At 35.4% G+C, this 72089-nt stretch overlaps 5 protein-coding genes across 6 annotated transcripts in view; 2 read left to right on the top strand and 3 right to left on the bottom strand.

The window, feature by feature from the left end:
- The window catches only part of Fip1 (Factor interacting with poly(A) polymerase 1), a 20570-nt gene extending 1794 nt beyond the window's left edge, over positions 1–18776 (bottom strand). The window contains exons 1-7 of the mRNA XM_089647049.1: positions 18645–18776; positions 18161–18400; positions 17761–17929; positions 13292–13507; positions 10789–10874; positions 9444–9579; positions 1218–1501 (exon numbers count right to left, since the gene is read on the bottom strand). Of these exons, the coding sequence (XP_089503175.1) occupies positions 1218–1501; positions 9444–9579; positions 10789–10874; positions 13292–13507; positions 17761–17929; positions 18161–18400; positions 18645–18767 (1254 nt within the window). The 5' untranslated portion in view covers positions 18768–18776. The remainder of the gene's footprint in view (positions 1–1217; positions 1502–9443; positions 9580–10788; positions 10875–13291; positions 13508–17760; positions 17930–18160; positions 18401–18644) is intronic.
- A 3074-nt stretch (positions 18777–21850) lies between these two features.
- Positions 21851–26771, top strand: RpS8 (ribosomal protein S8). Its single transcript, XM_089647463.1, has 6 exons — positions 21851–21893; positions 22271–22377; positions 22746–22845; positions 23768–23943; positions 26036–26165; positions 26599–26771. Exons 1-6 carry the CDS (start codon positions 21890–21892, stop codon positions 26706–26708), a joined length of 627 nt encoding a protein of 208 aa, XP_089503589.1. The 5' UTR covers positions 21851–21889; the 3' UTR covers positions 26709–26771.
- A 917-nt stretch (positions 26772–27688) lies between these two features.
- On the bottom strand, positions 27689–37261 carry Spn85F (Serpin 85F). The gene is made up of 3 exons (XM_089647671.1): positions 36312–37261; positions 36086–36224; positions 27689–28293 (listed from the first exon to the last, which is right to left on the bottom strand). The coding sequence occupies exons 1-3, from the start codon at positions 37194–37196 to the stop codon at positions 28160–28162; spliced, it is 1158 nt and encodes a 385-aa protein (XP_089503797.1). The 5' UTR covers positions 37197–37261; the 3' UTR covers positions 27689–28159.
- A 39-nt stretch (positions 37262–37300) lies between these two features.
- On the top strand, positions 37301–69392 carry PolA1 (DNA polymerase alpha catalytic subunit). Of its 2 annotated transcripts, XM_089647669.1 has the most exons (11): positions 37301–37329; positions 52227–52527; positions 52669–52860; positions 54528–54736; positions 57620–57898; positions 58715–59347; positions 61116–61310; positions 63921–64175; positions 65241–65370; positions 65500–67965; positions 68387–69392. In XM_089647669.1, exons 2-11 carry the CDS (start codon positions 52512–52514, stop codon positions 68617–68619), a joined length of 4608 nt encoding a protein of 1535 aa, XP_089503795.1. In that variant the 5' UTR covers positions 37301–37329; positions 52227–52511; the 3' UTR covers positions 68620–69392. The 2 variants fall into 2 exon arrangements, with proteins under 2 accessions (XP_089503795.1, XP_089503796.1); XM_089647670.1 differs by lacking the exons at positions 52227–52527; positions 52669–52860 and adding an exon at positions 52956–53046 and having other exon boundaries at positions 37306–37321.
- Positions 38003–51579, bottom strand: LOC149411140 (uncharacterized). The gene is made up of 3 exons (XM_089647645.1): positions 51243–51579; positions 38160–39227; positions 38003–38026 (listed from the first exon to the last, which is right to left on the bottom strand). Exons 1-3 carry the CDS (start codon positions 51465–51467, stop codon positions 38003–38005), a joined length of 1317 nt encoding a protein of 438 aa, XP_089503771.1. The 5' UTR covers positions 51468–51579.
- Positions 69393–72089: the final 2697 nt, after the last annotated feature.

Below are 72089 nucleotides of genomic sequence, written 5' to 3'. Positions count from 1 at the left end.
GGCGTTGGCGAGTTCTATCATTGTTTCCAGTATTTCTATTGCTTTAATTAGAGGAAGGATTTTTGTTTCCAATTTTTTTATGGTATCTGGTAACTTGTGAAAATGTGTTGAGATGAGGGTGATATTCTGTTTAATGGATGCGTCTTCAAATGCTAGCTTGCTTGAATGAATTGCAATGGCCTCAGAACTGTCAAATTGCCCAACTACTTGTTTTACGGCCTCAAAATTTTCAGCATAGAATAATACTGCCTTTAGCCAAGTACCCCATCGAGTAATTATGGGTTCTGGCGGCAATGCTAGATTTGGCAATTGCTCTTTATAAGACTGCACATGCGACGGAGAGGAAATCAATTTATTAACATTCCCATACTCTTGCCGTATCTCTTCTGCAAGGCGATGAAACCCGTGAGCTAAGCAGGTAATGTGTAGTAAATTTGGATAAAAAGGCTTGGCCAGCTTTCACCATGTATGGCGCAGCATCAGAAACAAACATGCAGATTTTTTCATCAGATGATACCTCCCGCTATTAAACGAAATATGCACGATTTGGGAAAAAAGGCTGAAATATGCATTAACGTCGTAATTAGAGAGTTATATGCATTTGCATATGCAAATATGCAAATGCATATAATCCGATGTCTACTAATTACCAATGACATCACAACATCTGAAGACAAGTAAATTTATTCAAATGTATGTACACTTCTATTGATACATTTATACTAGAATTGTTATATTGTACGAAACAGGCAAAATAATATTCCAATAAAAATAATATAGTCAAATCAAATTTACATACTAACCCACTCTTTGAGATTGTATTAAATTTTTTAAACTTTATTATATTACTACTGTAAATAAGTCATAAAGGTAAAAATCTAATGCAGAAATCGGGTTGAATATCTACAGAATACCCATAAAAGTAATTGTGTGTGTACTTTGATATGAACATACCAAATCCAAGGAAAATTCGAAGCCATTATGGTGGCAACACCGATAACTTTAAACTGACCTTTTTAATGTTGATGCAACTCAATTACGTTGAATCGCAGCTTAATTTTAGTTAGGGCTTAAACTCAATTTAAATATTTGACTTTAAACCTTACTTTAACTATTTCGATGCAAATGGCCCTTAATGTGTACATAAAATATAATCAAAAACGATTCTAAAGAAAATATTCAAATTAATTAATTACAGGGTGTGGGGCAAAACTTACATCTCCCTCCTTATCTCTGTCCCTTTCCCTCTCTCTCTCGCGTTCTCTATCCCTGTCCCTTTCCCTATTATCCCTATCTCTGTGCTCCATGTCTCTGGGTGGGTAGATGTGTGGCGGAGGAGGTCCGTAGCGGCCCATAGGCGGGGGCGGGCCCATGTTGGGGGGGCCCATGGGACCCATAGGACCCATTCCCGGTGGGCCGTGGCTCATGGGAGACGGGCCCAGGTTCATGGGGCCGGGAGTGAGTTCCTTGATGTCTCCGGGTGTCCAACCAGCCTCGGGACCTAAAGAGATAAAGTACATTTATTTATAGAGCGGAGACAGTTTACAGTTTAGTTCCTGTAAACATTTTACTATCTCCTATTTTAACTCATTCCTTTAACAGTAAGCCAGTCCCCTTTAAGTTCACCAGGGTTGTCACTGGATCTGAGGCTATAATAATAATCATTTTTATTCCAGGATGTGGGGAGGTTAGTGCAATCCCACATGTCCCATATAGGTATACAAATTGATTGTATAGTAGATATGTGAATACATAAGAAATACAAGTAAGTCTGAAGATTCATAAAAATAAACAGTAATTATGTGAACAAAACAATTTTTAAGAAATACAAGAAAATCTAAAAATAAATTAAATAAACAATAATGACATGAATTCAACAAACTTTAAGACATACAAGAAAATCTAGAAAAAAAAATAATTAAGAATAATTATGTAGGGCGTTTTAAGAGAGCTTGGGCCCAGCACTCACTCAGGAGTGGCGCTTGGTGCCTGGCTTTGCACGGCTGCAATGTGTAATGTGGCGGTATGATGGCGTGTCCGAGTGATTTAGACACATGAACTATCCAATCCATTTTTGGTGCTTTGACATTGACAGTTTATAGTTCCGAAAAGTAAATTTAGCAATAATTTTACTTTACATAATGTGTTTTGTATTTTTCTATTAATATTTTACTGTAAAGATACATTTTTTACACAGCTTACCAATTTAGCGACTTTATTAGATTATGTAAATACCAAAGTATTATCTTAAATCAGACTATGTTGCCAGTAACTACAGAATGTCTTTATGTACAATGTTTACAGCTGTTTTTCATTCACAAACAGATTTTGATTAGAAGTTACACGCAATAGGGCTACATATGGTTAGCCATGTGAAAAACACTCAATGCTCAAACCTAAACTTGCACATGTTTGACTTATTAATTGTCATTGTAATTGAAAAAGACAGTTTTACTGGAAATTGCAGTTGTTTAAATTGAAATGTTATATCCGTTGGTCTTAAAGGAATCAGGGGAATTAAAACAACCTTTCCAGGTCCACATCCGGCCAGTATTGTACACTCTATTATGAACGATTTTTTAAGATTTTACCTGCAAACTTGTACCATTGCACAATTCGGGTGGAATAAGGTTCCGTAATAAAATAATAAGACACTCTACTTTCAACACCAATTATGTGGGGAGAGTCCAAAGGACTGCGAGGAATTGAGAAATTCTGTAGGAAAATGAACAGTATCTTCAATATCGAGCAGTGTCTACAGAGTAGTATGCTTGCGTTGGAGCACCAATCTTCGAGAGAATCAAGTTATTTACATTGCATACTTGTTCGTTAGGTGACAGAATTGATCTCTCCTTCAACCAACAACGAAACTCTCATGTTGGTTTTAAGTTCCAATTTATTTACATATGGCCAAAGGCAAGATAATTTTAATGAACCATTAATTTCGTCAGCATGTGTACCTCTTGTTGGACATGGTAGATTCGTCCCAAACTATTAATGAGCAGTCACGCATCAGTTTTCTAGTATTGCTTTGTTTGGAAATACTACAAACACTGTTAGTATCATCAATAGCAATTTTTAGCAGGAATGTCACATGCGCGGTTCAGCCTCCTTCCAAAAGTGTAGCTGCAATGCCGTATGATGCGACGGCTAATGCAATTTTACCTGATCCTGCGCACAAGCAGATTGGATCTTGTACATCAGCAGACTATGTCTTCTGGTTCCATAATGTGTCTTCCCAGGTCTCATCTTTCCTCTCTACTCCCCCTTCATTTCCTGAAGGCTCCAAGAGGGAAGAGGGCCTCTGTTCATTGGTTCCGTGAAGGTCCCACGACGGAAGAGTCCACTTCTCCTAGGTTCCCTGAAGGCCTCACAAGGGAAGAGTTCACGGAGGTGGCTTCATCGCTCCTCTCAACTCTTCCTCGGTACCCTGAAGGCCCCACGAGTGAAGAAGGAGTATTTGAATGGTTCAATTTTCATCCCACAGGTATCTAGGGAAATAGAAGGTTCACTCCGAGTGCTAGAGTAAAGTCGAAACATGAGATGTGAACCTGTTTCTCGGATGCACCGTTGGTGACACTGTTCCACAGGTAATTCAGCCTGAGCATGGTAGCTCACACCTTGGCTTGGGGTGGCTATTGCAGGTCGTGTTACCACACCCTGAGCGATGGGTTCGCCACACTTCCTATGATAAAATATAATTAACTTTTCTTCTTCTGGGATCTCTCCTATCCGAGGTTGTCTATAATCGGGGAAAGTTTAACTTCATGGCTTCAAAACTTGTTCACTTAAAGGTACATATGCACAGGGTCCAGAAATTCATAATACAAGCAGCAAACTGGTGAATCAACATCACATAATTTCTCTAATAAACAATTAGCAGTGTTAATGTCAAGTGGTCCTGTATAATAATATAACGGCCCGTACAAAATATAAATTAATAATAATATATTATGTACATTCTAACGCGGCATCACATTCACTGGTCAAACGCATGGCACATATAATTTTGTATAGTTCATTTAGTTTGTTTGTTTAGTTCATTTATTCCCAAAGTGGTCTAAATCGACACCCAGTGTAAATGGGGGTCCACAAGAGCCCTTTAAACCCATTTTTTTTTGGTAATGTCACTTTTTTGGTTTCATTTGGAATAGTTTTCAATGTTTCTATCAAAGAAAATCTCGAAACATCCAAATTATCTGATGAAAATTATGTAGAAATTAATTATCACGAAATTCTTCCCCCTAATAAAGAAATAAATCCCCCCCCATGGATTTAATTATTATTATTGTAGGGAATTAGTGTTTTCTCTGAAATTCTCTAATCCCCCCCGGATTTGAAAATATTGTTGTGGGGAATTAGTAGAATACAATATTGTGGAAAATCCCAGTACTGAGCGGGAAAAATGCGCACATGGTCTATGGGACAAAAAAAGATTGGGGACCTCTGGTAATAAATAAGACCATTTTAGAAATATATCATATATTTGTGGCGCTATACAAATCAGTAGGCCACTTAAGGGTTAATAAAACTTTTGGAGCCGGGTCTACGCTTCGACCCATTTTAGGCATTAAACATGATATATTCACTTCCTGGTGACTGTCATATCGAAAAAATTGTACCACTTCAAATGTGATGTAGATTCACCAGTTTCCCGGTTTTCCGGATACCTTGTATTACAACATTGAGCAAAGCTGCACCTGAAGAAGTTAAGTTAATTTGGCCAGTTAACGGCTGAGTCGATAAATTTATTTATTTATTTATTATTGGATAATTTGTATAGCGCCGCTTTTGTGAGATATCACCTCAGGGGCGCTTTACAGTTGATGCAGGTATTACAGAAAATATAAATATTACAAAAATAGAGTGAAGTTAAGTTAAGTAAAATGAAGTATAGGAACAGGTGACACGAAGATAGAAGATGGAGACTCTGAAGCCAGAATCCTAGGTGGTGAAGAAACTGGGCCAACTGCTGCAGCGAAAGAGTCCACCGCGTCCACTAACAGTGCCAGCACGAGGTTCGTCATCCGTCCAGGTATGTGTCTGCTGCTAATAAAGCGCTGACACACTATCCTCTCACAGATACCAGACCTTGGCAGCACCGCTGTGACGTTCTACGAAGAGAGAAGATGGAGGCTCTGCAGCAAGAATCCTAAGTGGTGAAGGAACTGGACCAGCTGCTACAGTAAGAGAGTCCACCGCGTCCAACAACAGCGTCCAGGTATGTATCTGCTGTTAATAAAGCGCTGACACCTCACACAGATAAGAGACCCTGGCAGCACCGCTGTGACGTTCGGCAAGTCCATCATTTATCTCCATGTAATCCTGTTACTGGTAATTGTTGAAGTGGTGCATTCTGTCCGCAATAAAAAGCGACGGTTGGGTAATAAATTACCCTGGGCTTAGTAAAAAACTTGCAGGGTCCAAGCTTGCCCAGTTTCCGAGAATTTTATTGAAAACATCTGGAGTGCATTTACCGATCGCCGTTCGTTTCGAATGTCCAATATTTTTGAGCAAATTTCCGAATATTCACTTTTAATGCGTCGGATAACCACCCAGTCACCCTTCATCATTACAAAAGTAACATTTAATCTACCATCGAAGAGATAACGATTTATCAGTAATATCCAAAAAATATTTAATTAACTATTTCTGTAAAATTTTAAGACAAAAACACAACATTAAAATATTAGCCTACTCTCAAAGTGTTAATGTTTGTAAAATATTATTTATACAAAACAAAATTAATATACTACATAGTATGTATCATCTTCATAATATCATCACTAGTAATATAATGCTAAGTTGTTCAATATTGTCACCAAAACTATTTCAAGTCAACCTTGATATTATCCGTGAACATATGCTGCTAATTTATAGTTTGTCATCAAAATCAAATTCATTTTTGACAATTAGTTATAACAATATTATTTCCTTATTTCTTTTAAAATGAATAATTTCTTCACTGAGGAATTAGATAAAACGCTTAATATTTCAGAATATATTTGTCATACTTTAAAAGATTGTAATAAAATCGTGGATAAAATAACTAATTCATTCTCTGTACTCCATTTAAATATCAGATCAATGAAACAAAATTTCAATGAATTTTTACTCTCAATTAATTTACTAAATCATAAACCGGACGTTATAGTTTTAACGGAAGCATTCACCAACGTATACAATAAATTTTGCATACCAGAATATACCTACTTCGCAACATCTTGTGCTATTAATAGAAATAGTGGTATTGTTGTATTTGTTAAATCTTGCTATTCAAACATCGCAGTGGAAGAAGTACCTATGCAGCGAGTTAATTGCTTAGATATTAATCTAAATGTAAATAAAATGTGTTTTAATATTATTGCAATTTACCGAACACACGGATCAAACGAGTACACATTTATGGATGAATTGAGAAGCATTATCTTATCAAAAAAAAATAAACAGAACATAACAATAATCGGCGATTTCAACATAGATGTTTCAAACGAAAATAGTAACAGAATAAAAACTGAATTTATCAATTATATGACGGAAATGAATTTCATATTGTGTATAAATAAATATACTAGAGAAATTACGGGTCAACGTCCATCTTGTATCGACCACATATGGAGTAACACTAAAGATACCGACAAATTACACACGATAATATTAAAAAATAATATTACTGATCATCACACTTGCATCTATATACAAAAACTTAATATTAATAATTATATTGATTCAAAATGCAATACTTTTACAAAAAATTCACTAAACCATCATAAATTAAGCCTAAAAATAAAAACAGAAACATGGCGTTCCGTATTAGAATCAACATGTGCTGAAACATGCGCAAATATTTTTGATAATATACTATGCAATTATATTACAGCATCAACAGATATTAAAACCATAAAAATTAAATCAAAATTCAAAAAAATAAAACCATGGATTTCACATGGCTTAATCGTGTCTATTAGAAAAAAAGAAGAGTTATATCGCTTGACAAAGAAATTTCCCTTAGATAAAAAAATATACACAGATTATAAAAAATTTAGGAACAAATTAACCTGTTTACTAAAAACAACTAAAGAAAACTTTTACAAAAATGAAATTGATGTGGCTAAACAAAATGTAAAACATATATGGAAAACAATAAATGAAATAAATAGTAGAAAAAACAAAAAGACTCAAATTAAAAAAATTAATATCGGAAAAAATTCTATTAATGCCCTAATGGAACCGACAAAATGTGCTAATGCCTTCAATAAATATTTCGCTAACGTCGGACAAAATTTAGCTACACGGATTGATGAAAATTATAAAATAGATAATTTCGAAAAGGACTGTCACAAACAAAATAATCTGTCAGTTTTCAAACCGGTAACAACAGATGACATAAAAAATATTATAAGTGAATTAAAAGGTGCATCTGCACCAGGGTTTGATGGAGTCACAGTAGAAATGTTGAAAAATTATAATGAATTATTAATTCCAATTACACACATTATAAATATTAGTTTAAATAGTGGAATATTCCCCTCCGTTTATAAAAAATCTATTGTAACACCCGTTTTTAAATCTGGCAGCCCTGAAGAAATATCAAACTATCGACCCATATCTGTTGTCTCAAACATTGCAAAAATTTTCGAAAAGATCGTAAAAAAGCAACTTTTATACTATATTGAAAATAATAAAATAATTAGTCCTAGCCAATTTGGATTTAGAGAGAAACTAGGCACTCATGATGCCATTGCAGAACTAACTTCAACTATATACCGTGCATTAGATAAAAAAAATAAATGCCTTGGCATTTTCATTGATTTACGTAAGGCTTTTGATAGTATCTCCCATACAAAACTAATTAATAAATTAAATGATATCGGTATTATTGGTAAGGTAAGGTATTGGCTGCAAAGCTATCTAACTCAAAGAAACCAAAAAGTAAAACTTAATAACTCACTTAGCGTAGATGAAACTTTAGAATTTGGAATTCCCCAAGGGACTGTTATTGGACCAATTTTATTTATAATTTACGTTAACCATATGTTTAAATTATCACTTAATGGTAAACTTATATCCTTTGCTGACGACACTGCAATAATTATCGAAAAAAAGACATGGAACGAAATTACCAATGCAGCGAATCAGGATATGAAGGTTATAAAAAATTGGTTCGATGGCAATTTATTATCACTTAACACAGAAAAAACATATTGTATTCCTTTCACTCTACAAGAAGATGTGCCAAATAACCTAATTAACATAACAATTCATTCTAAAAACTGTGTAAATGACGGTACATGTAATACGGACTGCGCGAAACTAAATCATAAATCCAATATAAAATATCTTGGTATCTTAATAGATAAAAATGTTAAATGGAAAGACCATATTAATCTCACTGTTGAAAGAATAAGAAAACTTATCTATATTTTCTATAATATACGAAATATTTTAAATAAGAAAACTATCAAAATTGTCTATTATGCATTAATTCAGTCCTTATTGCAGTACGGGATTATTGGGTGGGGAGGGGCTTTTAAGGCTTCTTTACAGCCCATAATTACAATTCAAAGAATAATTATAAAAATCATCCTTAGAAAACCATATGACTCCCCTACTTTAGAGATATTTCAGGAATTTAATGTACCATCTATGACAGAATTGTATAAGAGAATCGCCTTATATCAAATTTATAAAGAATATTTTATTTATAAAATTCACCCCTCAGATAGCATAAGCAATAGATTCAAAACAAATGGCTTAATAGCCATTCCTATGCTTAGAACGACCACGGCTCAGCACCACTATTCGTATTTAGGTGTGAGATGGTACAATATATTATTGTCCAAAAATAAAATTAGTGTAACCGAAACTGTGAATTATGAACAATTCAAAAAGTTAATTAAGTCCCTAAAATTGGATAATGATATATTGTACCCCTAATTTTCTTACACTTACTCAATCTGTAAAAAATATATATTAATTTGATTGTCTTTAAAAAAAAACTACTTTTCTAAATTTTTCTTGATATATTGTACCCTTAATTTCCTCACGCTTACTTAATCTGTAAAAAGATGAATTATTTTAATTATCTTTAAAAAAACAATTTTCTAATTTGTGTACCTATGTTAATATTATGTTTGTATTTATTTCAAAAGTTTTTGATTATTGTTTAAAAAATCATTAGAACTAAATGTAAAGACTCCTCCCATAAACACGAGCTCCTGGAGCTCAACTTATGGAGAAATAGAATAATAATGAACAAATTATTTATAAGTCTGCATATTGTTATCATTTATAATGTTCAATAATAAATAAAAAAAAAAAAAAAAAAAAAAAAAATTTCCGATTAGTATGATGGTACATAGTAGGAGTTTTTCAAATACTGTCAAGAATTTTGTAGCTTCGGAAATGTTTGTCTTTCTTTAGAAAAAAAAAGTTGTGGTTACCCCAGTTCTCTTCCTGGTGGTACGGTGGGGGATAGAAGGGCTGGTCCCCGAAGAACTCGGGTCCCCCGGGTGGAGGCAGGCTCATGTCCGGGAAGCCCTTCGTCCGGGAGTATTCTCTCCTGTCCGCTGTCATCACCTGGCCAGACATAAATATTATTTTATTTTGGTTGTTATGCAACTCACCTGCTAAAAATAAAAATTTTGTAATGCAATGTTTTTCAAAAGTACTATAATATTATAAATAGAAATGTCTTTTAGGGTTTTGTTGATTTATTTTTCAGTGTTGAAGAATTATGCGTATGAACGGTACGAAGTACTGCAATAGCAGTGTAGAAATTATACATTCGTTTTGCCTTTAAATATTACTATATAAAATGTCACTTTATCAATCGTGGTATTGAATTGTTTATGTGCGCTTTAACAAAAACATGTTGTATTTATTGAAGTTTGTTGTCGGCCTCTACAGCAGTTGAACCATGGCTGCCCATATTTAGGTCTCATCGCTCTAGGCCTTGAGCCATGGGGTGTCCGGATAAGTCATCAAAATAACAATTTAACACACCTTTAAAAAGTGATATGAAGTCATGAAACAAAAACTAGTTAAATAGGTTAAGTTCATAGATTAGTTTTTTTTCATCGCTTTTATTTCACTTGTGATGAATAGTCATTGTGTTGAGTTATTATTGAAATGGCTGCCTAAATTTCTGTAGACTATTTTTACTAATTTATTTATGTTTTAAAAATAGATAAATTACATAACCTTAAAATATGATAAAAATAGGTTTATTCATTGGCTTTAAATCACAGAAAGCAGTTTATAGCAGTTTCCGTATTAATATATTCGGAGGTGCGCCATCAAATCCAAAACAGAATACCCGGAAACCTCGGAGTGGTTAAAGGCAAAATCAGGAATTGCATTTATTTGATGGGAAAGTGGAGTTTTTGCCATGGAGGAAACATTACAGTAGTAAAACATGATTTTTTTTTATAGTGAATACCTCACAAGAGTCCCAACTGCTCCCGTCTGGAGCCAGTGAGACTATGGCATCCCCAATTGGGGGATGTTGGAGGCTGAAGGTAAGTGGGGAAGGGAAAGAGGAAGGTGGGGAAGTATTTCAAGTCAACAATCAATATAATGACCCAGTTATATATATAAGTATTGATAAATGGAGTCTAACAATTCAGCAGAATAATGAAGATGAAGAAAGAACAAAGCCAAGTGATTTAGTGAAAAGGATATCTTATCATCACAACACGGGCATTAGCCTAGTATGGTAGTTAAAAAAATGTCAAAAAATGTAACATGTAAACATTTATTAGATAATAAAAAAAATAAGGTGTCTACCTGAATAGCATTGTGCAAAGTATCGTGCATGGAGGGCGGGGGCTCCGAGGTCATCATGTCATCCAGCGAGCCGTCCCTCCGCATACCTACAACCAAACGTAACCATCATCAATATCAGCCGTGCTCTATTCACCATCAGAGAAAGGACTTCTCAAGCTCAACGGTAGGGAGTATTATCCTCCTGCAAATGTGCACTTCAGATGTAATAATGTATGTATGTTGCAATCCCTATAGTGTCAGTTCGTGAATACAAATTTGTTTACCTTCTTTCGATTTTTTTTTTTTGTTATTAACAAAATTTTTGATACATATACAGGGCTTCCCTAACTGTGAGTCGCGACGCCCCGGGGCGCCGCGGGATCATCCCAGGGGCGTCGTGAGGCAATCTTTATAGCGAGAATATCGTTCCATCAGCACTGCAGCGTTAAGGGTTTTATTACCGTTTGCGACATCATACTTGTGTGAGACAGGTTTCTCTGCAGTTGTAGTAATTAAGAATAAATACAGATCAAAAATAAATTTAGAGGCAGAGACGAGAATGGCGATTTCGAAACTTCAACCTCGTTTTGAGAAACTATGCTCTATGAAAAGCAAGCACATCCTTCTCATTAATACCAAAGAAAAAATGCTTTTTAATTATCTTTTTTGTTTGCTTCCATTTCTATTTTTATGTTGTGTTCTTTATTTTCTAATAAAAAATTTAGATACTATTTGGAGTTTTTCTGACAAAAGTTTGGGAAGCCCTGACATATACAATTCAGGTACATACATAGTAATATAGAATGAAAGAGTAACAAAAAAATCCCACAAAGGCGAAGCCTGAGCGTGGGTATTATAGTGTAAGGATAAAACAGTGGTGTTAAAAATATATTTTTTTTAAACTTGTAAAAAGTATCTATAGAGATCAATGTGATTGGTTTTATTTACAGAAATACACAATACCAAGTATACTTTAATAATTATAATTTAATATCAAACAAAAATTATTTCAGAAAAATGAACAGAAAGGTTCCCGTTTCAAAATTCATATTTCGACATGATAGTTTTATACATACAAGGGCGTGGATCAAAAGCTAGTTAATAATATAATAATGTTAATAATTTGTTAATAATGCCATAACTTTAGGCAAAACAATAAAAAATAAATATTACAAAACTAATAAGTTCATATTATTCATAAAAGCAAAGCAGAAAACTTTTGGCTAGTTGATTTAAATACCTGTGCCTAGACTGTTGGTCGTGAGTTCCTATTATATCTGTACTAAATTTTATGAAGTTGCTGAATAATAATATGTATAACTTTGGGTATTTTTGTGCCTTTGGTACATGCCATGGTACATGGATAGCAGTAGAGAGAATATATTTTTTAATTTCGTGTAAAGTGGTATTTTTACAGTTTACAAGAAAAAAGGTCATAAAAAGAAATTCCTCTATTTTTGAAATTATAATTTTAACATTTTTAATTGCATAAGTCTGTTTGTAATATTAAAATCTGAAAGAGTTTCTCATCTGCATTTTATGGTGGTACATCTTATATTGTTAGCTACATATTTAAATATTGGTGCTGTAGTCATATGGATTGCAGGTGCGTTCTGTCGGCCAATAAGGAAACTACTCCAGCTGCCGCAGGAGGTAAAGAAGGAATTGAATGGACCTACCGGACACCCGGGAACAGGCGGTTCCGTTCCAACGGCCAACGGCTGGGAATTCAAACTGCGCAACCTTAACCTTGCAGATTATTTGAATGTTATTATTGTCCTAAACTGTGAAGCCATTTTTTTTTTTTCAAAGGAAGCAAATACTTTGGGGTGTGATGTTATATATTAAATGATAAAACACACTTTGTAATACACAACTTTTTTATTGAATTAATAACTGACAGCCAATCAGGTATTAATAGTTATTACAATAGCCCTGATGAAGCTTGAGATGAGCGAAACCTGGTTGGTTGTCAGTTATTAATTCAATAAAAAGGTGGTGTATTACAAAGTGTGTTTTTTCATTTAATATAATATCATATTTCATTGCAACCATTTCCTTAGCGTTTTATAAGTAACATTATGTGAAATGATTACTATGTACATTGTAACATATTTTCTGTAAATGATTTGCTTTCCAAACCAGTACTTCATTCTGGGATACATTCAAAAACAGCAAAACAATTGCAATTAATGTCAACCGGCAATATATCTAAATAAATCATGAATCTGACAAATTAATAAATTTAAAGAAATATGTTCAAAAACAGTGAAACTATTGGAAAATTAATGTCAACCGGTAATTTTTCTAAATAAATCAAGAATCTGAAAAATTATTCAATTTAAAGTGTGATGGCAAAATCTCTGAATCCCCCAGAGGTAAAAAATAATAATAGTAAAGAAGGGAATAGACCAGTAGCCTTCCAAAGGGCAGAGCTACTGATGATTAGATATCCAAACTGGATAATTGGATATCCAAAGCTGGACAAAGGAAACAATCAATGTGTGGAATAAATAGAAATAACCTGGTGGCGGGCCCGCCTTCCTGACGGTGACCAACCCCATGGGGGTGTATTTGCTATTGTCGTTGAGGATGGGCGTGAGCTGGCGCAGCTGTGAGCCGGGCGGCCCGGCACCCCCCAGCTGCCCGAGCCCCACACCCGACTCCTGCACGCGCACCCGCTTCTGTCGCTCGCAGTATGCGCGCCACGTGTCCTCGTTGAAGCCGTAATTGAAGTAGTCTGAAATTTAAAACAATGCATTATTATTTTTTTTTTATTTGATACCTTAAGAGCTCCCTTGTAATGCCGCCGGGTCAAGGAAGGGGCAGTAGGAAGGGAAGTTAATGCGGGCATTTAAGAAGCCTGGATTAAATGTAGGAGGAAAGACAGTAGCTCATTACACATAAATTGGAGTCTGCGAAATGACCCGTTCTCATTAAATTTAAAAATCTCAAACTATTATTAACATAAAACTAAAAAACATAAAACTATTATTAACATAAATAACATAAACTAATAAGGAATTCCTATTGATTACATTAATTATGTCAGTTTGATGAATCAATTGCATCTAATAACACTGTCTGACAGGAGAATTATTTCAGACCTGGTTGTGTTACACAGAGTCATTAACAACTTAATTGATAGTCCTGCCATCCTTGGCACTATTAAACTACATGTGCCAACTAGGAATACAAGACAAAATATAACATTCTTCTGTAATACATACTCGACCAACTATCAGACACACTCACTGACCAATAGGATGCATGATCTGGGCAACAAGTATGGGGATGCAATTGATTTATTTATTGACTTAAGCATAGAATTAAGCATAATCTACACCAACACTTTGTTGAATCCTACAAATTAGAGTAGCGTTGGTAAATTAGTTTTAATGATCTGTCTTATATGTAGTGTTGTTGTAATTTCTTTTTTACTTTATGTTACTCTTACGTTTTACTAATATTGCTTCATATTTTTTAACATTTTCTCATTATACTTTTTTTTTTTTTTTTTTTTTTAATATTTACTCCACACAGGAGGCCCTGAAGAAAATAATTTCCCTCAGGGCCTATGTCATCTTTGGGGATGCTGTGTGGAGGGTCTTTTTGTGGAGAGGAAGGAGTGAACATGGGTCTTGAAGAGTCCCATGTTGTAGGAGGGAGGAAACACAGAGGCCGGCAGTTCGTTCCACAGCCGAGCTGTTGAACTTAAGAACGAATCGTAGAAGCGACCCGTTCTCATGTGACAAGTGTCAACTGTGTACAAATGTTGGGCGCGCGTTTGGCGTGTATCCCGACTACGCACCGGTGCCGAAGGGATCAATGACGCTAGTTCCTCAGAGCATCTTCCATTGTAATACCGATAGAACAAGGACAGCATACCTACCTGACGCCTGTGCTCTAAAGATTGCAGTCCGTTTGTTAAGATTGGGGAATCCATCAAACGGACCGCCCGTTTCTGCACAGAGTCAAGGGTTTTTTTCAGGTATTTAGGGGCTCCAGACCAGAGATGGCTGCCAAATTCGACCGTAGGGCGCACTTGCGATTTGTACAGGGTGAGCAGTTGTGTACTATTAAAGTATCTGCGGGCCCTGTACAGTACGCCCAGCTTCTGAGAGGCCAACTTTACTCTGGCTTCGATGGAGCCCCCGTACCTGAGCTGGTCACTTATAGTTACATCAAGCATATCAATGGAAGGCCTGTTCGGAAGATTGCTTCCGTTGAAGGAGACTAGATTATCATTTGGATCCCTTTTAGACGTAATCAGACAGGATTGGGTCTTTGAAACATTAAATTCGACGAGATTATTTTTACCCCAGGAGGAAATACTCTCGAGATAACCGTCCATTCTCTGCTTCAAAGCCCTCCGAGCCGTTGGAGTTTGTGTGCCCTTTGGGGGCTTATCAAACAAAAAGCTATCATGAACTGTACTGTCATCCGCGTAACAATGAATCGGTGCACATGTCAAAAGGTCATTGATGTGCAACAAAAACAAAGTCGGAGACAGAACCGATCCCTGTGGGACGCCAGCATTTATGGAGTGCGAGGAAGAGGTGAAACCGTCAGCAACCGCCTGAATCGACCTATCCCTTAAAAAGTTAGCAATCCACGTACACAGGGATGCGGGAAGTCCGTAAGAATGCAATTTGTTGACAAGTCCTCGGTGCCAGACCCGGTCAAAGGCCTTGGATATGTCTAGTGCGACCGTTTGGGTCTCACCGTGACGTTCCATACTTGTAATCACAATTTTACAAGTGTGTATTTTTTACCTTCTTTAAAATGGATTACATCTATTTACTGTCAATATCTCCTGTATAATACATATTCTCTTATTGTACTGCATCATGTATCACTTCTATGTAAAAGCCTTTTTAGGCGTATATATAAATAAATAAATAAACTGTGAAAGGTTGAGTTTTACGCAGAAGCACCGGTGAACAAGGGATGCTGACCCCTTCAAGCAGGTTCCATTAAAATATCTGTAGAACAGATTCACCACCTACATTGAGTCTGTGCATTAGAGATGGCAATCGGACTGTTCACAACGGATTGTCAATCAGACTTTGCACAAAATCAAGCGGGTTTAGCAAGCATGTACTTGGGAGCTCCAGACAGGTGGTTTGTTGTTGTTGAAGGAAACAATGGTAGAGTTCTGCCACTGAAAACTCCATTGAATGCCTGTAGCAGTACATAACAGAGTTGTGACGCATGGAGGCTTTAGCATGTATAGCAAAAAGGCGAGTAAGGAGAATACATGAAGAGCAATATGGAAGGAGTCGGGAATGTTCCAGAAAGACACACCCAAGTGAATTAAATACTTTACGTGTGTTTTGTCAAGAGTTTGAATAATAAAAAGAAGTACATACTAACCTGAATATAGTTAATAGTGCATACCAGGACAGATGAACATATCTACCAGTCATGTGCTATTACTGACATCTTTTCTGAGATTTGCTTTTAGCCATGCATAAAAATGTCATTCATATCTTTATAGAATTTTTACCTAAAACTACTGTTTTTAATACGCATTTAAAAACAAACTTTTGATTCAACTTCATGATAATAATGAATGACTTTTTGCATTTACGATTATTGAAAATAGTTATATTTAATATTATTTTCGTTAATATTAATTAATACATCATTGAAGAAGAATATTAATTAATACCCTAGTAAAATCCTTCAAAGCGCTCTATAATACACGTAATTTATTTATATGAAAAAGCCAGGGCTTTTCAAATGCTTGGCTTCCTTTGCAGAACTTTAACTGATTTTAAGTCCTTAGATTGTATGACAACCCTCTATATTTCAGTAGTTAGAAGTCAAGTGGAATATAATTCAACTATTTGGTCCCCTTTATATAAAGTTCACTCTAACAATATAGAAAGAATTCAGCACAAATTTGTTAGGTGGATTTATTTGGTCCCCTTTGTATAAAGTTCACTCTAAAAATATAGAAAAAGAAATTTCCAAATGAATATGTTAATTATGTCAGTTTGATGAATCAATTGTATCTAATAACACTGTGTGACAGGAGAATTATATCAGACCTGGTTGTATTACACAGTCATTGACAACTTAATTGACAGCCCTGCAATCATTGCCACTATTAAATTCCATGTACCGACTAGGAACACAAGACAAAATGTAACGTTCTTCTGCAATACCAACTATCAGATACTCTCACTAACCAACAGAATAGATGATCTGGGCAACAAGTTTGGGGGTACTGTTAACATTTTCGCTGACTCCGTTTATAGAATTAAGTGTAATCTATACCAGCACTTTGTTGAATCCTACAAATTATAGTAGCATTAGTAATGTATTTTTAGAGATTTGTTTTATATGTAGTATTGTTCTAGTTTCTATATTATTTTATTTTACTGTTACATGTTTTACTGATAATGTTTCATTTTCAGTTTAATGTTATTTCATGCATTAAAAACATTGTGTATAGTATTCGATAGCTCACTAGCTATATTCTGATTTAAAATCCATATAAAATCCCGACTGGGCGCAAACCAAATATTATATGTATATGTATATATATACAAAACAAATAATATATAATATATGTATTTATATCACCCGGTTTTTTTATTTACATAATTTGACAGTAATTCTAATTAGAAGTTTGTTTGATTTTTTACAATTTATTATTATTAATTATCTTTACGTTTTTGTACCTAATTTTGAACGAGAGGGACCCAGCGTTTAAAGCCCCTAGTTAAGAGATTTTTTTAGGTTGGCAGTACCTACCTACTGAACCTCACTTTGATTAGTATCAACAATGTTATGTCAAATATAAAGGATTTTATGTAAGTATTAATTAATAATTAAGAAAATAATATTAAATATCACTATTTTCAATAATCGGAAATGCAAAAAGTCATTCATTTTCATAATTAAGTTGAATCAAAAGTTAACTCAACCTATACCACTACGTTCAGATTCTCATAAAAAAATTAGTTAGGATAAATTCCTTACCTGTCAGATCAGCACCAGGTTTCCTCCAGGGTTTATCCTCCAACACGTCTATGTTAAACTCCTGCGCTGGCACTCCGTTGATGGTGCCAACTGAATCAAACTCATCCACGCTGAACTTCCCCGTCTGCTTCTGCTTGTCGAGATTTGGTTGCACTATGAGCCCTCCTCGCTGGAATGGAGAGGGAAAAAAAATATTTAATAAAAACTAACTACGTTTAGCAAAAAAAATTATGCTTCAATGAATTTACATATTCAGACCTTTCATTGTAAGCTACCCCATTCGCAGTTTGAAGAGTTGTCAATTTGATTTTATACTTATAGAAAACATTATGGAGTTCTATGAACACAAAAAACATTTGACTATAAACAGGAACTTTCAGGAATAACATATTTCACGAACCTTTATATTTAAATTTGAGTAAGGCGCAGTGGGTGAGGTTTTGATGTCTCCTATAATAACTTTGACATCATCTTCACTATCGTCAGAGTCAGAATCTCCATTTTCATGTCCATCGTCAATCTGGTCCTCCTCCGGTTGTTCTCCATCCTCGAAATGTTCATCATTTAGATGGGATTCATCTATTTTATCTTCTTCATCTTCTGCTGCTGCTTCATCGGCTGGCTTTTCCGGCGTTTCTTCCTTTGAAAAGAAAACATATCCTCAGTTAAACAATAAGTGCAATTTAAACGGTATCCAAGGATTTTTAATACGTTAACAATGCAAATAAAGATCTTTTAAACACATTAACACTCACTGTAGGCAAACATTCATTCTAATATATCAGTAAATGCTCCGTTACATTCAAATTGTTGTACAAATTGTTTAGGTTATGTTTTTCAATGTTTGATGACAATAAACTAATTTTAAAGAAATATTTTCTTACAGGTGCAGCGGGAGTTGAATCTCCATTTGGCATTTTTTCTGCTTCATTTTCAGGCCCGTCGGGATTGGAATCACCATATAACCAATTGTCATCATTATCATCAACCATCGAAACGTCCGCCATTTTCGGTGGTTTTATTAATCATAGACAACGGATATTAGAAATGTCACAAAACTATTATTCCGATGTTGCAATGTTACAAATTCTTAAAATTTACATACCACGTACTTATGATTTTGGGAGGTCTACAGTGAATGTTCTTTCATGCCTGTGACAGACTAGACCATACGCTAAAGTGTATCAGACCCTTAACTGTTGGGATATTTGAATATAATACCTACATGTAACCAAATATTGTTTATCACGTTCAAATAAAATAGTGAGGTAAAATAATTCAATCTGTATCTTCATGTAAAAAAATAGGTAGTTAAAAGTAATCAATCTATTTTTAAAGTTCAACTAACGATTCTTATTCGTGGTTTTTAAAGTCTCGTCATAAACACATTTTCAAATATTTCCATTTGACGAATGAAATTGCAGCTGAAATATTCATCTGGCGTAAGTGTTGATAATTGTGTCATGCGTCCGTCGTTTTGAAGAAGAGATCCGGGTAAAGTGGCGGAATTCCGCCTTAATGTAAGTATTACTCCTTACTACATCGTATCCTTATTGCTTAAGCTGACAATATGTTTTCAGCATATTGCTCGCCATAAATTACCAATGTGAATGTATGGCAAGCTATATGCTGAAATAGGCCAAGCCACGAAAATAAAGCGCGCTATAGAGTGGTCTGTCACAACCTTTTCAAAATAGTATAAAATAAAGTCGCTATCCGCGTCTGTCTGTTTGTGCACTTAGTTCTTCTAAACTAGGCAACGGATTTTGATAAGGTTTTCATTATCATTTAGAGAATTAGTTCCGGAAGGATACATGCATAATATATTTTTAGAAAGAGAAAAGTCGATGTTTATCCTAGAATTCACAACCTCAAAACTTTTCTCCAAATCATTCACAACCCAAAGCAACGCCGGGTACACTTCAGCTAGTTAGTTATAAGATTGAGTCAGAAAGATACGTATAGTTTTAAGACACTAGTTATTTATTTTATGTAATCTCTTCATACTCTAAGCAGGTCAGTTACAAGACAGTACCTACCGTATTATTGTAGCAATAAGGAAGTTGAGTGAAAAATATTTTGACTTATAAAAAATATGTTCATGTAGATCAAAAAATATCGATTCTAAATATATAAATATATTTCTATATTATTATTCTTACAATTAGTTAAACGTTCTTGAAAAAGCATTCAATAGCAATATACTGTATACGCTCCACGATTGGTCGAAAGAATTCTGTCGTCACATGTGTCGTGACTTGTACGTACAACGGAACACCTATGGTGCATCTCTTTCTATTACATGAGAGATGGTCGATTTAGATGAGAGAGGTGTATAGGCCAAAGGTTTATTTGGGTTTGTCAAATATATGTACGTATTTGTTATTATTATTATATGAAATGGATTTCTAAAGATACATATTCGTATAGTGCTTTATAATAATATGTTGTTTATTGCATAACTTAGATGTTTTTATTATTATACATGTCACAAAGCATGTGATACACTTCAGGCCGCCGGCCGCTCAGAAAAGTCTCACAGTGAACTGGGCTGTAAACCGTTATTTTACTTTTGGTCTTTACTTTTCTGCGCGGTGGTCCTGAATTCGCGCGGGGAACGTCAACAAGTAGCGACGGCGATACCGTACAAGTACCGTATCGGGCGTGAAAAGCAAATATTCTAACTTAAAATATTAATTTAACTATGAAATCTTAATCAATTTTCTTTTTTTTTTTAATAACATCAATTATAATAGACGGTTAACATTGGTAAAAAAATTACTGGAATTCCTTGTTGAAGAATTAAATTTTTTTCCATACATAATGCTTAAGCGACGTGGTTTTCACAGTTCTAATGACGTCACACTACACCCCGCCTGTTACCGCTCGGATTCCGCTCGTTTTGGCGGGCTTAATAAAATTTAAACTTTGAGAATTAATTTAACTATGAAAACAAACTTTAAAAAAAAAAAAAAAATACCAGTATTTAAGTTTGAATGCGAACATTGATAAAAAAAAATAAAAAAAATGGACTCAACTTCCTTATTCTACATCAACGTCCCAATATTACACTCCTATGCGACGAATTCAACAGCTAGGAAACAAATACTCCGATGTTGTTGATATATTTAGTACATCAATTTCAATATATAAGTATACCTTATTGAAGTTTTTTTCATCAAGTAGGGGAATATTTTGATAAAGCTATTTAAATTGACTAACACATTAACAGTATTTTATCAGCTGAAAGAAACAAATTATTTTGGATTTTTAACTTTTATATTTTGTACCTTCATACTGTGTATATCAAATTCAACAGTATTTTTATTTATATATATTTTTATGCGAGTGTTTTAAACAGTCATTTCGTGCATTATTTACAAGTATAATTTCATAAATATTGTTATACGAGTATATGTATGTAAAAGCCTTAATAGGCGTAAAATAAATAAATGACCGGTCGGTGGCTGAGTTAACATCGCGTTTGGGTCTCACCCAGGCGTAGTGTATTCAATTCCTCGGCTGGCTAAGTCCTCAATCACAACACAAGCAACATTTTCAGCCTACTGTGGTGGTAGTAGGAGATTTTCAAATATTGTCAGGTTATTCGTAACCCGGGAATGTTTGTCTTTCTTTTAAAAAAGAAAAATAATAAATAACATTTGGTTGTAAGTCACATACGGCACTAGTAATGATCGAAGTTATAAGTCTAAGTGAAAGGGAATAGGTTTAACGTATAAATTAAGTTGTTAAGTTTCCTTGAGGTGATTTTTCACGAAAACGGCGCTATACACGACCCAATCATTATTATTATGTATTTTGCGTGGATTTAAGGAGCTCCTATCATTGAAAAAAACTTTTTATTTCAAACGTTATTCCTAAATCAATCAAAACACTTTTTTATTATCAAAGCGTGTTTAAAAAGTTTAGTTACTGAACATAAAAAAAGATTCCTCGTTTTTTTTCGTTCAAAAAATTTCGCAAAACATTTTATTACGTTGTAACAACTAACCCCACTTTTTTGCGTAAAAATCTCTGAAAATTTTTGTAACGAAGGTTCCTACTCCGAACAAATTCGTCTATGTTGTTTCGGTTGTTGTCTCTTCTCTTTCTTTAGCTCGTCGGCAATATGGGTGAGTGCGTGTTGTAAATTTAAGAAAATAAATCTTCGAATATCAAAGTAATCGGAAAAGAATCGATAGTGTTTTTAAGTTTATTCTATGTTGTGATTAATTTATTTACCCGAACCAAGACCATTTTTGTTTCGGATCCTTGGATTATCCGATTTTTGGGTACTACGAGAGCCAGGCATTGCTTCCCGGTGACAGTTTCCTTTCCATTTCTCGGATGTTCTATTCCCAAGTTTTGTGATTGTTCAGAGGTTCACGAACCTCTTTTAAACATGGTCAAAATAATAATGGTAACGGAGGTTTGGCCAGAATCATTTCTTCTAGGTTTTTCAAGGTAATTTGACATTTCAGTACATACTAATTTTCAACTCGTGTTTTAGGTATTAGCCGAGATCACTGGCATAAACGCCGGGCCACCGGAGGCAAGAGGAAGCCTATGCGCAAGAAGAGGAAGTACGAGTTAGGTCGCCCTGCCGCCAACACAAAGGTTAGTAAAAACAGTAGTCTTAAAAAAATTAATGATCCACGACCTAAAATTTTTAGGTTAAATACTTATAATATTTATCCTATAATGAATGCAATAAGCAAACCATGATTTGGTGCTATTTTATGCAAGTTCATGTTAAATATCTCTTGGCATTTGACCACATTGTCAAAAGCAAATGTTGTATTCCGGAACTTTCACATTATTTCCTCCGGGGTTAGGTTTATTTATTATGCATTCATAATTGTTCTCAATAACACAATGTCTTTCAATATTGCAATCACCTTTATTAATTAGTAATCTTTTATTTTTTCAGTTTTTCTAAATTCTTTAGAAGTGTGCCAATTATTAATTTTATGTCACTGTTTCAGCTTGGTCTTCGACGCATCCATGTTGTCCGTACCCGCGGAGGCAACTTGAAGTACCGCGCACTCCGATTGGAGGGAGGAAACTTCGCGTGGGGCTCAGAATGTAAGTTTTAACCATTTTACATTATTATTGCTCCCAATTTTCCATCTCTGGAGTTTCATTACTGTTCTCCGGACAGGATGTTTCAAAAAATATGAAACAATTTATCAAATTTCATAGTTAATTTTCAAGTTCTGTGAAAATTATATTAAGGTTCTTTTATTATATCATTATGGGCAAGTTGATTCTTAAAACTGAAATGATAACAGAACTTTCACAGGACTTGAAAATGAACTTTGAAATTCAATAAATTGTTCAAATTCTGTGAAACAACCAGTCCTTGAGTGTGTGAGAAAACATTTACTTATTTTAGGTTAGGCTGTATAATTTAGTTTTTTTCCTGCTCTGGAGTTATTCTCAATGATGACAAAAATGCTCGAGTTTCAATAAGGTGTAGTCTGTTTTGGATAGCATCTTGAGGCACAAAATGATCAGCAACGTCATAGTTACTCTGAGAGATTAAACTCAATTGAAGTGAATTTAATTTCGATTTTACTTAATTTATTTCCTCCGATCCAAGATAATTTTTGTTTCCGATCCTTGGATTATCCGATTTTTAAATACTACGAGAGCGAGGCATTACTTCTCGGTGACAGTTTCCTTTTTATTTCTCGGATATTCTATTCCCAGGTTTTGTGATTATTCGGAGGTACTATTTAATTCAGTGCTCAATTTTAAATATGCAGCTTTGGGAGAATCCTCTGGAAAAGTTAACTTTGAAGTGTAAATTCAATTCTATATGCTTTTGGGTGTGTTATTAGAGATCAGATTGCAGAAATCTATTTTTTCTGGTTTGTTAAAATATATGTGATTCATTAAATTACCTAATCATAGTGTATATCTCACAATTATTTGCTTCCACCCCACATGGATGCAACATAATATACTATGCAAGGTTCTACTGAACAGTGATTGTAATCTCCAGGCACCACCCGCAAGACCCGCATCATCGATGTTGTGTACAATGCATCCAACAATGAGCTGGTGCGCACCAAGACCCTGGTGAAGAACGCCATTGTAGTCATTGATGCCACCCCCTTCCGTCAGTGGTATGAAAGCCACTACGTTCTGCCCCTCGGCAGGAAGAAGGGAGCTAAACTGGTGAGTCCAATCAATCAATCCAATACATTGCCACTACCACCCATCATTGTAATTTGTAATCATTACTTGATTCCTATTTTATTTGTAATACCGATTGAACTCTTCAATTAACGCTGTTGCTGACATGGCAGGTTTTCATAATTACATTTCTGTCTTTATCCTCGGCAGTCTTTATTCTCTCAGTAGTAGGCCACTCACATAACATAACATCTTTTCCAGTTTAGTCAAAATTTCTAATTCTAATAGACATAAAATTTAAGGGTCTGAAAACATTTTTATTAAATATCCAAAAATCATTTTTATTTTTAAAAGCCAACCAGTGCGGAACAAGGTGCCAATTCATGGGAATATCCCCAGATTGTGGGGAATTTCTGAGAATTTAAAACGATTAGGTATTTTCTGAAATGGGGAAAATGCGAGGATTCTGCAATATGAGAACTGACACAACTAATGATTACGAGAGCATTTCCTGGTTATCCAACCATATTGAAAAATAATGTTTACAATTACAAGTAATAATAAACTATAATTTCGTTTCCTTTTGCAGCAAATTTTGAAACAAACTTTTTTTTTTAGCTTGATGGAAAAGCTAGATGGAAAAGCTAGATGGAATAGCTAGATGGAAAAGCTAGATGGAATAGCTAGATAATAACAAATAAATTTCAACTTACGTAAAATTTTGTTTAATTTTAGAGGTAAAGGAACTTGTGGGGAATTTGTATAGTGGGTATTTTAGAACAAATGCATTGGCAACCCTGGTTATAATATCTAGCAAATTTATATGATTTTATAATGACTTCAAATAATAAAGAAGGTTAGGAAGTACACACAAATCATTATAATAACCCAAACTAAAAACCTACTTTGTGCATGTTTACTTAAACCTCAACTTAAATAGTTGTCTCCATTCGATAATTAATTTGAAATCAAGTGTTATTAAAAAGAGCCTTTGTATGCAGCGTTTAATGCAAAATGCATAGGATACCTTAATAGTGAAATAAAAAATTGCGGTTTTATAAACATGTCCACATTATAATTAGTGATGTTGCCGGGTCTCATTTTTGGGAACTGGGTACCCGTTTGAGGAACCGGGCGGGTACCCGGGTTTTTAAACATTCAAAAACCCCGCCTATTTCTGTAGCGTGTATTTGAATTTTGCCGCCATGTATTGGAGGATGGAACCAACGGGTGAAACCAATCAGCTTTCGAACCGAGACACACCTCCTTACGACTGTTTCGACGAAATAAATACAAGACAGCTCGTTATACCATTGTTTTATTGTGTCTACAGTTAAAATAAATATCAAGAGGTTGTAAATAAATAGAACAGCATTCATCACGTAAACTATTCAAAAAAATTACACGTCTTGAAATTAGAGCCGGTTCTTGTTGTCAGAACCGGGTATCCTTCGGAGAACCGAGTCGGAACCGGGTACCCGGCGGCATCACTAATTATAATACATGTTCATAAATTACTATCCTAAACATTTATGCATCGCACACATTTCTTTTTTGGTGTTCTTTATCATTTTTAACCCTTTCAGTAGTTTCAATACTCCTCCTGAGGAATATGAACAAAAAATCAATATCTCTCGATTTTGTCAAAGAAGTAAAAAACAAATTAATCTATAAATATTTAAAAACGTTTTTTTTTTTTAAATAAATTTATCATTAATAACAATATACAAAATTTACATTATTTTTTTTTTAAGTACATACAAGTAACATTTATTTTAAATTATATGTTTAAGAACCTCAGAAACTAAACACGTGTGCTCTCCAAAAACGGATTTGCGAGCAACAAATTGTATAATTAATTATAGAGATATAATAGATGTATAAGGTGGACAATGGGGATTTTGTACACCCCTCTTTGGGCTGGGTGGGTTAAAAGTAATATGTCTCGAGTAGTTCATATAATATTGCATTGAAAAAATTGTTGTTTTTGTTAGTAATTTTATTTTGAATGATGAAAATTTTGCGTGTCATATGATCTAAATGATTACGAGTGCAACTCTGACCTGCTGTCTCTGCTCCTGATGGTCCCATACCCCAACAGTTGTATAATCGTGTGTATTGCTTGTGTCCCCAGACTGAAGCCGAGGAGAAGATCCTCAACAGGAAGTTCAACAACAAGACCGCCAAGAAGTACACCACCCTCCAAAAGACGGCCAAGGTAGAGCCAGCGCTAGAGGAGCAGTTCCACACCGGCAGACTTTTGGGTAAATATTGATAGCCATTCTAGATCCAAACAGTTAATGTCTTTTTATACAAAACCTCGGGTGGTCCACTAATTGTTGTCTTTCTGCCCTTCTGCCCTTCTGTTTTCAAATGTAAAGTTTACGTTTCACCCATTTTCCTTTTACATCAAAATTAGTGCTTTCTTAAATGTTTTAATTTTGTGTTCTCAATGATGACAACAATGCTTGAGCTTCAATAAGGTGTAGTCTGTTCTGGATAGCATCTTGCGGCACAAAATGATCAGCAACGTCATAGTTACTCTGAGAGATATCAAAATACTAAACACGCGTCCAATAAATCCCAGGTGTATTAAAAATTACTATTTTCTCACATATTCCATTGCTAAGATGTTTTAAACTATGCATATAGGATACATAGTATACTGTGACTAATATGAGATGTGTTTTTTTGCAGCTTGCCTGAGATCTCGCCCCGGCCAGTGCGGACGCGCCGACGGTTACATCATTGAAGGAAAGGAGCTGGAGTTCTACCTAAGGAAGATTAAGTCTAAGAAGGCTAAATAAGCTACAAATTATTGTATAAAAAATAAGAAAATGTGACGTAATAAATACTTATTACACCCAGAATACTTGCTTTTTTGTTAAAATGGACCCTCAATTCCAACTAAAACTGAATTTTCACTCACAGATCACAGTTTGAAATGAGTTCAACAGAATTATCACTACAGGCTCTACTCATCTCAACTGTTAGGGGTAGACATTAAGGATTTATGTACCACCGAAAGACTGTCTTAGATCTCGGAACATGGTACAATGTAATATCTAAATAATAAAACATTTTATTTCTAAAATTTATTATAAAATATATTATTTACAACATAATTTAATTTAGCTTATCATATTTTGCATTCTTATAATCGGATAAACATTCCCATAGTCAAAATGAAACTGACATCTGAGGCTTTACCATAAAGTGTCAGCTACACTACTCGGTTTCGACGAAGTTAGCCGAAGTTCGAAGTGCGTGCGCACACTCGTGCAACTTCGCGAGTAACCCAGTCCAGTCCTTTGACTCGGGCGCATTTACCGACAACAATCGGAAGTCGGGCGAAGCGAAGTGAAGTTCGTGCCCACACTATCGTATTCGATCAACTTCGCGAGTAGTGTAGCTGGGCTTTAACAGACAAACTGAATAGTGTCTCGCTGTTAAGATTGACGGCTGTACATTACACACATATGCAAAGAAAGGTGGTAGTTCCTATGATACAAAATTCTGATGGATTGAAAAAATTGGTGGAAGATGTCTAGAGGGGTACTTGTTTCAGACATTTAGTTATATTTATAAGTAGGTACTAGGCAAAATATTGACATAAATTTTCTTTAATCCTTCACAATTTTCTATGATCTTGTTGACAACTCCGTTGTAACTGTTTCTTAAAAGGTAGATACACTCAGTATCGTCCCGGTGAAAGATCACCATTCAGAATTGAAACGTTTGGAGCCAGATTCTTCCCCATCTCCTTCCCTTCCTTGCTATTTTCAGCCTTATAACCAAAGATATTAGAAGAACGAGATGTGCTATGCGCAGTTCGTACTGAGTGGAATTGTTTTGCCGAGTGTCGCCGGTTTTGTTCACCAATACTACTGCACACCTTCGCTTGCGCTAAGGTATCCGCACTAATACATAGAACAGATTTCTGTGCGTACACGTCCCGATACCGTTCAAAGTACCCTAATTAGGTAGTACTCCGGCTACGGTCCGGCGGCCAACATAGCATATCTCGTTCTTCTAATATCTTTGCTTATAACACACCCCAAATATTGGGGATGCATAGTCCCACTGGCTCCTGGAAAGGCGGGAGCAGTTGAACTCGTGCTGTATTCACATAAATTTAAAAGTGCGAAAGAGTGAGCAGTTACAACGGAGCTATACATCCTGCAAATTGTGCACTTGCGAGCAATGCCCGTACAAAATATATATTTCTAAAGCTTAGCTTTGTCGATTATTAATATTATCACAATATTCTGGAGTTGAGTGGGTTCATGATCTTCCCCGCCATCAGGGCAACGTGGAGCGATGAATCCATCACGAAAAATAGGAATGGATGTGTTGCCGCGAATTCAACAGGGGGTCGGTTGTAAGCATAACCTAAAAAAAATAACACTAATTAGTACAGTCGTATTGATCTTACTTCTCTGTAATGTGTATAAATACACTTTGATAGAAACATTATCTGTGGACTCCGGACTTCGGATTTTTTCCCTTCACTCGAAAAACATTCATAAGATTCCCTAGACGGCCTAGAACTAGGCAAATTCCAATGAATTTACCTACATTATTACTAACTGAAGTCCCCTACGTTGTCCTGGCTTTTAGTACTTACTATAACTACTTTTTAGTATTTTCATGTAGACAGGGACCTTCCTCTTGTTTTGAAGGTCATGTGTGCAAAATTTCATCAATCTCGGAATAAACTAGATTTGTATAAAAATCAAACGATAGCCGGCCGCTGCAGACAATCTTATTTATACATATGCCTACATGATGATGAATCTAATGTAATTAGATAGACTAGCACAGACCCGTAAAAAACATGGATAGTCTGAATTCTCGACAAATCAGTTCCAATTTTGAAAATGTTTATTAAAATACTTTTTTGGTTAAAAATATTATACTATAGGTAGGTACTTTATCGCTTGTATGAATTCTCTGAACAAACACCTCCAATTTTGAAAATGATACTTAAATTCCTTTGAAAAGTTATAGAGTTCATTGAACCGGGGTTACAGACAGACAGAGTCACAACCGAAATTAGAAATGAGAAATAGGCAACTACGAAAATACGACAAATTAAATTTTTTTAATAATAATTTGATAAGAAGTACCTATTCGTTGATTTTAAAAATCGCTCCCTTTATATTATATCGATTTTGGTTCATGTGTGATGTGTGAATAAGTAGGTAAGTACCTACTACTAGATCGGTGCACTTAGTAGACACTTCACTTTATTCCTTAGTTAAAAAAAAAAAGAAATACAACGGAATTACGCGGCAATACATGCAGATTTTAGCAATGGGCACGCAATAATTGAGGTCACGCTGACAGTATCCAGTATTATTCATCCATTTGTTTGATAAAGGATGACAATTCACCACAGATTGAAACTCCGCTATAATACGTCAATAATGATGCCTATAATAATTATCTAAGTAGGTATACAGATGGATTCACAATAAAACAACCATTCTCCGCTGTTTGCATTTGTCTTTGAAACATAAAAATTATGCTATTATCTTTGATTAGACATTTATATAATCAAAGGCTATTATATAAATAGAGGAAATAAATGAAAACTTCTTAAAAATGTTTTAGAGGTATAAAACACTCGTTTTTGTCCAATTGTCAAATTAGCCAAACGATTAATTTTGTTTCTTTCATAAATTTTCCGCCATTGATTCTTGGAAGACTCTTTCAGGTGTTTGTGTTTCTTTATTATTTACTTTCAGGATATGGGTTTCGGTCTTGTCCGACCGCTCACATTATATCCATACAAACGTTGTTTTATGGTAATATTTTAAATTAATAATAATGCCCGGTTTTTCGACAGCTTACCAATCACATTTTGGTATAGACGTAATAAAATTTAATTTTATAAGTTAGATTAATATACTAAAATAAAAACACCGGGTATAATTTATGTCTATATTGTATTCATTCATTCGTTGTTCATAACCGGTGTTATCAATTGAAAATAACTGTTTTTCACCTGTGGCGTAGCGGTAAACATCCACATAGAGATCTAATAAATGTCAATTTTATTGCATTTGCATAATCCTTTCGGACCCTGTACTCACAATTGTGAGGGTGAGTTCAACATTTAATTTCGGATGGTGCAAATGCTTCTATTAGTTTGGGACCGGACTCGATCGATTGTGAGCATGGCTAGCTACTTGAAAAATATTATTAGCTGGGTAAATTATATATTATATGACTAGAACGATGCTCAAAGCGATTTCGCATAAAACTTGATGTCTATCAAAAGATATCAACTGTTTATTGAAATTTCATCGCAAATAATCAATGATTTTTGTAAATGAATATATATGAATACTTTGTTCTACCGATACCTTTTTTGGCACTATTAAGACTCAGAACTCACAATAAATTGTGAGTAGGTATTGCTTTTTTTTCAAAAAATTGATTAATATTTTTTCCTCTCATTTTTTTTACCCTTATTCATATTATACAGTTAAAAAACAATAAAGCTCGAGTCTTAAAGGAATAATAGTAAAATTGGCATTCGAATTGTTATATTAAATAATTCCAGTTTGAATTAAGGGTGAAAGATGTGACGGTAAAAAAGTGACGGCTTTTTCGAATAAATCCAGAATGAAAGGATACTCTCAGTATCCCCCTGGTGAAAGACCACCATTCAGAATCGACTCATTGCTTGAAATGACTTTAGACGTGTTTCATGACAAAATATGAATAGTTAGGTATTCCCTACTTTCGTTTCCCCACTCCACTATCTATAGCTTAACAAATAACCCCAATTATTGTGGATGCCATCTTTCCACTTGTTCCAGACGGTTGGGAGCGGATGGGATATTTTTCTTAATTTAATGCACTGGCTCAGTTTGCCTCGAGGTACTTGCCCGCTGCAGATAGATGTGTTCGCAACGCCACTGTGTTTCAAACATGTATATTTTTCAAAGGTAAATTCTTTTTTTGTATTTAAAATGTATTTTTTGTCTATAATTTAAATAATTCTCAAAGATACAAGTAAAATAAACAAACCACAAAACAAATAATGTAAGTAGATAGGTGCTGACCCGCAATTGTTTATTTAGCGGGATTTTGTCTTCACAAGCACTTATGCTTTGTATGAAGTACCTCGCTGTTTATTCACTAAACACGAGTAGATGCTAATTCAAACAATGTTAATAACTCAGACTTCAGACAGATCGAGGATTTTTAAAAGACAGTAATTAATATGCTGATACTTACTAGTAGTCTTTGCTAAAGTTGTGTGTTACAAATTAACTAAATATTAATTTGCTTTCGTTGGAATAATTCTCTATTATGAAAAAAAACAACATTTTAACGATTTAAAATACTTTTGAATGATGTCAAAACATAACATTTGTAATGATTGAAATGGCTTTAGCCGTATTTAGTAATCGGATTTGCATCCTAATCTTCATCTCTCTCATTTTCTTCTCCCGCATCCTTCAGCCGCACATTATACAATTTTTCAACTTTTTAAGTAGAATAACATGTTTCAAGCATGCTGTATGCAAGCAATGCATTTCTGTGAGAACTTAGTTCATGTCAACTATGGCTGCGATACCTATAAATTCAAAACATACCATGCAGTGACGAAGAACATTTATGTTAACCGAGCGGTTGAATTATTAATTGATTGCTGGACGCCATGCGCAGCTAACAAGTGAATTTCGCAAGAATTGCGCATCGAAAAATGCGGATAGAGTTTCCAGAACGAAACGGTTTGTTTCCAAACAATGGTTTATCTCAGCATCACATCCGCAGAAGAAAATAATTACATTTAACGGCCCTCCGCATTTGTAAAGAATTCTTGTATTTACGAGGATTGCAATCGAAGAACAAGCTATGTAGCAGTTGGGCTATCGTTTCCACCAACAATTCCCGTTGGCTACCTTCCTCGGAAAGCCTACTATTAAGATGTCCGTTATTAGTAATCTAACTATTTTAAAATATACTTATAACTCTTGACAGGCCAAGATGCCAAACAAAACGTCTGTAAAAAAGTGGGTCTTCCGACAACCCCATGCATTTTTCTGTCACGGGCTTTTTAACTATAGAAATCACAATTATTCAGTCAATTATTAACGGTAACTTATGTATTTGCGCAGGAATACGTAAAATACTAAAATGATATGTCAAGTATGTAAGCTAATATTAGGAGGAGGGTACTATGTACTCCCCCACTTGGCTGCGGGATAATTAAAACATGAAGATCGTTTTAAAAATGTATTTATGTCAGGGTACAAGAATTGTTAAACAAGGACTGAGATTTCTAATTCTCGTTCAGTGTGTTGAATGACGCCTGTAAAAATGGTCAGAAAATGTATGTTTAATCAAATTTTAAAAAGAACACAAAATTTAAAAAAAGACTCAAATTAAGGGTTACTGATGAAATTATATAGGCGCGAATTTCACATTTCAATATGACACACTTTCACTGCCAAAATATGACACACGGACGGAATTATACTTATTACACGTGGATGAAAATACACTCGAAGAGAATTACACAATTAAAGTCACTAATTTAATAAATTACTGAATTGTATTTAAAGTAGTTAATAAAGCAAAATTATCATATAAATGCGTAAAGTGAATTTATAGATTCCGTCATATTGCGTGATGATATTATATTGTTTAAAATACTTTTAATTATTTTTTTTATGTTGTAAAGGAGACATCAAGGAAACATATATGTGAATTAATTTTACATTTAAATTGAATATAAAATAAACCATTTACAATCTTTTTTATGGTTACAGGTTAGGATTAGATTAGATATTAAAAGATTAAATATATTATTATCACATGGTAATTTATAATAATAAAATGTCCCCACGCACAACAATCTTAGGCAATTAAATCATTAACGATTAGCCTCGGAAAAAATACCGCGCTAGCGAAAATACAATGTCGCTGATAATCATTATTAGAGAAGCCATTGTTCTGTATTTGCAATCAATCTTCAGGTATAACAGACGTTTCCCCACAACCCAACAAATAAACGCATCAGATTCTAGTGAATCACATAATATGTGTATTATATATATATTATATAGACCCGCGGTCGCGGGTTCAATTTTCGGCTAGCCATTTCCATTTTTACCTTAAGGGCACTCGGGGTACGAGCCCATGGGCATGGGCCCCCAATCTGAGGGGGCTCCGGAGAAAGTTTCTCTTCTAAATTATCTAGCCCCTCCCCACTCAATCCTACATCATTGGACAGGCAACGTTTTCCGCTTATTATGATGGCAGTAACAGGTATTCAAATGTTGTCAGGTTTATAGCCTAGGAACGTTTGTCTATCTTTAAAAAAAGATTTAATGAATCAAAAATACTCATGTGAATCGATTTCCTTTATAAAAAAAACGTTGAAATATGATTCGTATTGCTTTAAGGGGCCGTTCAAGTATTATGTAAGCACTGTAAGGGGGCAGGGGGGTCTTTGCTTTGCTTATTTTTGATGACATGGGAGGGTGGGGGGGTCGAGATAGTGATTACATCAGCACTGCTCAGCAGTAGTTATTTTTTTTTACACATTGGCAATGGCAACCCACACATTGTCTATGTTTGAAAACCGAATACATATTCGGGGATTCCGACAAATAATTAATACGTTTAGTGAGGCATGGAACTGGCAAAGAAAGGATGAAAGTAGATTGAATGCTGTTGAAATGAGATCCCTGAGGCGTATGTGTGGTAAAACCATGTTTGATCGTGTGAGGAATGTGGAGATCCGCAAAGAGTGCAAGGCTGATGTAAGCGTAATGAGTAAGATTAAAGAAAGGGACGCTTAGATGGTTTGGGCATGTAGAGCGAATGAGCGAAGATAGGAGTGTAAGGAGGATATATGATGCAAATGCGAATGGTTGCAGAAGTCGGGGACGCCCGAGGAAGACATGGCACGATCAAGTGAATCAGATACTCGAGTCGGGCCATGTCAAGAGTCAGAATAATAGAAGAGTATGTATGAGACGATGTATGAATGTGAATGAGGCAAGGAGTGTGTGCCAAGACCGAGTTGTTTGGCGGTCCGTCCTCTCTGCCTACCCCTGCGAGGAAACGGCGTGATGGTTAGTTAGTTAGTTAGTTAGTTACTCGCTTAAAAAACAGAACACATTAACAGAAAAATGCATATAGGCACCAATTTTTATGTAAGCATGGGAGGGGGGGGGTGAGAGCTTTGCTTACTTTTGGTGACAAGGGGGAAGAGGGGGTAAATAATTGTAATAAATCTGCTTACATAATACTTGAACGGCCCCTTAGTTTATTTTTCAACATCAACCGTATAGTAATGTTCCAAATCGCTGTGTAGTTTTGTGTTTCGGAATTTTACGTAGGTAGGTAGGTACGTACTTATTTTCTTTTGGCTAAGCAACCAAACATGTTAGACTTTCCGTATCATTAAAATTCTGCAAATATAATTTTAAAAATCACTGTGGTCTTAAAAATAAGTACCCATCTCCGATAAAAAAGCAAAAAATCTTATGCCTTAAATCGGATGCCTTAGAAATATTTCCTTTACCATAAAATAAAATCCAAAAAACACCTTGTGTGTGATTCATTCCGCTCATTACTGTCATAATTTTTAATGAGTACGTAACCACGAATAAAATCAGACAGGTTTGTACATTCGTATGCCTTTTCATACTTATTAACAATCCAAAAACCCTGAAACAATAGCAGATTCAATAGGCAATCTTTCTGAATCAAGCGTGAAATAATAAATAGTGCGTTCAAAATAAAGTGCTTTTTTTAAAATTACAATAATGCAGGTACCATATACCATTATACATATTATAATTTCCTTCGAAACCTCAATATTAAAATGATATATTAAGGTTGAATTCATAAATCAATGTTCGTCAAATAATGCAAAAATTCCTACAACCAGTAACCAGGAATAGTGCACAAATTACCTGATGTGTCGTAAAGATACTTGTCTCTACGTCTCCAAGGTTCGTTTCCTGCAAAAATAGCTTAGTTTGAGTTTAAAAACGTGATGGTCCGTTGGTTTTATAATCGAAGAGTCCATTTCGAAGTTCAGATTAGTTTTTAGGGTCTTGGTCCGTTTAATGCGAATTTTACCATCTCATTCACAGACAATGCGCATCTTAGAATCCAATTGACTGTTTAATTAGCATAGAAGACCACATTTTTTAATTCTCTTTTATTTTTGTATAGAAGTATTCAAGTATTTTTCTAATATTATGTTTGAAGTTGGATGGGTTTCTATATTGGGCACAATAAACACATAAATAGACGATAGACGGGAGGACTGCTTCTATTGTGATCGCAAGGAGAATTCCATTCTAACCAATGAAAAAGAGAGACAAATAATGGATCTATTAGCGGTGTGTCTAGGTCCACAGCGAAAATCCTTGTTTTATGTCTACATTAATGTAGTGAGGGGCGTATTTGTTATAAAATTAATTCGTAAAATTTTCCAACCTTGAATATTTAATGAATCTTGAAATCAGAAACCGAAAATTTTTATAATAAGTCATTATGAATTTCTTCATTAAGAATCTTCTAGGCTCGAGTGACGACCAACAAATTCTTTTAAACCTTTTTCACTTGATGATGCACATGTTACCGTCGATTTTAGCCGTCTGCCTTTGAATTGAAAAACCACTCCACGATCACTGAGCCGGGTATTAAAATGAGAGAAAAATACCCAGTCATGGGAATTTGCCCCTGGCGTAAAAACTCCACACTTCCGTTTTACATGGCAAGATTTAGGATTCTCTATGGTGTTGGAATAATTAGCAATTGGTTTCAAATGGCTACAAGTTACAAGGTAGGTAACTAGCCAACACCTAGGGGCACCTAAACATCGTAGACCATTCATGGACATCATACCGTAACGAAGATGATAAAACAATGATGAGGTCTTTGAAGGATTTTCAATTTGTAGATTGGAACAGGAAATGAATTCGAAGAAGAACTTTAAGAAAATTACAAAAACCACACCTGCTAATGATGTCTCTTTTGGCCTTCCTCGTCTTAAAATAAAACATAAATAAATAAAAGTCTAACATTTGAGGGCATATTGAAGAAGTTTGTTTAACTAGAAAATTTTATTCTCTTAACAATTCTAGGTATTCATTCGGAATAGTTTTAGCTTTAAATAAAATTAAGTCTAAAAACTTACGTTTTACAACGCTGGGCTCCATGTATTTTCTTATCGTGACGGTGATGGCTTGTTCGATGTTTCTTGCATAAATATTTCTTTGGTCAGTCATTGGCTTGAAGTCTTCTTGTCTCGGTTCAAAGACATCGCAAATTCCCAGCTAAGAAAGTAAACAGCATTTAATAAACCAGACTTAAAAACAAACTAAAAATAAACGAATTCATGAAGTTAGCTTTTGTTTTTATACCTTTTGAAGGTCAGTTGTTAGGACGATCAATCCTTTAAGCATGAAAGCTGGCACCCAAGCTCTGACGTGAGTATCACTCAACATGTTATTGATATCTCTCAAGCTTGGCGCTTGTCTTGATCGCATATCCCTTACTAGATCATTGATGCCAAACTTATAATCTGGCAAAATAATCAGCAGATAGTAATCGGAAGTATCTAGCGGAAGTTTTACTGCCATTGACTTCAAATATGAGACGTAGGCGAATTCTAATATCGTATCATACGTCATATAAGTTATTTGCACTTTGTTGTAGCCGTTGGCCATGAAAGAATTCTGATATTGCATTCCACCTCCATCATTGTAACTGGGACTCCTATAAACAGGGCGGTAGAATCCAAGATGATCCATAAAAAATGGCGCAAAAACTTTCAATTTCTGTAACGACCTCTTTGTTCTGATGATGCTCATTTGCTTTTCTGTATTTTTCACCTGTATGGTTATTTTATAATCTTCGGTTGTTTCTATGAACGTGTTGATTATTGAACCTTCAGTGGTCAGGGCTTGATCATCTTCCTGTGATATACCATCTATTGTTGAGACTGGAGTGTTAGTAAATTCAATCGTGTTAAACATTTCTCTCATGAGAGTCATTCCCTTGGTAGAATTTTCAAGAGTTGTTAAATCTCCAACAAGATTTGCAGTTTGTTTAGCTGGTGTATTCTTTTCCAGCTGACCTATCGATCGAATTACTCTTTCAGTTGAATTGTTATCAAATTCATTGCTATCTGTTGTTTCAGTTGCGGGTGCCATCTCTGATGAAACTTCAGAGTCATCACCGTCACCAATATCGTTTGAACTGTCATTTATTGGACCGTTTAGAGATGTCGCTTCTATTGTTCTCATAGTTGTGCTTGACACATCGCTGAGTTTAGTATACAGTGTTGTGGGAAGTGTTGTGGGAAGTGTTGTGGGAAGTGTTGTGGGAAGTGTTGTGGGAAGTGTTGTGGGAAGTGTTGTTTGAAAATATGGTGTTAAAGTATTATCAAAAGTGCTCATCATCGAACTATCCGTGTCTTTTGTGGACCTAATTTCCCTTGAGTTGGTTGTGGGTTCGCCGTCGTCTGTCATATTCATCGCAGAATCATTATCTGCCGAATCCAAATCCTCGATTGAAGTTTTTTGAGATCCGGTTGTAGTTGTTTTGACAGATTCAGTTGTTGGATCCTCTTTTGATTCTAAGGAAGATTCCTCATCGCTGTTTCCAATAAATATGGTGCTCTCTGATTGAATTGTTTCAGCTGACAAAGAAGGTCTTGTTATTAAAAGAGTTGCCATATCTGATTCACTTTGAGTTGACATGTCAGAGATTTTCGTCGCCTCAGATTGTGAAGTTGGATCAGAAAATCCAACGGTTGTAGTTTTAGTAGTTTGTATTGTGGTTAGGGGTGTTGTTTCTACGAATTGAGTCGAGGAAGTTGCTGAAGTTGTTGAAACAGTTGATTGGATTGTAGGCTTAACTGTTAGTGTAGTAAGCGAAATAGAAGAAGTTGCTTCTGGTGTTTTTACTTCTTCAGATTCTGTAGTGAGTAGAGCTGTGGATGTTGTTAATGTTTGCTGTGTAGTTAATGAGACAGCTGTTGTTTCAGTGCTTTCATCGCTGTCATCAGAAAACATAGTTTCTGTTGGTGTTGTGGATTTCATTGTTGTAGTTAGCGGAACAGATGTTGTTTGAGCTGTTAATGGAACAGATGTTGTTGATTGCGGAGTTAATGGGACAGGCGTTGCTGACTGCGTAGTTGACGGAACAGTTGTTGTTGTTTGCTTAGTTGTCGGAACAAGCGTTGTTGTTTGTGTAGTTAGTGTAACAGGCGTTGTTGTCGGCGTTGTTATCGGCGTTGTTGTCGGCGTTGTTGTCGGCGTTGTTGTCGGCGTTGTTGTCGGCGTTGTTGTCGGCGTTGTTGTCGGCGTTGTTGTCGGCGTTGTTGTCGGCGTTGTCGGCGTTGTTGTCGGCGTTGTTGTCGGCGTTGTTGTCGGCGTTGTTGTCGGCGTTGTTGTCTGCGTTGTTGTTTGAGTAGTTAGTATAACAGGCTTTGTTGTCGGCGTTGTTGTTTGCGTTGTTGACGGAACAGGCGTTGTTGTTGTAGGCGTAGTTGTAGGAACTGGCGTTGTTGTCTGCGTAGTTAATAAAACAGGTGTTGTTTGTGTAGTATTTGGAATAGCACTTGTAGTTTCTTGTTTGTTAGTTGTTACTTCTACAGTCTTTGTAGTAGTGACAGCAGGCGTTATTTCAGTACTTTCTTCACTTCCCGAAAACCTATTATCCACTGTTTGTGGAACACGAGAAGTTGTTTGAACGTTTTCTCTTCTCGTCGTAGTCACGGGCTGTGTTGTTTGTGGAACATATGTTGTTGTTGCAGGGTCTTTTCGTTGAGTTGTGGACATGGTTACGGTAGATTTTTGAGTGAACGGAACAGGAGTAGTGGTCGGCGTGACTTTTTTAGTTGTTGTCATTGTCATTTCCATAGGTCGTGTAGTTTGTGGAATGTATGCAGTCGTCTCAGTGTTTTTTCGCGTAGTTGACATTTCAGATTGTGCATTTAGGGGTACAGAAGGTGTTGTTTTGGTTGTTTGTTGTCGCCTAGTAGTTTGGAATTGGGTGGTAAACGGAACAGAAGAAGTTGTTTGATAGTCTCTCGTCGTGTACATCCCTTCATCATAATATGCAGTCGGGGGTAGTACAGAGCTCGTGTAGGTGCTATAAGCCTCTGACATCTGAGAAACGGAAGGAACCTCCGAATTTGTAGGGCGAGGAGTCGGCATTTCAAAATCATAACCATAATACCTCAAAATGTCGAGATAATTTTGACGAAATGTGATGTTTTCATTGTTGAATGATAGTCCAGCAAGAAATCCTTCTTCCGGTATAAAATAGCTCTGAAACAAAAATGAGAACATCAGATAACATCAATAAATGTCAAAAACTAGTCAACGAATTTGATAATTAAAATAAACAATGATTCTAACTTGATGTAGGTACTTAATTGTAATGTTACGGCATCACTCGAACAATAGGGAGTGGATGAGAAGTTTGCTCGCTTGTATCGCTAATGTACTTCCTAAAAGTAATATTATAATTCAAGCCAAACAAGCTTATTACTTATTGCTAAGTATTTAAAATCATATTATAATTATTTATCAAGATAAGAACCTTTAATGCACCCGGTTCTTAGACAATGACAACAAAATTTTAGTATCCTGTACAGCGAAAACTTGTGAAAATGCTATTTCGGCATTGCCAATTTATAAATGAATGCGGATTTTTAAAGCATAGGTATATTATTTAGTGAATGTTGACACAACATAAGAGTATTCCTGTCGGGAGCAGTGGCCCCCATGGAAATTAGGATATCATAGTGGCACCTCGAATTCGGCAATGTTTTGGGGAGGAATTAATGAATTTAAAATTACCCATCATTTTAAAATCTAGTTGCTCAACATACGAGGACCGAAAAGTTTTTTTAGTTTTCGAAAAGAAAAGGAAAAAAAGGTTTAAAAAAATTTGAAATGTTTAAAAAAGGAAAAAAAGTTTTTGGGTTCTCTATGTCAGTGCTCCGCAACCGGTGTGCCGTGGCACACTTGTGCCGTGAGCCGGACACAGGTGTGCCGCGGTCAAATTCAATGAATTTGACATTTTACAATATATCATTACGTATTTAATACACAATGACAAAATATTTTTCATAATATTGTCTATTTTTGATTGTCTGCCGATACTGTTAAAAGACGTATTCACAATATATTACGAACACTGATTAGAAAACTTTTATTGGCTGAAAAGTTTGCGCTTCAGATCGACGAAACAACTGATATTAATAATAAAGCACAGTTGAAAGCTATTGTACGTTTCGTTAACGAGAACTTTATTAAATAACATTATTTATTTTGTAAGGAGGTTCAAAACGAACTACCGGTGAAGAAATTTTTCAAGTAACCGATGATTTCTTCAAAAATATATAATATTAAATGGAGCAATTGCATTGCTGCTTGCACGGATGGCGCTGCAGCAATGACGGGTAGTAAAAAGGGTTTTGTCTATTGTGTAAAACAAAAAAAATCCAACGTTACAATTTACACACTGCTGCATACATCGCGAAGCATTGACGGTCAAAAATTTACTGGAGAAACTTTTGAACACGATGAATGAATGCATTAAAATCGTAAACATAATTAAATCAAGAGCCCTAAACTCGCGAATCTTTGGAATACTTTGTGCATAAATGGGAGTCGAATATGAATCCTTATTGTTTTATACTGAAATTCGTTGGCTATCCCGAGGCAAAGTTTTGGCTAGATTGTTTGAGCTTCGTCACGAGGTGCGTGAGTTTCTTTTAAATCAAAATACGCGAGAACTATATCAGCACCTCGATGATAATTACTGGATAGCCAAACTTGCATACATGGCTGATATATTCGAGCATTTGAATGAACTTAATAACGAACTATGGCAGAAAGAGTTGCAAAAAGGATGTTTGGAAATGTACCAAAGGACCTACCATAGTACAATTGAAAACAAACAATTAACTGTGGATCTGGCCCAACAACATTTAAGTATGCTTCAGCAGAAATTTGGTCAATATTTTTATTCCATTAATACGGAACAATACGATTGGATTCGAAATCCTTTTGCAACCAATGCAATAAATTCAACAGAAGCACTGCCTCTGCAAATTCGAGAGGAATTTACAGATTTAAATAATGACATGACATTAAAACTTCACTTCTCCGAAGATCCATTAGATGTTTTCTGGATTTACGTTAAAAAAGAATATCCGCGCATTTTCGTCACAGCATTCCATTTTCAACGACATATTATGTGAGCAAAGTTTTTCAACGCTTGTATTAATTAAAAATGATAATCGGTCATGCTTAAAAGGTCTTGACCAAGAAATTCGGGTTGCGCTGTCAAAAATTGAGCCGAATATAAAACTTTTGTGTTCATTGAAACAAGCGCAGGTTAAATTAACAATTAATCGTTCATTAATTTATTATTATTATTTTATAATAATTATTAAGGTTGCGTAAAATTAAATATGTTATAGTTATATGTATGTATGTATACTTTTCAAATAAAAAACAAGAAATTAATTTAATACCTATATATTTTAGCTTTCGGTGTGCCGCGGAATTCTAGGAAGAAATTTGGTGTGTCGTAGGTGAGAAAAGGTTGCGGAGCACTGCTCTATGTGACGTAGATTCTTCAGTTTCCCGCTTGGACCTGAAAATCTGCAATTCGTTTTTAATGTATGCTTCGGTTATTATTCCAGTTAATTTTGCAAAATTCCTTGCAAAAAAAAGGTCTTGTAGTTTTGAATTTTTGTTAAAACCAATTTTTAGAACTCAGCAAACCTCGCGCCCGGCGTTACCCGGCAAAAACAGTAAAATTTAGGCACTTGTTTTCGTTTTTTTACTTGTTAATATTTTTAATAGTAGAGTAAATTTGCTAAAAACTGAGCACAAGATAAGCTATGTAAATATGAAGATTTCTGAGATACAAATAAAAAAGTCATTTAAAAATAATAAGAAAAAATAACAAAAGCATTTAATATCTCCTAAAGTATGGGGTGTATACAATTTTCAATAACTGAAGCATGAGATGAAGTTTGTATGCTAAAACGTTCCTGAGATATACAAAATGTATTAACCACATGGGTAGGGTAGATATGCGAGTATATTTCATTTTTTAGTAATATAACTTGTCAGTCAAAATAGCAAAATTCCTTGCAAAGTCTCATTTGGGTTGCCACAGTGATTCAAAAACCAAGTACCACGTACCCCGCGCCTCGCAAAAACAGTAAAATTTAGGCACTTTTTTTCATTAATATTATATATTACGATATATCAAAATGTATGATTTTAGATTTTCACGGCCAAAAGTATTAAAAAAATTCAAAACTATCCGACCTTTTGCAAAAAATTACTATATTCTATTATATTTCTAACTCCATAAATATAACAAAAACTTCAAATGTTATATAAAATGACCAATCGATCGTAAAATAATTACCTATATTCCTTGTACGCAAATAAATCGATCGTCATATTTATCCAATAGGTCATTCCGATTCCCATTCCCTCCAAAATAAATATGTTTCCATGAATCACGAATGTAATAAACCAAATAAAAGTATGTCAATATTTACACATCATTTCGTATGGCGGAAGAATAATAGGCCTAAACGCTTGATTATTTCACAAATGAAAGTTCGTATCGATGGGCCTAATTCTGGTCAGCGGACATAATATTGCATTGCACGGTTAGTCCACCAATATAACCCTAATTGGACATACAATGGCCAGGCAAGGTCGGAATAATGACCACTTTTTGTCCAAAAGTTAATAACTGTTATCTACAGTTCTATCGGGATCGTCTGTCATTTAATATCAAAATGATGGGCGCCATTATTGACAAATAGAAAATAACAGGTGATTTGTGATTGCGTGCTGACCACAATCGTGATTTTTTTATTGACTATTCACACAACTTACCTACGTAACGAGATTGTTTTTATATATAATTAAAGAATTGGACGATTTTACGAATATTACGAGTTTACACAAAGCAGTCTGGAGTTCTTAAGACTTTTTCGGGGAATAAAAATGTATTTCATGTTTTACTTGTTTCTACCCTAATAACTAACATAATTTTTTTTTTACTTATGGTATTCAAGTCAAGGAAAACATTTAAAATACTAAAATTACAGCGTCCACCTAGTCCATAGTAAAGGATAATTTTAAGTCCATAAAAATAAATAAGAACGCATTATTAAATCAATTCTATCGCACAAGTCGTCACTGCTGATTAGATTAGATAATATTGTATTTATAAAATAAATATACTCATAACCTTATCAACGTGGTAAATTCGACATTTCAAACTTCATTCATTAGTAATATTAATTCAATTCAAGCATAAATAATTAACAATATCATTACATGACAAATTATGCAAATATTACACACTTTCGTCAAAGGCTTGAAATCGAGTTTGTTGTTTAAAATAAAATTTCCAGTATTCTCTTCACATAGTTCTTATTATCCCAGAACTTTCTATCCTTCCTTTCCTCAAAAATAATCTCCAAAGATGACAAAGGCCTTATTTTCCTCAAGGCCTCCTGTGTGAAGCTAACCTATTTTCCTCAAGGCCTTCTGTATGAAGCTAACCTAAAAAATGTCAAAATACACTCTATTTCATATCACATTCGCAACCGATCTCAAACCTTTCTGACCACCTTGAACCTCACCATTTTCCCTCCCAAAATGCTTCCCCCAAATAATTAATTTGTCGATACCACCAAATAACCTATAATATTAACACATTATTATATAAGCAATAATTAGTCGCCTGTAACATCAATACAAATTGAAAATATCTCCCAAGTAAAAGTAAATGCCGCCGACGGGAATTGAACCCGCGCCTTCTACTTATTAGTTACTTATTATCTACTTATTATAATTATTACTAGTGCTACGCATAAAAATCTTGTCTTAAAAACATTAGTTTAAAATTAAAAAAAATTATAATATTAACAATACGTCCAGTGATAGGTGGCGATATAACTCTAGCCGCTAGAGGGAGCCAGTGTAGCATGTCGACTTTGACATTTCTTTCAATGGCGGCAAATTGAATTTATTTAGTACTTGGTGGCAGTGTTTTGTGCTTTCTAATTAGTATTTTGATCAATATTGAAAAAAATAATGTTTCATAAAGTAAGTTCCGTGGTTCAGTTTACGAGCAAACAACAAAAACACTCCCAAGTCATTTTTCCAGCTACCAAAAAACATTGTAAGTGAAATGATTTCATTAAATCCTAGCAAATATTTTTTTAAATATTTTATTTATTTATTTTAATATAGATCATATGGGTTACATTAATACATACATATTTTGCAAAATATAATATTTAGGTTCATAATTGGTCATGTATACCTTATCAGAAAAGAGGAGCTCTTGTGCCTGATAAGGGAGCCACGATTCTTACTTAGATTCTATGTTATAATGTTATGTGTAAACTATATATAATAATATATATTTTTTTACAATTAATTTTTTTGGAAAAAATGTTCGTAAAACGTGGATTACACCATGAATTTATTATTATTTATTATTATGATTATTTATTGGACAATTTGTATAGCGCCGCTTGTGTGAGATATCACCTCAGAGGCGCTATAAAAATTGTATGATTAATTCAGCAAAGCTGTGTTAGTTCCATGTAGCATTCTGTGTTCAAGTTGAAGTTATAAATTATCGTCAATGTTAAATTATGTCCAAAACACATTTTTGTATTTTTATGTGACAAGAGCGCCATAAATAAGACACTCACAGCGCCCCTGTCCGTACAGCGTACAGGCGGGAGAGTTATATCGCCACCCCGTTAGCTTTGTGAGGCGGATTAGGGTAGGTGCTGTAGAAAAGCATTTATTAATGCGGGGCTTGAATAGGTTCGGGTTTGTGGGTCAACGAATGCCCGCTCCATTCATTCCCCGGCGGGATTGTTGAGGTCCACATGGCGACGCCTTAGACTGGCTCGCAGACCTAGATGTCCCCCTCTGACCCCCCCGTACGAAAGAAGAAGTATATGAAGGAGGAAAGCAGAATTTCGAATATATATAATTGTGAGAAATATTAATGTTTAAAAAACATGTGTAATATATTGACATTATGTATATTGATATACAGGGTGTATCGGCACTAACCCGACAAACTTTAACCAGCTATTCCTTAGCACATTTGGAGTAAAAAATGTTATGTACACTTTGCTGTCCGGTAACATTTTTTTTCTTTTAAAAACAAAAAATAAATAAAATTTCCACACTCCGCTACTGCCCACAGTATAGGGGTAAAATAATTGGCAACGCCGCGCTACTGTCATCTCTTTCACACATATTCTGTCTCAAGTCCCGTGTGGTTCCCGCCACCCCGTCTCGTATCAGTGGTCAGTGCTGTTTTGGGAGTTCGCATGTCATCAAGTTTCTAGTTTCGTTTTTGTTTTGTTATCTAAGTTTTTACTGTTGAAATATGCCCCTCAATTATCCACCTGCCGAGCAAGCAGATATTGTTTTTGTTTATGGATTTTGCAATGGAAATTCACGAGCAGCCGTAAGGGAGTATCGCATGAGGTTTCCTGGAAGACGCGTCCCACACCATGCTACCTTTGTCCAGGTTTGTACCCTATCAATTGTTTATTGAAACTATTTACATTCATTGATAATGCCAAAAAGCGCTTTTGAAATTTAAACTGGGAACATTAAAAACATAACAAGGGGCCACCAACTTTAAAAATGTAAATTGTACTTTAGGTGATTTGTGTTCAGTGGTCACTAAACGGCGTTTTAAAAAGTTAATTAATTTTAATCTCTAATAAATGCATCATTCACTGCAATTGAATTCACTCCCTTTCTCACCATGGGATTATTTAAATTACTTGAATTCAATTTCACCCCTGTGAATCCAAGATATCAACCGTACCTAGTTAAGAAAATTATAATTTAAAACACTTTGTTATACATTTTACTATAAAAAAATGAAATAAATGAAGAGAAAACGTAAGTTTTCTGATATGTGCCTAAAATAAGTGTTCTTTAAAAATAAAATGAGTGAAAAAGCCCGCGATTGTTTATTTGACATTATTACTGAGCTGAATAATAAAAGCAGTTGTTATTTGTTGTTTTGTTTCAGATGTATCAACAATTGCGTGACTGTGGCATCGGACGGATTGAAGGCGCCGGCGGAGGACACAACATCGTTCCTGTGGCAGTTGAGGAGAGAATCCTGAACTTAATTACCGAAGACCCCACGCTGTCCGTGCGTCGGGTCGCTCTGATGATAGGACACAGGGAACACATGGCGGTATGGAGAGTTCTGAAGAAGCACGGGCTCAAACCTTTTCACTATAGGCGCTGCCAAGGCCTCATGGAGAATGACCACTTTTCCAGAGTCGTGTACTGCAGAAGAATGCTGCATAATGTCATAAGAGATGCAGACTTCATGAAAAACATATTGTTTACCGAAGAAGCACAGTTCACTAAAACAGGAGTGCTAAATGTGCACAACTTGCACCATTGGGCTGAACAAAACCCCAAGCTTGTTCGGGAGTCGTCGAGCCAGGACAGATTTTCCATCAACATGTGGGCAGGAATCCTGGGAAATCAAATACTCGGTCCAATCGAGTTGCCTCCCAGACTAAATGGACCGATGTATTTGGAGTTCTTACAAGTGCAACTGGGCGAGATTCTGGAAGATGTGAACCTCGAATTACTACGGAGAATGTGGTTCCAGCACGATGGAGCCCCACCACACTATTCGATTGCCGTGCGGAACTACTTGGATGTCGAGTTTCCTGGTCGTTGGATAGGCCGTGGAAGTCCGGCCATTGCTTGGCCACCAAGATCACCCGACCTGACCCCCCTGGATTACTACCTGTGGGGGGCTCTCAAGGAAAAAGTGTATGCTAAGCCAATAGCCTCAAGAGAGCAACTGCTCGAACGAGTGATGGAAGCCGCTGCAGAAATTAAAGCAAATCCTGCAAACTTAAATAATCAAAATATAACAAGACTACACGCTTGCATCGAAAATAATGGTAGTCACTTCGAACAAATGCTCCAATAAAAAAATTAACATAAACTACATGTCCGCATTTTCATTTATTATTTATTGGTAAAATTCTCACAATGTCATTCATTTACACATCAATATTACCTACATATCAATATTTAATAAAATCTGTAGAAGAGTATGCCCGTCGGCATTCAACAAGTTTTTCGACAAGTGTGTCGAAAAGCGTCTTCTCTCTTTCCTACACACTAAATATTAATGGTTAAAAATGAGACGACTGATGCTTGTAAGCGCGCCAATACGTAAAAACAACGAAACTCGAATAAGAATTGCCAGGTGGGTTTTTTAATCGCTTTAATCTGACTTTAAACAATAATTAAACACGTAAAAATTATTTAATATAATATTACAGTACAGTACTTTGAACCTTCGCAATAAATTTATTTGATTTTAAGTTTAGTTTGTAGAACTCCATTTCAATTTAGAGATTTTTTTTATTTTAACAGTCTTATTAAAAAATTTATAAAAACAGTGTGTTTATAAACAAGTTCTGCTAGTTGTAATTATTATTACGCGTGACAGCTGTTTCACCTTCTGACGGCATTATCAAACTTTGGTAAAGCCACTTACAGACGACGTAAGTGATAACTTTCTTTTTTTATTATTCTGGCTTTATTGATTTCCGAGTAAATTGTCGTAAATTATTATTTGCTAATCCCAATATTATTTGCTAATGCTAATAATTAAGTGAAATTTTAAACAATGCAATAATAGGATTATTGCATTGTTAATTTCACTTAATGTCGTTGGTATTTCCAACTGATGACTCAGGGGTTTATTTCCCTGAATAATTAAGTATTTTGGGGTCTAATTATTATGCATTTCATTACATCCGATAATTTAAACAATTTTTATGTTGAATTGGGGTAAGTTTTATGGCTAAGGGAAGGAGTGGAAGGTGAGGAAGTACCTGGATATTCAGATCTGGTCACCAAATACGGCTAGTCATTTCAAGCAACGTTTAAATTCTAAACCTGGATATTCAGATCTGGTCACCAAATACGGCTAGTCATTTCAAGCAACGTTTAAATTCTGAACCTGGATATTCAGATCTGGTCACCAAATACGGCTAGTCATTTCAAGCAACGTTTAAATTCTGAATTAATTAATCAATTACGAAAAAGCGTGGGGTTAAGAATATTTTTTTTAAATTATAGTTGTAATTTATTGTCGATTTTTTAAAAAAATTGCGATATTTTAAATAAAATTTAATAATTATTGTTTAAATAAATTAGCAATCTGGCAGCATTCATTTGCAGGTGGTCAATCCAATGCAGTCATGACGTTTGTGTGAGTGCTTTCCTTTGTCTCAGTGTGTTGCGCAGCAGTTTTATATGAACCGTTTTTTGATTCATCGGGATTGTTTTTAAAACTATACATTCTTTGTACCTTCAAATTAGTGGAAATAAACTTAAGTGTGTCAAGCTGCTCGTTATATTCCGGTAATTCTGGAAGGCTTTTAACATAAGCAATAATATTCATAAATCACATTCCGCGAAGTTGTAAATAACTAAATTTATTAAAAAATATACGTTGTAGGATAGCCTAGCAAGTAACATTTTGACAGAGCACTTACGGTGATTTAAAAAACAACGGCGCTGTTCAAATAATCCAATTATTATTATTGATAAGTACCTAAGTGAGGAAAATTGTTTTTAAAAGTGCTCAGAATTATTGGACTTCGATTATAAATTCAGGAAATCTACTAATTAGTTTCTTAGTTTCAAAATTAGACTATTTAATACGTGAAACGCGTAAGAGGTGAAACCAAAGCATTCCAGAGGTGAAACAATTTAGATACAAAAATAAAACTGATGTGTACAATACAAGAAGACAATCAGTGATTCGCATACGAAAAATGTGAATAATCATTATTGTTAAATAAAATATTTCTTTTCTGGTACTGGATTATGTAATACGGGCTTCGTTCGCAGCAACACGCGAGAGTTGCGATGTTGCTTTCAAATTTTGACAAAGGATAAAACAGTGGTGACATGTGGTGAAAATATGTTTAATTAATTTTTTATTAAAAAAAAACGTTACCGGACAGCAAAGTGCACATAACATTTTTTACTCCAAATGTGCTAAGGAATAGCTGGTTAAAGTTTGTCGGGTTAGTGCCGATACACCCTGTATATGATATACATAATAGATAATAAGTATATTTATTACTTTTCTAAACCATCAAAGACAGAGTTATTAACCGTTTTAATACTTTTTCACTGTATGAGCAAAGAAAGTAGAATGTACGGGAAACGTCAAAAATTGGAGATATTATTAATATTTTAGGGTATTTGATACCACAGATGTTTTTTTTGTTTAGTACCTACCTACTACCTATCCATTAAGATGAAGCTAATTCGAATCTTGTGGAAAGTATGATATTAATGCACATACCCTAATTTCGTAACGATATAAAACTTGTTTTAAAATTCATGCAGTTAAAAACAAAATGCAGTGCCTACCTTCGTAAAGAATGATTAGAAATAAAAGAAAAAAGGTTAATTTGAAACCGGTCTTGCATTCCCTAAATAAACAACGCATCAAAATTTCTTGCGTAAACTAAGAGGGAAAATTACGTAACAATGTACACGTAATCTGTTATTTAATTTAACACATTTGTTTCTGTATTCATAACATGAGACTTTTTCCCAAATGACTGCTTTTAAAATATATATTCGTAGATAATAATTACCAAATTAATACTTATAGATAAGGTAGGTACCTACAAAAATATTTTTATAAAACAACTTGGTACTCTTGGCTACCTTGGTAAAAAAAACTGATAAACAAATTATTATTTCTATTCATACGCCCCATAAAAGGATTTAAACAAGCGTCATGATAATCACCTACTCACTCATTGGATTCAAATAAGAATCTCATTAGATCGCAGCACGTACATATATGTAGGGTTTTCGAATAAGAGGTGTTATTTTGATATTCAATCGTAAAAGATCAATGGTTTCGTTGCTTGTAAAGTAGACGTTGTCCAGATCAATATTATCCAATTCCCGCCATAAAAAATCATTAATCATCTCTCGATAGCGCAATCCATTCACCGTAACTGTTGCTCCAGCCTCATTTTCGAAAAAGTAAGGTCCAATGACTCCACCGGACCATAAACCGCACCAAACAGTCACACGTTGAGGATAGAGAGGCTTTTCAACAATTATTGGGTTTTCCGAGCCCCAGATGCGACAATTTTGCTTGTTGACGAAGCCACCGAGGTAGAAATGGGCCTCATCAATCAAGATGATTTGCATTTGATTCACTCAATTGAATTTTAATAATTTCAATGCGTTGTTGAAGCGTGTATCGTTCCATTTTTATTAATAGCGTAGTTTCTACTTGTCAAATGTCAAAAAAAGACAGCTTCAAAAGTAACATCTACCGAAATAGCGGGCTATTCAAAATAACACCTCTTATTTGAAAACCCTTTATATACATTATATACTTACGTGATATTTTTATCTAATATTTTGACACGCAAAATTTAAAATGGATGTTTATAAATTCTATAAAAATTCAATATTAGATATTTAAATGAAACTGAGAGCTTACTACGATTATACTTGCATCTATTGAAAATAATAGTTCGATGTTCGATTCTAACCGCGGGACCTTCAGATATAAATAATAATAAAAAAATCTTGAAAAATTATGAAGGTTATTTCACCAGGCCACTACAATAACAAATGTGTTAGTTAAAAAATATGTTCATATAAGTTATAATTTCACAGAGTTGGCGTAGGTTAGGTTAGACGACCCGAACTAGATCCGAATAGACAGGTAGGAGCTCTGTTGCAAGGTGGTAAAAGCATCGACTCTGAATGCAGAAGTTGCGGGCACGTAACACGGCACGTTCAAATAAAAAAGTATTTTTTATTGCACTGCGTTCCTGGAGGACAACTTGCAGTATCTTTAGACCTTTTTTATTTTATTTAAATGACAAATACATATAATATTATTATAAGCCACTGCATAAACATTTGAAATAAATATTGTTTTACAGTTAAAAAATCCAAGCAAATACAAAAAAAATATTAATATAAAATTGAGAAGTTGGAAATAATTACTTTTATAATCATGATTAGTTTGTTAGAACAGGCACTGCCTTTACCCCACACAGAAGGCCCTGCTGTTCTTCAACATTTTTTTTTAATGTACCTATACGAATCTGGCAAACCAGAGGTTAAGTATATACTTATTTAATGCCCTTTCTAAGAACTAAAAAATAAGTGAATAATAATTTTATTAAAAAACATATTTACCCTTAGCTTCCTGTGTATATCCCGAAATCCAACTCGTAGAATATTTCTGTCCGCCGGGATTTGCATCGTGTCCCTAATTTGTAGGGCGGAATACCCTTCGACGCCCTCATACAGCGCAACAAGGATCCCCGTTAGTCCGTACGGAGAAAACGCAATGTTGTTATCATTCAAAAAATTATGCTCGTACAAAACATTAACTCCTAATCGATTTGTTATATCAATCATATAATCCAGCGGTCTGTAATTCCTCTTAGGACTCCACGGCTCAGAATCCAATGGGACTTCATAAGAACATAGGGCACTTTGAAAAACAAACACAGTTATCGCGACGTTTAGCGGCCGGATTTGTAAAAACATCATGTCGTGTTAACTCGGAAACGTCTGAGCCCCGAATGGCAGCCATGGAAGGATTCGACATGGGATGAGTCGTTACTCCATCAAACCAGTAGAGCGCTCTCGCCTTTTATTTTTACCATCAGCAATCCCAAGCTCAAGGCTATTGAAGGTGAACGAACCTGTATCTTCTAATGCCGTTTCGTACTTGGCGCCATTTTTGGCCATTGATTATTTCTGATCGTTGATTTAATTTTCTAGCAAGATATTGGTAATTTTAGCAGGTAGGTATTTAGTATTGTCATATAAAGATTGATTGTCGGAGGATGTGGTGAGTGTGGTTGGCCAGAGATCGCAGATTTCACCGCAGGTACCCACCGAAAACTTTATTCTGTTATTTTGCGCAAGACTAGATACCTACAAAGATTTTCGTAAACAGCACAACATTATTGTAGTTTTATACTACTCATAAAATGATACGAATTCATAACCTTGGTATCTACAGATACTAATTGAGAAACATAAAGGCTTACTTCGTATTTAAAAATATAAATAAATAATTAATTTTGCCTAACAACATCAACAGAAAGTCAAATGTTTCGCTATGTCCACAACAACCGGCATTGGAATGTTTTCAAATTTTTATTGCAGACATACTTGTATGTTTTTACTGGAAACTTTGATATATTACATACTTTTGTGATTTTGCTTCGAAAAAAATAATCGTTGATTCTGAACATTCAAATTTAGGCGGTTTAGGAAAGTCCGGCATTATTTAATATGATAATGTTGGTTGGCATGTTAAAACCATAGACAATTGGCGCGCTTTTCATCTGTCAGATTGTCAAATGCCAGGTGCAGTTTCGCAATTTCACGAACGCTGTTTTCGTAACCTGTGTTTATTTGTTATAATTTGTGTGCAATTTATTGTTAGAAATGGAAGAAGCTTCAGGTAATGCTACATTATTGTATTTAGCACATTTCCTTCACTTGATTTCTTATCTTGCGCATTAATTTAGTCAAGAAATGTCACTTTTAAACTACGTAATAACAATGTTAACTGTCGGTTAATGGTCTTATTGTCTGTTTTTAGCCGGTAGATCCAAGAGGCAGAAGATCGACAAGCACGGGAGATCAGCAGCATTTGAAAAACTTAAACAATTGAAGGGATCTAAGCGAAAATACGAAATAGATACTTTGGAAAATGTTTACGATACCGTTGATGAAAGCGAGTACACAGATCGTGTGCTTCAGAGACAAGACGACGATTGGATAGAAGATGATGGTTAGTGTCATTTAGTTAGTATTGGAAGATGCTAAAATGTTACAATAACAGTTCTTTGTTCAATTTCCTTCCTCCTAAAAATGTGACTTTTCAAGACATGCATATTGCACTACGGTTCACTCCTTCCACTCCGAAGAACCTTTGCACCGCATCAGTAGTCTGCAATGTGCTTATTGATCAAAAATGGTAATTAACCTGTAGGGGCCGATGAGAAATTTCTGTAAATGAAATTATTTAAATTTAAAAAGTAAGACATTCACAGGTTATGACACCTAATAACCTGAAAATATTTAAAAATCTTCTACTACCACCACAGAAAATATTGCTTGTGTTGTGATGGAGGACTTAGCCAGCCGAGGAATTGAACACACTATGCCTGGGTGGGACCCAAACACAATGTCAACTCAGCACCGACCGGTCGAAATATTATATTTTCATTAAAGCCAAAGCTTAGACAAGGCCATACTTGAGAAAGTAACACTTGTCTTTCTATTCTTTAACACTGCAGATGTAGTTGTCTGGCCCCAAGGGTTAAGCTTTCATGCTGGAGTAAGACAACCTATCCAAATCCAAACGTTGCTTGAAATAGCATTAGCCGTGTTTAGTTACCAAATCTTACCTATCTCTATCGCCTTCTAACTTTCATCCCCACAAAATACTCCAAATTAGTGCTGCCACAGCCCCACTCCGTACAGTAAGAACTCTTAGGTAATCAAAATAATATTCAAAATATCAAGTACTTTGTTTAACACTCCAGCATTCCTTCTGCCCTAAGGATTCATAATAACTTATCACAACGGAAATAACTATAAAAAGCACCTAATAAATTTGAGTTGAGATTCTCAAGTCCTAAAGTGTTTTGTGATTGATTTTAGGCTGTCTGAAATATTGGCTAAAGGAGAAAGCGGAACATGGCGTAATACCCCAAATATCAATCACAATAATACACTGATTTGGAGAGGTTTTATATGGCTAAATAATTTCTGTGTTTCTCGAGATTGTTACATTGGCATCAAATTTATTGTAAAGGAAAGGTACTTATGGTAGGTAAAGGAGGGATGGCTTCTCTGCTGTATTATTCACTCTGTTTATTGATATTCCACTGCAAAATGACATGTAGTTAACTCCGTGATGTTGAGATTGTATCGATAGGTACTATGTGAACTGCAATCCACTGCGACCGACTGCGAACTGAAGACCGGAGGAGGAAGTGGTAGAGAAGGGGGAACAATTCTTTTCCATAGCATAAATTCGAATTCCTGATGAAAACAAAAAGCAATTAGCCGGGTTGTCACCTTTATCTTTCAAACATACATAATAAATGGTTTGGTAAATATGCAGAAAAGCGGGATACGGTTTCATTTTTTAATTACACTCAAACTGAAATCCTATTTCAGGTTCTTAGTTTGGGTTAAATAAGAGAAGAAATAAAACTAACTTTCACATCAATAACAATGGCCGCAAGGTGAACAATCGATTTTAATTTTAACGAAATAACCATTATTTATTTTGAATAAATAAATGCATTATTTTCTATTCCTGCTTTCTGAAATAGTTATTAGCTTTATTGTTATCTAACTGATACAAAGTGTTTTTGAATAAAAATGTGTGTGCTAACTGTGTCCCACCTTTCTTTATATTTATCAATGGTTTAATTTGCAATACAGATGGTTGCGGCTACATTGAAGACGGCCGCGAGATCTTTGACGATGAGGAAGGTGAAGATAAGTACAGTGCCAGGGCCTCCAGCTCCAAGGACAAGGAGAGCCGAGCCAAGAAGAGGAAGGCCGGAGTATCAGCTCCCGCCGAGGGTGGCTCCTCTTCTAAGGGAAACATCCGGAACATGCTGACAAACATGACGGGCAAGAAGAAAGACGTAAGTGATTGGGTTTTCAGGCTCTTAACTTCTTGATGGCCGATGCTAAATTTTCGCCACGCACCAGCTGATTCTATTTTCGTAATAACATACTTGTTTTTTTGCAAATTGTTATTTTTGTAAACTCAACCATTTTATCAGATAATTAATTATCAAAATATTATATTTATAAAAATAGTATATAATGTATATATATATGTGAGTTTGGTAGAGTGAGACAGGGAAGCACAAATGAGAGCGCGAATGTGTGGTTATCAGCAGGGCCGGCCCTGAGTCAAACGGCGTATGGCGCAAGTAAAATGATAGCGCCCCTTGTCAGAACCAGTAGACGCATAGGGTCTAGGTAGTAGGCAGTAGGCAGGAGGTAGGTGATCGGTCGAAAACGTCGAAAAGTGATTGTACTGGATACCTACGCCAGTGACATTGACTGTAAATGCCGGTTTCCTCTGGGGGGGTACCTTGGGTAAGGATTTGCAAAGAAACACAACTTGCGAATGTCGTCGGACAACTGACTGGTTGCGCCAGTTGTTTGCGTATTTATTGGGTTCGAATTCAATAATTTCTACACGTGTTAATGTGGAGCAATTATTCTTAAATCTAAACAGAAATATGATAAGCGTCACATCGCCGAATTAAATACTAAGGTCCCACAGTTTGTCGTGCGAGTAATTCATCCTTGAACTGGCGATATGACACGTGTGCAGTGATTAAAAATCTTATCATCGTAAGAGACAAGCCTAAAAGGAGTCGGCATCGTAAAATGTGTGACATCAGACAAATATTCATTTTCTTGATTATTTAATAATTATTTAGGTATATCCATCTGCTGTCCGGTACAGTGATGAAAACAAAAACTAACTAACTAACTAACCATCACGCCGTTTTACCGCAGGGATAGGCAGAGAGAATGGATCAAAAACAACTCGGTCTTGGCACACACTTCTTGCCTCATTCACATTCATACAAAAACAAAATCCAACTCCAATCTATTATTTTATAATGTTATGTTTTGTATGTTTACCTTATGAGACGATGTATGAATGTGAATAAAGCAAAGAGTGTACCAAGAAAGTCTTCGGAGAAACCGCATGATGGTTAGTTATTTTTTCGATGTGATTCATATGGCGTCAACTGTCCAGAGCTAGTGGAACTATGCCATTTTGGGGAAATTTGTAAGATTTTTGTAAATACAGTGAAACCTCTATCTATCGTTCCTCGAATAATCGTTTTCCCGGATGTATCATTTATTTCTTCTAGTCCGAATTCATTTCATACAAAAATAGATCGCATCGATCGTTTCTATGTCCACCATTTTCCCGCATTCATCGTAGGAATTACGTCGCGTATTTGATATTTTTTGTCTATGTTTAAACGGCGCCAGACGGCACTCGTTACGATGCGTGAAACTTTTGAGAGAGAAAGAGAAAGAATAACAGTTTGTCGCCGCCATCAGTCGCTAGATACCCGAACTTAGTGGATTGTTTGCAGTTATCCTTTTTGAGCTTTTAAACTATTTTCGAAATGAGCCGTTTGATGAAAAAGTACATACTCTTCAAGAAAGATTGAAAATTATCGAAGAGGTGGAAAAAACCCCGCTGAAAAACGCATCGATATAGCAGTTATCCTTTTTGAGCTTTTAAACTATTTTCGAAATGAGCCGTTTGATGAAAACGTACATACTCTTCAAGAAAGATTGAAGAGGTGGAAAAAACCCCGCTGAAAAACGCATCGATATAGCCAAGCGTTTAGGAATCGCGGCATCCGCGATAAATTCTATTTTCTTGAAAAAAAAGCGAAATTCGGGAGCAAATTCAAAAGTGCGGAAAATCTTCGAAAACTAGAAAAACCAGTAAAGAATCAAAGTTTAGCGAACTGGAGAAAATTCTTATCTCTTGGTACCAAATTTGACAAATTTTAACAATTTTGTTACTTTCGACGACAATATTCCAACTTGTGGGATAGAAACTATCGAAAGCTTGTGTGACGCAAGATTGACGGAGACAACAAAAGAGGTTGATATTGATGAAGAGGAGCCCCTGCCTGTACCTTCATCTTCAGAAGCATGCACACTCTTTGAAAGATTGAAAACTTTCTACTACACACACTCAATAACTGATGCCGAAAAGAATATCATTTGCAAAGCTGAAAATATACTGTTGACTTGCGGAAATAAAACAGTAAAAAAACAAATGTCCATGAAAGATTATGTATTTACAATGCAATAAACTTTAAAAAAAAATTGGTTCTGTCTAGCTTTGTATTTTTTTAAAATAAATACATTTATTTACATCTAAAACTATTTTCTTCTTATAATTTTAATCTACCAACGGTTATGCAGATTGGGAGGACGGTATCTTTACTGGATCGTATCTCCTTGTGTTTTGTCCTCTTAATACCGCATTCATTGTTTTCCCGCATTCAACGTTTATTTCGATAGGTCCCTTTAAAACCAATAGATAGAGGTTTCACTGTACATGGTTTTACATAGACACGGACGTATATAAAGGGGGGGGATCTAGAGGTTCAAACCCCCTCCTCCCCTTCGGCCACCGTTTTTCATTGGAAAAAAACTACAAAGGTACTCATAAATTTCTTAATTATTTTTTTTGTACTTTTAGTAATGTGTAAATTCTAAAAAATGTTCTCCATTCCCCCTCTCGACTCTCCCCCATGGATCGTAGGTATTAATTTTATTCGTCTATTAAAAAAAGAACCAAAAATTTTTAAAGTTTTAAATAAGTTGTGAAGATGTTTTCACTAACTTAAGTTAATTTGACACCTGCAAACCACATTCAACAATTTCCATTTGCATACTATAATTTATAGAAATATGTGTTTGCTTTGTAATTAAGAATTAATATTTCATATTTCTATTATCCACAGGATGTTAAAATATCCGATGATGACATTCTCCTGGACATCATGTCAGAATTAAAATCTGAAACTCCGCTTTCTACGAGCGGTGCGTCCAAAGTCAGCTCTGCCAACATTCTGCGTTCGTCCAACTTCGTTCAGCACAGCAAGAAGGACGCGCAGGATTATTTCAAGAACCTCAGTGCTGGTAGCAAGCCCAGCCCGCCCTCCGCTGGAAGAGTTGTTAATCCGTTTGGCATCAAGAAGACTGAAGGTCCTAAACTGATTGAACTTAAAGTTAAAACCGAGGTATTTAACAATTATTATTTTTAATAAATCTTTATACTAGTAGTTAATACATAATAATAATAATATTTGGATGACTTGTATAGCGCCGTTTTGGACTATTTTGTTGGATGTAAAAGCAACATGCGGTCTTGTTTCTCTATCTGCACAGGACAGACTGAGCCACAGCAAAACGTGGCAGGGTACAGCTAGTATTCAACAAATGTGATTATGAAAGTCTAAGGACGGGTTGTTTTGGAGAATTTGAACAATTCATCAAATTTCAACGTTCATTTTCGGGTTCTGTGAAAGACTTATTCAAGTTCTGTTATTATATCATCGTAGGCTAGTTGCTTGACAAAACTGAAATAAAAACAGAACTTGAAAAAATCTTTCACAGAACTTGAAAATGAACGTTGAAATTTGATGAATTGTTCAAATTCTCCGAAATAACCCGTCCTAAATAAACAGAACGATTTATGATTTGAAAAAAATAATGTTTAAAACGGCCATCTTGAAGCGGAAACGGAATGTATAAACAAAATTAAGGACAGACAAAATGCAAAACGGTCGAGCTCAAACAGGATTCGCTACGCACAGTCAATTAACTCCACACAAGAGGCTTTGAGGTACCCCTCGAGGTCAACCGGGTATGAATCTCGAAGAGACCGATGTTGGGGGAGGGAGGAAACACATTAGCCTAAAATGAATATTCCACAGTCGAGGCATTCAGCACAAGAAATACCTATCATAAAAGTGACCAATTATTCTGATTTGGCAAATAATTTCAACTGCTGTGCTTGTACTACTTTAAAATTTACTGATTCTGTTTATTTTCAGGAAAGAAATATGGATCTCGATATATTCGACATACCCTCACCTAAAAAGTCCAAAAAGAAGCCATCGCCACCTGAAATCATCCAAATAAAGAAAGAAATTGAAGATACGCCCACACAACAAATAGAAGAATTCAACACCCAAGACTTGCATTTTGATGATATAGATTTTGACGATGCAATCCCCGAGAAATCGAGCAAACCTGAACCCGTATCCAATGGAAAATCATCGGAGATCGATGATGTCGAGGGATTAAATGCCGACGACTTTCTCGAATCCAATTTCGACGTGTTTGACAAAGCAACAGTTGAAGCTAAACCGATTGCTAAAGTTGAATCAATCAAAGAGTCAAACGGCTTAAACGGTTGGGCCAACATATCGGAGGATGCATCAGCTCCTCAGAATTCTGCGACGTTAGAATGTACGAGCTTACCATTGATGACAGATAAGGACGGGGAAAAGGTGTTGAGGTTTTATTGGTGGGACGCATGGGAAGACCGGTACATGAAGCCGGGGGTCGTGTTCCTGTTTGGCAAGGTTTATGTGGATCCACCGAATCCGGCTGCTGGATGTGTCTCGTGCTGTGTCACAGTAAGAAATGTGGATAGACGGCTGTACTTGCTGCCCAGGGAATATGTAAGAATAAACCAGTTCCCATTATATTATGTACTAGCTGAAGTCCCTGGCGTTGCCCTGGCTTTAGTAGGCTTTAAGTAACAATGACTTTCCTCTTGTTTTGAAGGCTAAGTGTGCAAAATTTCATCAGTCTCTGAACAGTGGCAGCTGCTGTTCACAAAAATGGGTGGTGTGCTGAATATTTTGGACATAATATAAAATAAATTTAATTATGAACAAATCTATCCTATTTGTAGATTATGTTGATCCTCCACTGTCTCCGACAGCAAAGACGTCGGTGACTCTGACGTTGAAGTGCGGTATAGATTGTATTAGGCTTTTTCAATGCTCAGCACTGACAAAGCATTGAGTCTATCTTGACTAATTATATTTCTTATGAAAGATTTAATTATTTCATCGGCATTTGTAAATGGTTCGTTCCTATCCAAAAAAATTGCCAATTTAAAGAGGCATGAAAATCGAGTTCAGGAAAATTTGTTATAACACTAAGCATGGAAAACAAAAACATAATATGTTCAGCTTTATTACCTATAACACTCCTTTAAAAAAATTGCAGTTATAGATTTTGACTTGCACTCCTGTAATATATAAAATGGGCCTAGTTTAGCCCATTGTTTTTTTTTAAATCAGTGTTAATAATGGAACTCATTTTTAATTCTTCCTGTCACATCCAAAAAAACCAAGCACAATGTCGACAACAGTATGACACCACGTCCTGGTTAAAATACTATTGACAAACTTCGCTTTTGATGTGTTTAAAAAATTGGGAACGCCGTTCTCATTTTGCAAAGCAATGTACTTACCTACGGTTTTGACTAAATTCTCATTCGCATTCTTATAAAATTCTTTGAGCTATACGCGAAACGAATCACTTCTCTGAATATAGGTACAAAACGCCCTGCTTTTGTTCCACACGCATTGTATAGACACCTATTTGTACCTAGGCGTTATGTTATAACCAAATCGAGTTTTATGGGTTTATTTGTGATGAGACGTGTTAAAAATTTTGTATGTTCGGCGAGCGGGAATTTTTAGATTGGCTGAAATTAAGGGAGTGCATTGCTCCTCCGCTGCTTAGGGCTAGACACCTCTGTCTATGAATAAAACTGTAGATTTGTATTAAAAACCAATCCACGCCGCCTGCCTGGTGTCCTCACGCCCGTCATAGGCACTCTTCATATAAATAGATTCATAATCAAGTAATACAATATTAACACAACACAGAAGTAGGCAAAATCTATCATTGCTATAAGATTGCGATTCAATTCAATTGAATTCTTACAATAAAAAAATTACTTGCGAAAACCATTTTAGATTACTAAATGCCGTGTGCATGGTTATTAACATTTTCGGTAGAGAAAAAATTGCAAATCCACTCGAGCGATTTTTGGCATATTATGGCAAATTTGCAAAAACATTTTGAGCTAATTTATAGAACCTAAAAATATGGGATAAATGGCGAAATCTAGGTGGATTCATTGGCTTTAAACCGCAGAAAGCAATTCATATCCACATTAATATTTTGAGGAATTCATTAATAGTAAATAAATAATATATATAAATACAACCAATCGCTCGAGTGGATATGTCATGCATATTTGAAATTCACTAATGCAGAATAAAAAAATTCCTAGAAAAATTAGTTAAAAAGGCCACCACTCAAGGTGAAAAATGGTGCTAGTGTCAAAATCTATGTAAAAAATACTATATCAAGTGGAAAATTTTATTGCATGACCGTATTGAAAAATTGTATTTTTTATTATTGTAGAAATTAGACAATATAACTTTGGAAGAAGATGGGGAGAATCCGGTGTCTATAATGGATGTATACGAAGAGTTCAATACGAAGGTGGTCAGCCGGCTCGGTATGAAGGAATTCAAGTCCAGGAAAGTGGTCAAGAATTATGCCTTCGATCTGCCAAACATTCCTGCCCAGTCGGAGTACCTTGAAGTTAAATATGCTGTAAGTATTATTGACATTCACTTTTCACTCCACTAGCCTATATATATTATATTCTTACAAATTTTAAGAAAAGTCTGTTTTATAAAACACGTCAGATTAAAGTCTCTCTTGTAAATTAATCATGTGATCTTTGGACAAAGTTACACCATTTACGCCTTTCGGCCTGTAATTCATTTTTCGTGGACGACATGTAACACAACAAATGTGTTGTTATTTTTATAAGCAATAATTGTTCGCCTGAAACACTCATCCACATTGAAAAAATCTCCTGATAAAAAATACATGACGCCAACGGGACTCGAACCCGTGTCCATTCGATTTCCGGTCGAAAGCTCTGACCACTGAGCTATGGAGGCTTATCTCTTACCCGCGAAATTATTCAATATATGCTAGTGTTTCATTCAACAATTACTGCTTGTTACATTTTTTTCACCTGAGAACAACCAACTTTATTTTATATGAGAAAGGCATTGTAAGTGCTAACTCTCTCACTAGATGGCGTTGAGACAAATTGTCTACATTTATCTATTTATCTACATTTATTATCCTTTGTGCTATGCATAAATAAAATCTTGTCTTAAAAACATTAATTTATCAAAAAAATAATAATTAAATGTGTTGTTGTTTTTTCTCTCCCCTGAACAATTTGTTTCTTGTTGCTTATGTAGTATTGCATGTAGTGATGTATAAATTCCCGGGAATTTATTTCTGGGGAATATTCCCCTGGACGGGGAATTTTGATTTTAACAACATAATACCTCAAAAAGAATAATATTTATTAAATAAAAAATAAAATATACACACATATGGTACATATAGAGCAGGATAGATCCATAAAAACTATTCCCATAGATATAGGAATAGGATCCAATAGAAAAATAACAAAAAAACACCGATCAAAATTATTTTAAAGTGAGTAGTATCTCTATATAATTGTATACTGTACAGTATTAGTAGCCTATATACAATTTATGCTAGTAAACGGTACATATAAAAAATCAATTGTAAAACTGTAAAAATGACACAACTTCACAGATCGTTACTGTTCATCTGATGATACCGATTGGACACTGACACTATCAACTTCGCTTACACTTTCACCTTCATATTCTTCTTCTTCATCCAACCCGGACGAAGTTGTTGCCGACTCAGGATTATCTACGTTTTCTTCTTCCTCAGCACAGTCAATTGGATGTTTGCGTTTGCGAGTACCAGATAAGTTTGAAACGTTATGATGCGAAGCAATCTGCTCATCCGTGGAAGAAAGGGTTTTCTTGGGAGCAACTTGAGAGCCTCTTTCAGAGGAAAGAAGTTTCCAATTATGTGCCACAGATGTTATTTTCCCTGCTCTTTGAGTTGTTAGACGATTCCTCCGTGTTGTATGAATGCGACTTAACGTGCTACAAGATCTCTCAGTGGCTGCTGAAGTAATGGGAGCAGTCAATATTCTTATGGCAACCTGTGACAAATCAGAACATCCGCACATCCCCTTCCACCAGGTCACTGGCGTGATTTTATCGACACACTTCCATAGGAATGCCTTGCTCCATGATTCTTCTTTAGCCCTATAATTGACTAAATCAACAAGAACATTTGCACTATTAACAGTCTCCATATGACTTGCTACTTGGTCAATGAATTCAAGTGCTTCAAGTTGCTATGCGTGGCTTAGCAGATGTCCTTGGGAACCTGGATCTAGTAGGGCAGCAGCCAGATGTATTGCAGCAATAGCAAATTCTTTGCGCTGCGCCGCCTTTTCCAGTATTTGCTTCTCTTCGGCATGTGACAGTAGAGACGCTGGAAGAGTTTTACTTAGACTGCTCTCAATATCCTCAAAAGCATACAATGCTTTGTGTGTTAGTGGATCGTCTCCCTCTAGCTGTGTAATCCAGGAAACAATCGGTAGCATAACATCGGCTAATGATGTCACTCTTGTCCAGTAAACATCATCGTCCAACAGGCTGTTCTTCATATCACGAGGTAAAGATGAGGCAGCTTCGTTTATTGCAAATGTTTACAGGCTTACTTTACATGCCAACATTCAATAAAGCATCCAGGAGAAGTGTAGAAACCATTTTATTAAAAATAAAATAAATTCCCCGTTTTCGGGAATTTATTTCAGGTCGGGGAATATTCCCGGATCTACATCACTAATTGCATGCCGAACAACAATAAGTGAAAGTTAAACTGAACTCCTGAACGCAAAAAAGGTTACTTTTCTTAGATACTTCATTTTACCCCTACAATTCAATTTCTCACATTTCAACAATCCAATTTTGTAATTGTTTAATATTTTTTAATGTTTCATGTTTTCAGTGTTTTTCAATCGTTAAATTGCACAAAACCTTTAGGTGGGCGACACATTACTTTATACATATCATGGCTTAGCCTATTTCAGCGTATCGCACGCCATACACTACCAATGGGGGTGTATGGCGAGTAATTTGCTAAAATAGGCCAAGGTACGAAAATATGGCGCGCTTATAGCGTGGTCTATCACAAGCTTGAACCCTTCATTTATTGTTTTCATTTAATTCATAAACTTTTCTTTATTTCTAACTATATATATTTTTGTCATATTCAATATGTATAACAATGAATCATTTCCAGGCTACCCACCCACTCCCGCCCACCGACAAGCCGTACCTCACCTTCTCCCACATCTTTGGGCTGACCACCTCCGCCTTGGAGACCTTCCTGCTGCAGCAGAGGATCAAGGGCCCATGCTGGCTGGAGATCAGGGGCGCCCAGGACGTCTCCAACAAGATCTCCTGGTGCAAGGTGGAAGCCAACTGCCTTATCCCTGAGGATGTGACGGTATTAAGGAGTGATAATCTGCCGCCTCCGCCACTAGTTATTGCCACGGTAAGTCAAATCATCAATTTGATTAAGTGCACTTATTTTGACCTAATATTAATTTTATTTGACGACCTAAAGAAATCCCTACACCTGTACATACTGTGTACAACCTGGAGATATTTTGCCACCTGGTTGGGCTATGTTGTGGGGCAGAACGTGAAAGAAAAGAGAAGTACGAAAGGATTTGGATTAAATGAGGGATGAAAGACGGATGCCAATTGCTCATTTCACTTAATATGGTAAATAATATAATATACGGAGAAAAGCGGGGACATTCCAGGAAAACAGCACGATTTAAGTGAATTAAATATTTGAACCAAGTAATGTCAATAATAATAATATTTGGCTAATTTATACAGCGACGTTTTTGTGAAAAATCACCCCAAGGACACAGAATATAGATGGCATAATAAATATAACTGGCTTACAACTAAGATTCATAATATGTAATAAATAGTGACTTATATCTAGTGACTTACGACTAAAGCTTATAACTACTGACTTAAAGACATTCATATTTGTACTGCAGCTTAAATTTAGAGACTTACAACTAATATACAAGTTATTGCTGTGGGTCGAATCAGTGTAAATCGATGTCTGAATGTGGATGAAGCAAGGACAGAGTTGTTCGATGCTAGATCCTCCCGTTCTGATGCTGACATCAACTGAGAATGGTTGTTGAGCATGTGTCTGTCGAGTTTCATGTACATGTACCAGTGCATTGGGGAGCAATACTTCTAGTTCCTCTGAACAGGCCCCATTGAAATACCTGTAGAACAGAATTAGCATGTCTACATTGCGTCTGTGTGTTAGAGATGGCAATCGGTCTTTTAACAGATTGTCAATCGACAGACTGCCCTCCGTTACACAGAATTAAGGAGGTTTTTTCAGATATTTTGTGGCTCCAGCCCAGAGGTGGCTCCCAAATCAAATGTTGGACACACTTGAGATTTGTACAGGGTTAGCAGCTTGTCATTATGTATTGAAGAATTTGCTAGCCTTATGCAAAATGCCCAGCTTTTTGGGAGCCAGATTTACTCGGGCTAAGTCATGAATTATTGATTATTTCAGATCAACACGAGGATGGTAATGGATCCCAAAACCAGACTGAATAAAATAGCCATGCTGACTTGTCTGGTAAACAACGCCTTTGAAATACACAAGCCAGCGCCCAACCCAGCTTTCCATCAACATTTCTGTGGTAAATAAAAACGTTTAGCTTTCTCTGACCGGTTTAAAAAAAAATTCAATATTGTGTTAATAATTATATTATAATGTTCAGTCTTCTTTGATAATTGTTTATGTAATCATAATATTTATACTTTTTCAGTATTCACTCGTTCAACTAATGAAATATGGCCCATGGATTTAAAGCAGGCCATGACTCAGTACAAGGGAACCAAACTAACCAAGTGCGAGTCGGAAAGAGAACTGTTAAATTATTTCCTCGTCCAGTTCTGGAAGATAGATCCGGATCTCGTTGTTGGCCATGACCTGCAAGGATTCCAACAGGATCTATTGATCGGCAACATCTTAGATAAGAACATTCCTAACTGGTCACGATTGGGCCGCTTAAAAAGAACCGTAGTTCCACTAAGAAAATTTGCAGCAAAAGATGCGTTCTTAGGTAGACTCGTCTGTGATATCAAAATATCGGCAATGGAATTGATTAAATCACGAAGCTTCGACCTTGAAACATTGTGTACAAATGTATTAAAACTGCCCGAAGGTACAAGAACTGAGATTATTCCAGATGATATCTTCAAATATTACGAGACGAGTAGAGATCTATTAGAGCTTGTCTCGTTGACAATGCAAGATACTTCTTACGTGCTAAAGATGATGTGCGAACTGAATGTGTTGCCGTTAGCATTACAAATCACCCAAATTGCTGGTAATATCATGTCCAGAACTTTGATGGGCGGAAGATCCGAGCGTAATGAGTTCTTGTTGTTGCATGCCTTTAACGAAAAGGATTACATCGTTCCCGATAAGGTTATGGGTAAAAAGGGAATCAAAGATCAAGAACCCGGAGAAGGGAATGAAGAAGAAAATGGTGGTAATAAAAATTTGTCTAAAAAGCAAGCAGCAGCTCGAAAGAAACCGGCGTATTCCGGAGGCTTGGTTTTGGATCCCAAAAAAGGATTTTACGACAGTCTCGTCTTGTTGATGGATTTCAATTCTTTATATCCGAGTATAATCCAAGAATACAATATCTGCTTCACCACAATCAAAAGAAATTCCGCATGTTCCACCGATGAAGAGATCAATGATTTAGTTCTGCCAGAGTCCAGTGTGGACCCGGGTATTCTACCAACACAGATCAGGAAATTGGTCGAAAGCAGAAAAGATGTTAAAAAACTGATGAAACAACCCAACCTATCTCCCGAACTCAATATGCAGTACAATATAAGACAGTTAGCGCTGAAGTTGACTGCTAACTCAATGTATGGTTGTTTAGGCTTCACATATTCAAGGTTTTACGCTAAACCCTTGGCCGCCCTCGTCACATTGAAGGGCAGAGAAATCCTTATAAATACAAAAGAATTAGTGCAAAGACTTAACTACGATGTCATTTATGGTGATACTGACAGTATTATGATAAATACAAACTCTCTGGATTATGATCAAGTATTTAAAATTGGTAGTGAGATTAAAAAAGAAATCAATAAAAAATACCGACAGATTGAACTTGATGTCGATGGTGTATTCCGATACTTGCTTTTGCTGAAGAAGAAAAAATATGCAGCGGTTTTGCTGAGCAAAAGTAAAAGCGGAGAATTCATCATGACTCAGGAATTAAAAGGTCTCGACATTGTCAGAAGAGATTGGTCTCAATTAGCCGCTGAAGCTGGTAAGTTCATCCTGAATCAAATATTATCCGAACAATCTGCCGACGAGAGAATCGAGAACATCCAAACACACTTGGTCAAACTTAAGGAAGATTTGAATGATAACAAAATGCCTCTTTCGATGCTTACAATAACAAAGCAGCTAACCAAAAATGCTAATGAATATGCCGATAAAAATGGACAACCTCACGTTCAAGTTGCGCTTAGATTAAACTCTAAAAGCGGACGAAAGTTTAAAAAAGGAGATATTGTTCCGTATTTGATTTGCGAAGATGGTACTGCCAACCCAGCCATGCAGAGAGCTTATCACATAGAAGAATTAAAAAACAACGAAAACTTAAAAGTAGACGTCAACTATTACCTAGCACACCAATTGCATCCGGTTATATCTCGTATTTGCGATCCGATCGAAGGAATGGATTCAGCGAGAATAGCGAGTTGTTTGGGTCTCGATCCGTCCGCATACAAGCAATCAATTAAACGGGAAACCATCGAAGATGACACTTACCAACTCGAAAATGAAAAAGAAAAATACCGACAGTGCGTCGATTTCTCATTCAAGTGCATAAGTGATAAATGTCTCACCGAAAACGAAATTCGAGAAACTTTCCGGGTAGTTGACAAAGAAACAGTCACATTTTTAGAGAGATGTACGAATGAAAAGTGTAGTCTACGACCTTTTGAATATCTGCCAACAATTTTGAATCAGTTGACGAAGCAAATAAGAAGTTATAACGCAAAGTATTATGAGAATTGGTTGATCTGCGAAGACCCTGCTTGCACGAATAGGAGTGCGAGATTGCCCCAGTGTTTTGCGGGCGGGTATCCTCTCTGCAATATGTGCGAGAAGGGAGTCATGTTCAGAGAGTACACGGAGAAGGACCTCTACTATCAAATCAGCTTTTTCCATTATCTCTTTGATCTCAACAAGCAAAATACACAAAGTGAGTAATCTTCACATTTACACAAATTTTTTATTTGATTCCCATTTATGTAGTGTTATTTTCTATTAACAGGTTCATTGCCAACTCAATGTACAAACATTCCGAGAATCTTCGCATCCGCCAATTGGCGTGTGCATCGCAGTATAACTTTCAATGCTCAGTGTAAATCTGGCAACTTTGTGTTGTGTTGATTTTATGCTGGCCCTGTCTTAAATAAATAAAAAGAAAAATTATCCGCTTGCGATCTTTGACTTCCTGCTCTAGTCTTTTTAAGTATAGCGCATGTCTAAGTTTTCCGAGCATTCACTATCCAAGGCTGGTAGTGAACCCGTTAATCATATCATATTATTTCATAGTTTCCACAAGTTATTCAATTGTACTGTGAAAAACTTATTTATTAAATCATCTTCTTTCTTTTTAGAAATAAAGGTACCACCTCACGTCGCCTCCGCCTTCCACTGCCTGAAAGAATCCGTTGAAGATGCCCTCTCCCAATCATCATACTCGGTGATCAACCTCAACCAGCTCTTCAGCTTCTTCGACCTGAAGACCAGACCCTCAGTCTCCGCCGTGAAGTCGGAGAAACACAGTATTGAAGCCGCACCTCCCGATGTCGAGGATGACGAATATAACTCATATATGGAAACTTTCTAGATTACAAATTTATTAAATTGTATGAAGCTCCAGTCCAAATAATGAGGTCTTTTTTATATTAAATAAGCATTACTTTTCCATACTAATTGCACAACAATTAACAGGCGATGGCCACAGATGAAATATCAGGGTTATGCTTAGAATAGAGAATAATACTAGAAATGCCTTCCATACAAATTTGAATGGAAACATTTAGCCCAATATCCCAGTGCTCTGTTTCACTTACGCTCGCCTAACATCGTAGATCTAAATCCCATTGGATTTTCGTAAACACAGTTTTGTATTGGACATTTTAAGCCTCGATTAGGGAACTATTTCGATGTCGAAAGACGCCCACAAGGCACTTCTTTGGTTATTTTTTATTCTATGGGGTTATGTCAGTAAAATTTCCTGTATTTTTAAATACATTTATTTGAATTTCTTGTTTTCGTGAGTGAATAAAAATCTTGGAAGTAGAAATTAACAGACATCTGACTCGTTGTCGATGACAGTGTATTCAATCAACTTAGACATATGCATTTCTCAGAAATTCAATGACATTACAGCAGTTAATATACGCAATAAATGTCGGTCTTATCCAATCGGGATTTGGCTCGGTTGGTAGAGTTGTCGACTCCAGTTCCTGGGGAGGAAGGTTCAATCCTCTATCAAACCATTTTTTTTTTTTAATGTTTTATAGTAAAAAAAACTTCACATTTTTTAAATAGTTTGGAATATAGCGTGTTCAACAACATTATTTGATATATTATTATTATTAATTCCTATAATTCAGTTTGTCTCAGAAAAAAATTGTATTTTTTGTAAAGTTTGTATAAATTAATACAGGCTAGTCAAAAGCATAGAACTCATTCGGTCCTTGCTGTATTATAACTTTTACACATTTTTGGTAGACAATATTACTATTGAATTATGAAAATTATGAAAATGAAGATATTTTTACATTGATAAATAAATTTTCTATAACCATTTAACATATGCCATTTTTGATTTGCTGCCATAATGATATTTTCGTTGGTTTTTATCCGTGAATATGACAGCGTTGCCGCCACATCGGGCAACGTTGGTGACAGCCGTCTTATCAGCCAGTGCAGTTTCCTATGTCAAAATGATGTTGTAGCCAGTTGGAACCGTTTCGGAATGTGCAGTTTTAGATTATTTTTGAAATCAATAATTATGAATGAAAATATTAAAATAAACTTAAAATCTTGCACACATTCTATGTATTTATCGTTTGTGAAAATACTTTATTGATTAATTGATTGATGATTTCTCTCTTTTCCTACTGTGTATAAAATAAATTTGTAAATTAAAAAATTAATTGTAATACCCAAGGAAATAATTTTAAAGGACGTCTTAAAGTGTTTTTTTTTTTTAATTATTAATATTTATCAATTAATTATTATATTATTTCGTAAGACCAATAATTAAGCTGGGATCCAGCCAGTTACATGCTTTTGACAATCTGGTATTCAAATAAAGTGAAACTCTATACAAATATAATTATACCAACGCAAAGCCTTGGAAAATGACTGGATATTATGATTGTAGGATTTGTAAAGCTGAAAGTATTTATGAAAAATGTTTGTCTAAGGGTCATTGCCCTTCAAAAACAAGCATCTTCAATTTTAGAGACAATCAGAAATTTACCTTAAATTGAACACCGTAAATACCGTAGAATAATTATATGTAATACCTACACTAACTAACTAACCTTCATGCCGTTGCTCCGCAGGGGTAGGCAGAGAGGACGGACCGCCAAACAACTCAGTCTTCGCACACACTCCTTGCCTCATTCACATTCATACATACTCTTTTATTATACTGACTCTTGACATGGCCTGACTCAAGTATTTGATTCACTTGATCGTGCCATGTCTTCCTCGGGCGTCTCAGACTTCTTCTGCCATTCACATTTGCGTCATATTCTTACACTCCTTTCTTTATTCATTCGCTCTACATGCCCAAGCGTCCCTCTCTTAATCTTACTCATTACGCTTATGTCAGCCCTGCATTCTTTGCAGATCTCCACATTTTTCACACTATCATCCATGGTTTTACCACACATACGCCTCGGGGATCTCATTTCTTATAATACCTTCAACTTCTGATATTTCCCAACATTCTGATGGCAGTACGCTACACTAATGCCGCCTAGCGGCACGAGTTGTGAGGCTTGGTTTATTTTACGTGCTGTAGACTCGGCGACAACATAAATTTAAAAGTAAAGAGACCCATTTACCCAAGAAGGCAAGAAGTTAAAACAATATTCCATCCTTGATTTTAAATATATTTCAATAGAAAATGTTGACGAATTTACCTGTGAAGGGAGTAAATATACATAGCTGTTTTATTTTCAATTTGCAATTGGTATAACAAATAAAATGTAATTCGGTATTTTATACTGATTCTAAAATAATTGTCTTCATTTATCAGAATAATTTGTCAAAAATTATTGTTTCATTTAATATTTATAAATACTTTCCTATTCTAACATAATTAAGGTGTTTTTTTTCATGTTTATAAATTTGTAGCCTAAAATTCGAATTATGGATAGATAAAAGATAATTATTTGTGAAAGTGGAATTTATTTAATTATTCCATAAAAATAAAGAAAAGTACTGAAACATCTAAGATGATCTGGCATTTAATAATTAGAAATTGTTGTTTTATTTCATATTATACCTAAATCAATTTCTAATTATAACCACAACAACCATGCCGTATTACACAGCGTTACAAAATGCTTTTAGTGACAAACATTATTCAAACTACTTTGAAACCCTCTTGGCAATTTTTTTAATGAAAATGTTTTGCTAGCTTTTAGTATTATGTATTTTTAAATTTCATATGTAAATTGAATCAATTTGTTTCCTCCTACATCAATACTTTCATATTTTTTCAATCATTGCAAATACAAAAATCTCAAGCAGCCATTGTGTAACTCGCGTAATCTGCTTCACCGCAGTTGTTATTTTTATGACTGTTGAAAAAGGTTCATTTTAGGCACTTAAGTTGTGACACTAGTTTTGGTGTATGATGGTTTTATTGTCGTACTTCTAAAACCTCTTAATAAAGTTATACATTTTATGACTTTCGGAAACAAGGGACATTTTCAGGTATATTTTGCCACTTGTTTTCTTTTGTGATGTTTTCACCGGCGAACTTTTAAAACTTCTTGGGCGGGAAACAGTTTTTTGCAGTTTTTTTATGGAATTTCAAGGGAACGAAAAACTAAACTTCTTTAGCGAGTTTCACTTTGTGTTATAATCGTAAATATGTTTAAAATATCTCACCTCGATGTTAAAATACTCTAGAAACGTTATGAAAAAGTAAAATAAATGGTTTCATTCGTTCACACAAACCTGGCCATTTGCACAATTTATACTATACCCATAGAACTAATGGTCCAACAAAGTCCCAAAACAGGTTTCTTTTCTGTATATCAGTGCATTTCGTACATCACGGCTTGA

Source organism: Hesperophylax consimilis, chromosome 26, assembly GCF_061612785.1.
Source record: "Hesperophylax consimilis isolate HC1 chromosome 26, BYU_Hcon_1.0, whole genome shotgun sequence".
Taxonomy (NCBI): domain Eukaryota; kingdom Metazoa; phylum Arthropoda; class Insecta; order Trichoptera; family Limnephilidae; genus Hesperophylax; species Hesperophylax consimilis.
The sequence above is the reverse complement of the archived record's forward strand: the minus strand, read 5'-3'. Positions and strand labels throughout refer to the sequence as shown.

Excerpts from the sequence above, each read along its gene's own strand:
- Spn85F (XM_089647671.1), bottom strand. The coding sequence starts at position 37,196 with ATGAGAACAATAGAAGCGACATCTCTAAACGGTCCAATAAATGACAGT. Across the intron at positions 36,225-36,311 it reads TAACAACTGACCTTCAAAAG|CTGGGAATTTGCGATGTCTT; the intron begins GTATAAAAACAA and ends TTACTTTCTTAG. Across the intron at positions 28,294-36,085 it reads GGAGCCCAGCGTTGTAAAAC|GTTATGCTTACAACCGACCC; the intron begins GTAAGTTTTTAG and ends TATTTTTTTTAG.
- RpS8 (XM_089647463.1), top strand. Across the intron at positions 22,846-23,767 it reads CTTCGCGTGGGGCTCAGAAT|GCACCACCCGCAAGACCCGC; the intron begins GTAAGTTTTAAC and ends TGTAATCTCCAG. Across the intron at positions 23,944-26,035 it reads GGAAGAAGGGAGCTAAACTG|ACTGAAGCCGAGGAGAAGAT; the intron begins GTGAGTCCAATC and ends TTGTGTCCCCAG.
- PolA1 (XM_089647669.1), top strand. Across the intron at positions 52,861-54,527 it reads CGATTGGATAGAAGATGATG|ATGGTTGCGGCTACATTGAA; the intron begins GTTAGTGTCATT and ends TTTGCAATACAG. Across the intron at positions 57,899-58,714 it reads AACTTAAAGTTAAAACCGAG|GAAAGAAATATGGATCTCGA; the intron begins GTATTTAACAAT and ends GTTTATTTTCAG.
- LOC149411140 (XM_089647645.1), bottom strand. The coding sequence starts at position 51,467 with ATGATTGATATAACAAATCGATTAGGAGTTAATGTTTTGTACGAGCAT. Across the intron at positions 39,228-51,242 it reads ATATACACAGGAAGCTAAGG|AGCTATTTTATACCGGAAGA; the intron begins GTAAATATGTTT and ends TTTTTGTTTCAG. Across the intron at positions 38,027-38,159 it reads CAACGCCGACAACAACGCCT|CTCAAACAACATCTGTTCCG; the intron begins GTTACACTAACT and ends TTCCATTAACAG.